Genomic DNA, 70452 nt, shown 5'->3' with positions numbered 1-70452 from the left:
ATACTACACTTGCAGGCCTTCCAAAAAAAATAAAGGGTCAGCGGGTTCACCCGCAATGGTTAATGCGGACCTCTGTTATGCGTGATAGTGCAATCGTTCAGCTTTAAATTCCAAAACCCCAAACTACGACACATAGACTTACATGTGGAGTTCTATGACTGATTCTTGAAGAGAATGCAGCTGCAATCCAAAGTTTCAACGGGACGTTAAGCGCGAAACATAGCTTTATTTTTCAAGTTTAGTTCGCAACAACGAGTCAAAGAAGAGTATCGATAGATGCCGACCGCTGAATTTTGGGGGTATTTGCTGGAGTTATCATAAAGTTCACCAGTTTGGGAAGCGAGGAATATCTGAAATTTCACATAAACCCATGATTTCTTCGGCTACTGACAGGTTGCTGTTCTGTGGACACAATCGACGCGGAACCGAGAGAAGCATGCTCAGGATATTTGAAATTGATATATTAATTATATGATATCAAACTCCGGGTAAAAGTATTTATTCTTTTCATCCAAAATTTTTCTCCTCAAATATTACATTGGGATACAAAACAAAACCATCCGGCACAACGTACGGCACAAGTTATCAGCGGTCTTCCCTTTTGTGCTGACCTTCGTGAGAACAGTATAATTTCGAACTGGATCTAAATTTAAGCGATTATTTCTTCACTTCAGAAGCCTAAAACCTTCATTTCTCCCTCAGCTTCCAGACATGGAGAGTTTATATTCTGATTTTGGAAAAAATTCAGCTCTGCAGCGATGTTAAATGGGTGATTCACCGCGAAATGTGGCCAATTCCGACATTTGTTTTGATACCACGGATCACGATGGATGCCGCCTTCTTTTCGAAGGCAATACCTAGCTATTTGTTGAAGTTATCATGGATTTCACCAATTTGGTTATTAGAAAAATTCTAAAGTGAGCCATGAAGCCGGGCTGCAAAGCGGGTAAGCTGTATTCATGACGAAATCTGCTCCAATGGTTCGATTTTGGTGTAGGCGAAAAAATCGCGAATGCTCGTACATGTGCTGATTCAAACGGTCATAACTTTTGAAAAATCGAGAACGTACAGGGGTTTTTGCATATTTTTGCCTATAAAGGTCTAAAATTAACGGCTGTGTAGGATAGAATCGTCAATCAGGTCCCAAATCCCAAAACTTAACGTCTAAATCAAGGTTATTTACGGCCATCGGCCGATGGCGATTCTAGTGGTCAGAATATGCTAAAATTCGCCTTTTCAAATATATTGAGAGGGCAAATTCTAACCTTCTTGGCAAACTAGAAAGGTTTTTAAGCAATCTGATATAAATTCTGTGTCTTAACTATGCGAATCAAATATTTTACAATGTTACAAAATATGCCTATTTTTCAATTTTCGAGACGTTGCGACGGTCCCTACGGACTGGGAAATAATTATGGCCCCTAATGCAGTCAGAAAATTATTTCGAATCAAACCAAATCTAATTCAGTTCTTTCCTAGGTAAAGTCTTTCTGTTGACATAGTTCAGGCAAAATTATTTTTGACGCAAAATTGACCGGGTGGAAATAAGAGAGACAGCCAGAGTAACATCAAACCATGTCTGATTGTCCACCTAGTTGCCATGTGAACTTTAAGACAAGAGTAAATGAGTTAAAATCAACTTATTGTGCCATACAGTCTTATGCCCTCTCATCGTGGCTTGGAAAACATCCACCATTAGCCACCTCCATTTGGGTGATGATGGTTAATTAGTTTTACTTATTTATCAGTAAACTGTATTTAGGACGTACCACTAGCATTGAAAATGACACTCGCGGTTTTTATTGTGTCTTGTATGGACTTAAGAACACTTACCTCCATTGGACAAACAGTCTTCCTTCGACGCAAGACCATGGACTTTATTCCATTCATCAGTGCAGCGAACTCTTTTGTGATTATCCAAGACTTTGGGCTTTTCTGGTAGTGGTGGAGGACATGTAAATGATCTGAGATTCAGGGTCTACGTTAGGCCAGCAGTGTTCAAGTTTTCTGACGATGTGATACTTGTTTCATAATTGTCCTCATCAGCTTCTTCTGATGGCACTTGGTCCCACTTGATACAAATTAACAGAGCACAAGTTGATTAGGTTTCTCCATAATGGTCAAGAGACACTTGCCTAGCGTGCTCGATTAGCTTTCCCACCTAGAAGAAAAAGTAAAATTGAAGAATTTCTTGCGAAAAAAGGAAAAAAACACCCATGTAGGTCCTCTCTGCGTGAGTGTCTTAGGCAAAAAAATCTTCAATGGAGCATTGTCAAAAGAATAATGGAAACTTATCAAAAATTATCATCATGATGGATCGGTTATTAATTGACATTCTCTATTCGTCACTGTGTGGTCTTTTAAATGTAGTTATGATCTCTCTCTCTCTCCCTCTCTCGTTAATCTTTAAATCGTCCTTCAAAAATATTAATATCAATAAATATTAATCGTACAAGGTGCTACATTCAGCATGCGCGGCCAACTCTACCACGGGCACGTCAATGTTATAGCCTTACTCTTGTCCAGCGGAAGTTTGAGCACAACACGTGCGTAACACTTGTACGAAATAGGAGTAACCCATCAAGCCGAAAAAAATAGGACTTGAGACCGTACGACCAACCGTACAAGGTGCTACTTTTAGCATGCGCGGCCAACTGCATTGCTGGCACTATCTTAGCCATTACGTATTGGAAGGGCTGGGGAGGAAGGCAATGCGCAGGCGCGATTGCGTTCGTAATTTGGATACCCCATCAGTGTGCGCCAAGAGACACCGGAAGACGACCATGAAGTACGCATACTCGAGTGTCGAACCTTAGTGCAGCGTACCGCTGGTACACGGTTACGCATTATACGAGGGCTACATGTGGGCTAGTAGATGTGAAGGCGCGTAAGCAAATGATTAGCAACCAACGTTTTGAGCGGGAAATCAAACTGGTGAGGTTGTAGTTGAACAGTAATTCCCAGTATTTTGGAATTTCTAATCAACTCGCAGAGCAACAGTATCGGCAGAGCTAAAGCTTTGTCAACCGGTGGAAATTGCTATAATTCAAGTTCGTGGAGCGAGGGTTTTGAGTGAAGATAGGCTCGATAGAAAGAGACAGTACGACCAAAGAAGGCAAGATGTAAAAGGTGTAAAGCGAATCGTGAAAAACGCACAAGAAAGCTTGAGAGGACGCCAAAAGGACGTCAAAATAAAGGAACGCGAAAGAGAACTAGAAAACGCATAAGTGAAAAGGCAAATATCAAGCGAAGAGCAACGAGAGAAGGAAATGCAAAGACGCTCCAGAAAAAAGACTGAAAAGAGGTCATCAACAAAGAGAAGCGAACCGCAAAGGATCCGCGAAAGAAGGGGAGGTAAGTCGTGTCTCATCTGGGTTTTCTCTTACGCTAAGGCCCGTTAAAATTCAAACCTTGGCTTTACCAATCGTCGTTTGATACTAGCTTCAGTTCAAATAATATATGGTTGTAGCTAAGCCTAAAAGCGGAGCTCTCGTTAGTTTATTTTCCATCCCTTTGTTATATAGAATAAAAACTGTAATAAGACTCTTCAGTACTGGCTGTAGAAGAGTTTCTTCAAGGAGACTTAGGAGAGTCTGGAGGGTGGGGAGGGGGGAGGGGAAGAATTGACGGGGTCTGGAACCAGGGGGGATGTTCTCACAACTTCCAAGACGATCAAAACGCATGCTAATCAGTGGTATCTTCAGACAGCTTGTGACTTTCGTCGTTGTTCCTGATGATTTGAGCAAATTTTCGAAGATGGGGAATGTTATCTTCTTCAAATCAAGTGTATGATGTCAGCATCAGTTGAATTTATATTCTACTGAGCGCGACTTATAATTTCGGTATGGGCTAATGAGCCAAAATTGAAAGAAACGACGATAAACTACTTTGCGTTAAGCCATCACCGGTCGATTGAAGAGTATACACGTGAGCATAGTGAATCAGTAAAACGATACGCCAGAATCGCATGGGCTTCTCTTATATCTTCTCTTAAAGTTGCCAGGTATGACTGCTTGCCCCACCGTTTTTCCCTGACGTTTCAACTTCCTCTGTTTGGGTAGAAAATTAAAAAGAAAGGTAATTTTCAACTCGTGTTTGAACCTGTACTTTTTTAAAACTTTTTCGTTTTGGCGCTTTCTATTTCATAATTGTCCTCTGGCTGGAAATACACGATGTCTGAGATTTTTTCTGTTATTTAATTCGGTAACCTCTGTTGTAATTGCATATAATGTGGACGTCTTCAAGAAAACTTAAGACATTACCTGGATTTCATTTTTACATTACAAAAATCAATTCCAAACACCAATTAAGTTTTCTCTTTAATTTAAAAGCTGAGTTAATGTTGTTATTGGCTATTTTAAATAGGTTGAAAAGTTTTAGATGGTATTTTCTCGTGTTTGCAGATAGCTGAATTTACTGGGAGGTGGATTTGTTGCTACATGTTAACATGAATCGCAACAATCAATGTTATTGATATGTACAAAGTTTTCATTTGACTATCTACTGGCAAGTCTTTGTATTATATTTCAACCCAACCATTTTCCACAACTTATAAACACTATTACAAAATAATTAGTCAAGGAAACGGAAAACTTTTGGCATATCCATACACCATGTTTAAACTGCCCTGTCCATAATACGTTGACAGGATTGAGTTGGCTGTATGTGGGAATAGGCTCTCTTGTTTATATCATTAATTTGCTAATCGCTCCTGTTGCCAATGTTTTGATGAGGTTGGGCTCTCAGGGCAAGGAACTGAGGATTTTTGAAGGCAGTGACTTTTTTCAAACCTGAAAACTATATGGATGTGGATATCGGCTTAGTGTACGAACTCAGAGGGCGAGAAGCCAACACTAGCCAAAGGCACGAGGAGGTGTCTTTGCCTTTCTTCTCTCCAAATTCTTCGAGCGGCAGAGAACTCTGGATAGATCTCAGGTTGGCTTGCTTACCTTCACAACCAAATTACATGACGCATTCGGCTTCACAAGCATGAAACTCTTTTGACGGTCCACGTGGTGTAGGGTTCCAACAAGAGAACATAGACTGTTTATATTCTGCTGGTTCTAATCAGTAAAAGAAATGACACTACAAATGAATAAAGTAAACAAAAAACAAGTCAGCAACGATAACGAACTTCCTTTTTGAGGACTTGCGATTTCTGGAATATATTGCTCCTCTTCGACAAACGTTATAAAAAGACAAGCATTGATTGCAATCAACAAAACGCCATTTCCCGTAACTTTCTCTATGTACCTAGACCTATCGTTGATTAACTCTTCTCGAAATTTACTTATTGCGTGATTAGTCATGTTTCGAATGCCATGTTTCGAATGCCATTGCTCAGACAATGACGTCAGTGGCAAGGATCCGTAACAATGCACCATTGTAATCAGACCCCTTGTGTGAATTGGACTATCATAAATCAAACGAAACTGTAAAGATCTAGGTTTTTCCTTTTTCGCAATTCTCAAAGCTTTTTTAGCCTTGAAACTGATGAAATTTTGATAATTAGCGCTCAAGTTATCGATTTGCAACATGAGTGCATTACAAGACATCGACAAGATCGACGACATCTCGGAGATGGTAACCACAATGGCTTCACTCAAAATTTCGACCAAGGGGCTGAAATCGTTGGACGAAATGAAAGCAAAGGTAAAAGAGACACTCCAGTCGTCAGAGAGGAAGTCAAGTTGGACGGCAAAGGAGGTGAGAAATCTACAATATCTTTTTAAAATATGGACTACCAGCAAACTCAATTCATAAACGACATTTTCAGAAGTATCTGGGTGTGACTTTTAATAAATGGTAAAGGCTGATCATATCGTGAGATTCAGTCGCGAGTTGTTTAACAAATCTCCCGATTCTAGTTTAGCTATCGTTTGCGATTTTACACCACGGCGATCTATTCAATGATGGCATCTCAGAAATGAATAGTACTAGAAGAAACCTTATTTCCATGAACAGAAATAGTAGCATACATTCACCCGCCAAATGTTTCTCTAAGTTCAAACTAAACAGTACGTAGAGCAATCTAAAAGGCGGCTAATTACTTATTGATACTTCCATAAACGATTCTTACAACTGGGTGTCAGCAAAATGATTCAAAATAAGAAATTGCAAAGTTTTGCTTCCACAGTGAGAGGTTATCATGCATACTAATATTCTTAATTTAGCAAGCGTGGTTGAGCAATGATCGGGTCTCGAGGGTTCAAATTGAGAAATACGGCTCTTAGATCATCGAGGATTGATAAATTTTGGTGAAATCTGCTTCACTCCTGGCTTTTCCTTGTGCTCTATGGTTGTAGTTCGGAAACATTTTTACTACTTGGGAAGATACTGGCGATTGTATCAGGTTCACATTTCTTTGTTTTCTTAGAAATACTTGCATAATTTCTGTAAAATAAACGACCACGGACTTAGCCCGGAGTGACCTGATGCTCTTCTACGGTAAAGGGAAGCCACAGATTTTTTTTTCTGCTCTTCGTAATTGTCAGCGAAGAGTTGGCAACCTTTCCTGCCATGGCTAAACATCAAAATTTGCTCTTGTTCGCATGATACATGCACATTTGTGACCGTGAAAGGCAAAACGGACACAAACGGTTATCCGTTCGAACAGGTAAACTGTTCGTTATCCGTTCGTCATCCGTTCGAACGCCTAAAAAAAATCCGTTCAAAGCGTTCGACAAACCGTTCGAACGGTTTGCATATCCGTTCGAAATACATTAGCATCCGTTCGAAGTATTGCGACATCCGTTCGCCAACTAAAAGTGTCCGTTCGGAGAACTGCGGCATCCGTTCGAACGGATTGACGCCCGTTCTGTTCATCCGTTCGAAAGGAGAAAATTGCACTCGTTGTTTCTTTACAGTTATTCAGTGTAGCAGGCGAAACGTCGCGATCCACGTCCATGTGACTAAATCGTGAGACAAACGATTAACACAGCTGTCATTTTAAACTACGATGACAAACACCTTTCATGAGATATTCAGTAGTTTCAGACAATAACTAAAAACGTTATTTGGATGAGAAATTGGAATAGTCTCAATTTTCGATCGTGAGAATGAAATTGACAACAACGTCAAATCAAATGAAAACAATATATGGCAACCTTGCCCGTTCCAAAAGCTTGTCATTTGTGCATTTTGCCTATGTCAACACATTGGTTCGCTCCGCTTCATTCGTCGTAAACAATACGATTAGGTAATTCAATCACCAGTGTGATCACGTGGCAGACCACAACGCTTGCCAACTGTTTAGAACGCAGAATCAATTTAAAATCTTGACAATGTTCCAATAAAAACACCGAAAAAACGGAAGGCAAATGAAAAACAACTTATGAGCATTACATTTTGAGGTAACTTGTTTTCTAACATAGGAATTATGACTCGCACAATGAATTGAAAACGATCTGTCTCTCCCAGGCTTTTGTTTGCCACTTTGCTCAGAAAGAAACCATTTTCACCATCTGTTAAGTCTTACGATTATAAACGAAACTCAAGTTGGTTTTGTCGCTAACTTCACTGTTCGGCTCCGACTCAATGTTTTCAAAGATACTTTATTCTACCTCTGTTTAGTCCAAAACCATTTGTAACACATGTGTAACAGGTTTGGAAAGTCTCAATCTGATGTGATTATTGTGCACTGAGATATTCTTAAAAGATTTGAGCAAATCCGTGATTTTCCATATGCACGTGGCAAGCGTGCTACTGATCAATCTACTCCTTAAATTAAGTTGCGCGCAGAACAGCGATGTGAACGGTAGAAGTGATGTTATTACTAACAAGGTTTTTTCTTTTTTTAAATGACTGTAAAAAGGTTAAATTAACCAGTTAGGCCGAAAAGTAATCTTTGATTTACAAAGACCAATGTTGATGCTTAGCATTTATTTCATTTTGTGCCATTTATCAGGCCTTTTCAGTGTTGACGGAGGCAAAGAAAGAAGACGAGAGAAAACGAGAAATCTTGTTCAATTTCCACGAACTCACGGATGCTTGCTTGCAAAGTATGGATGAAAAAGTTTATGCCCTTTTGGAACAGAACATCAAGAACCTCAAGGAAAAAATCGCTTCCCACAAACAAAATCTGCTGAAAAAAGAGTACATTGTTCTTGTTGCAGGTTTGTTATAAATAAACAGTTTGACCGCCATTGCTTTGAAATTTTAGTTTCGCCAACTTCCTCACCCAATAGACTTAATCCTTTAACTCCCAAGATCTCTTTAGTAATTCCCCTTACTGTGAGCCATACAGTTCTTGTGATGTTAGTTTGGAGAATTTGGTATTGGATCAACTTATAATCCTCTATATGATATTTTTATTTATTCTCATCCTTCGTCTGCTTGATATTGTACTGATATTGTAAGGAGAAATTCTGTCTTGGTCAACCATGAAAGTTAAAGGGTTAAATTCAAGCCTGGAAAAAGAAAGAAGGCCTTCATTCAGTTATCATACCAATCCTACCCTAGCTAATTAATAGGCTAATGATCGAGCCATGAAGTACGATAAAACCATATTTCTGAGGGCAAATCACCCTCGGTATGTTTTATCCTCCATTAATAATGCTTTCGTTGAATATACTCCCTTCAGCTATATTAAAAGTGAGAACTTTATCACTAATATCTTCTAGTCAAACTCGACTGTCATACGATTACTTTTTGAATTCTACAGAAATCGTGAATCTCACATCATTTAAATTTTATAACTTTGATTGATCGACTAAAGATCACTCATTCATTCATTCGCCATTTTTCAATAATCCAGTTTGCTACTTGGTTCTTGTATGTCACAAGGGGCTCAACTGACCAGTCCTTTTATCTCACAACTCTTCCCAAACATCCCATTCTTAGTTACAAAGAAGAAGGGAAATTCTGTTTTGTGAGGGATTTCTGGTGGAAAGGACCGGGGAAGCAGATTCTCTTGTTCGATGTAACTTAAGAAGAATCGACCCGTTCTTGCCAATGTTTCTTTTCCATCTTCCCTCCTTATTTTCACCTGTTTATACTTAACAGGCGAAACAAGTTCAGGAAAGAGCACTTTGTTAAATCTTATCCTTGGAGAGCAGCTTCTTCCTTACACAGTTCTGAGTACCACATCCACCATCTGTGAATTAAGATATGGAGATACACCAAAGCTGGTGGCGCACTTTAAAGACAAAGGATCAGGGGATACCTCAAAGACCGTCCTCTTAAACAAGCCATCCGAAGCCTCCGAGCAGAGTTACCTTCAACAGATTTCCGAATTCGTCCACCTAAAGACGAACAGAGAAAAGGGTTCAGATTACGAAAAGATTGAGTTGTTTTGGCCTCACAATCTGTTGAAGGTTAGACATGAGCAAGCTCAGTAATTATTCGACGTAGTTCGCTTATTTTTTCTTTGGGTTCTCATTGTATTGTGTGATGTTTTCTTTTGTTCTGGTTGACTGTTGTGATTACTTTGGGCTTGGTCTGATGACAAACAATCGAAAAGCACTCTAGGGAGCGATCCTCAAGGTCAATGTTTTGCTTCAGCGTCTGTGAATGTATGAAAATCATGTATGCGATCTGCGGATTAAGAAATGAAATTGAAATGAAAATAAAAGCAAAGATCGCTTTTATATTCAATATCTTGCTTGTTACATCTCATATTTTGCGTGTCTTTTAGGAAAATATCGTGATAGTCGACAGTCCAGGAATTGGCGAATCTACCATCATGGATGACATAGTAAATAAGTACCTTCCAGAGGCTTTCGCATTTATTTACGTCATCAACAGCGAGCACGCCGGAGGAATACAGCCAGATAGGGTAAGGCACTTTAAAGCGCGAAATGCATTCTCATTGCAGAAATAATTAAAGGAAAAATGTGCTACAAAAATCGTATTATTTTTTGAAATCTCTATTTTAAAGATGAGTTAGAGTAACGTAACTGTTCAAAACTTTTCGTCAAATGTGTTAGAAGAAGGCGAATAAGAAAGCGATAAGAGCGATAACGTAAGACGTAACGTTACAAAAAAAGCGACTACTGAACTAACCAAAAAAAAAGTCGGCAAATAGCTAATTCTGTCTCTTTGTCTTCAGTTAGGAAAACTTATCGAACACACAAGAAGGGTATCTCTTGACAAACAAAGGGAGTCTTCCTCAAACTGTGCTCTATTCGTCTGCAACAAGTGGGACTATATTCCGTCCGAGGAAACTGAGGACGTGAAAAACCATATCGTGACAAAACTCAAAGAGTGCTGGCCTTTTTTAGATCCAGAATCTCAGATCATTTATATGTCAGCAAAAGAAGCCAGTGAAGCTCAGAAGCTTGGAATGGTCACGGAGGAGTTTGCTGAACTAATGAATGGTATCAAGTCCATGGTTTTGAAAAGTATTGAAGCAAGACTTCATATTCAGTGGAGGTAAATTGTCTTGAATCTTTAGCGACGAATGATTATTCAAGAAGTTGCATCTGTTGAAAATGTATTTTTGGTTCTGATAATAGGAATGAAAAATATCTCCATTCTGATTGGCTGCGTGAAATGCATTTATCAGGAAACAAAAAGCATAAGCCGAAGGTAATCCAGTGCACAAAATGTTAACTCAGTGCGAAAAAACCCAAGAAACTCTTCAGCTTGGCTTTGCATGAGTAGATATAGTGACAAAGTATAAAAGTGAAAATGTCCTTTATTCTTAGGTGGCTTGACTATCTTCTTGCACGTATGGCCCTTCACACGACAGCGTTCGTTCGTAATTCGTCCGAAGATCGTAAAAAAGTGATAGATAGAATGAAGTTTGTCACTGACCGCCTTCAAAGTATTGAGAGAGAGCAAGATACGGTAGGAAAACAGCTGCAGTTGCACCTCAAAAAGATAACAGACGAAGCTGTTAGTGCACTGTCCACATACCTTGAGTCCTCAGAAGTTATGCAGCAGTTTTCTTCGTGGACATTGGATGAAGTTCCAAAGACCAAAGAAAGCTGGGAAATAACTCAGAATTACATCCAAAATGCGCTGAGGAGGCGACTTCGAGAAAAGATAAAGGAATGGGAAGAAAAGAACCATGTCTTTTCCGATGCTCGCGCCTCTTTGATTCAAAAGTTTCAGGAGAGGTTCCGCTACGTCGAGGGTCAACTTCGAACGCTGGAGGGTTCTGTCCTAGCTGGAGGTGTTACCCGCCCAACAAGTGGCCCATCGGTATCAGATGACTTTAGCGTTGCCGAAAAAGTCATGATCGGGGTCACAAGTCCACTTTGGTTTCCAATTGGTCTGGTTGTCCTAGTGGTCGGTGTCCCGGTACTTGGCGCCATAGCAGTTAAAGGGAAGTTAGAAAACTGGAATAAAACAAGACAATACAACAACGACAAGTGTGCCTTTATGTCGAAAGCTTCCCAAGAATATCTGAATGAAGTAGTTCAAGAACAGCATCTGAGGCCGTTTGTGATGGAACAGCTCAAAGAAGCTCGGGTTTGTCTAAAGCAGGTTTTAGATCGGATCCCTCAGCTCATAGAAGAGGACAAACTGTTGTGTCAACAATTGAGTAATGAGAACCGTTCTAAGAAAGAAGTAGAAGATTTCTACACACCGTTCCTCGAGAAGAGTGTACAAATAAGGGATGAGATGGCCCTATTTGGCATCAAAGAAGTTCGCACCATGGACATCAGTTGCGACGATCTGGAGTGGCAAGACGATGCACCTCTTGGAAGTGGAGCGTTCGCTTGTGTTTATCGAGGAAAACTGAGGATACGAGGAGAGAATAAACCCGTAGATGTTGCTGTGAAAGTGTGGAACGACAAGCTCGATGAAGTTACCGCTAGTGGCTTCATTTCGGAAACAGAGATACTCAGGTTGGTTTATTATGTTAGGAATCGTGAAATGTTGTATTGTTTTATGACAAAAAAAAGCCCATTAGTTAAAACCTTGGGAAAGCACTAAATATATTCTGGACGGTAGCTGATGAGATATTTTCTTAGTCGTAAAATTCTTTTCTGTTCAAGGAGCTCATCGTAATGAGAAGATTTATTTTTCAATCACAGGATATTTTTCCGACGCTTTCAGAACACACAGATCTAGGTATATTTTAAGGCACATCGGGATATTAATTAGGAAAAACCTATACAGGGAGACATATCACCATTCATTTTCTCAACAATTCATCACTCTAAGAGCTCTTAAGTTGGACTAGCGTTTAATTGCTCCTTGCATTATCGCGCTGAATCAAGCATAAAGGTCATGAGATAAAGGGAAATGGTTGCCAACAGAAGAAGCTCTTGACTGATCAAAATTTTTCTGTTAGTATCAGAAAATGTTTGGATGGAAGTATAGATAATAAACATACTGTTTTATAAGTGTAGGTTGTTTACGTTACGTTTTCTTTTTGTAGGAAGCTTAATTATCCCTTTATTGTAAAGTTCTATGGTGCAGCACTGCATAAGGAAGGGGAGCAGCTGAAAGCAATACTGGTGATGGAGCTCTGTAAGGAAAACTTGATGAGGCACATTTTCCGGCATGAAAGAAATATACCTGGTAGGTCATCAACTGCTACAGCTGCGAGAGATGTGATCGGATGGGCAAAAGACATCGCCAATGCTTTGAAATACATTCACAGACAAGGTATCGTTCACAGAGATCTCAAGCTGGAAAATATATTGGTGAGTTCAAAATTGGGAGTACTGGTTATCGTGACTATTTTTAATTATAATCATCTTCGTCCTTCGAGACTCTCTCGCACTTCATCGAATTCCAATTTGCTCGCTTTCACCCGGTTTGCCTGCTTTCTACGTGGGATACCTGTGGCAGACCACGCTATAAATTCGCTTGAGTGTCGTTGTAGTCAGATATGGAAATTAGCCGCGTGTTTGTGCTTCTCAATGAAACTAGTTGAGGTTGGATGGGCGACCGCACATGATATCCTGTGTTGCCTTTAGTTTTCGATTTAATTCCTGCACTTTGAAGGTTCAACATTAACTTCATTATTTTCCATGTAAAAACCAGTGTGACTGTAGATAACGACTAACGCATCCCAAGTTAACACCTCCAGGCGTCTCGTTTTTACTATGTCTTATCTTATGAAAGGTCTCGTCTGTTTTGGGTTCCACTTGGAGAAACCCATATTATAATTCCTCGGTTTCTACAGGACATTTTTTTGAATGAAATCACAAGCGGTCACAACACTTAACGTTTTATCGGAAACTAACATGAACAAAACTGACTCAACTTAGAGAAGTTAAAACTATGAGTTAAAACTGCTTATAATGCGTTTCAAAGATAGTTTAAAATGGTGGTAGATTTAAAAAATTTTCTAGTAACAGAGCCTGATTCATCTCTATTCGGCCTTTCCTGACGATTACCCTTTTCTAATATGACTTAATTTTTTAACAGTCGAAATTTTTTGACTTTGGTATTAAAAATGTATTTTTTTCCATCGAATTTATCTAATTTTCCCACAGCTGTCGCAAGAAAATATTGCCAAACTAGCCGATGTCGGTGTTTCTAAAGAAGCCAAAGCGATCATGGGTACCATGATGGGAACTCCTTTGTATCTCGCTCCTGAAGTGATCAAGTCCCATTTGTACGATTACAAAGCAGACATCTACAGCTTCGGCATAATGCTCTGGGAGATGTGGTATGGTAGCAGACCTCTTCTTGATGTGGAAGGAAATGTGCATGAGTATTTTGAAAAAGTGGTTGAGGGTGTAAGACCTACGCATGTCGAAGGCTCAAAGGAGCCTCCAGCTGGTTTGCGTGATCTGATGCAGCGTTGCTGGGACGAAAAACCTGATAATCGACCAGATGCGAGCGAGTGTTATAAGAAGTTGTTTCAGCTCTATCGGGAATCTGCCGCACCATCGTCGTAAACACTGGTTATTAGGCAACCACCTTGAACGAGTTTACTTTTCAAGTGTAAACTGTTTTGGAGCAACAGTGATTTAGAGTGTTTTAAGATATCCCTTATGACTGTTGCAGCAAATAGATTGACCTAACCCGCGCCAATTTTTCTCGTTTCAAACTTAGTTCGTACATTATAGAAACCTCTTTTAGTCTTAGTCAGTGCTGATACTAAGGACTTCTATCGAGACCAGTGTCATTTTGGATGATTCCGAGAGGCCTAATTAAGCGCACAGGTGTAGTTGGCTCCTCTGTTGCTTTGTCTGTCAGAGGATCTTTTGTTACGGTACAGGGTTGTTAGCCCGTTGCTTCGTCAGGCATGAAAGTTAAAGCAAGAAGTGTATGATATATATCGATTCTTACGCAGTTGACAGAATGTAGGACTGGTGCATAGTCGGTCTTTAAATCTTTGCAGGATCTCTATCCTTATGTTCTGGTATTCTTTAGACCCTGCAAGCATAAAAGAGACTCGAGAAAGTCTTAATCAAGAAAGAAAGAGAGAGGGTGAGCGACCGTACTCTCATATTAAAAAGGCATAGTCCAGTCATATTCTCATAGTATCGTAAAGTATACAAACATATAATAGTTTCAATGATTTAATAGATTTCCTTTAATATGAGCTGGTTATCATGTGTTTTAATCTCCTTCTAATTTACTTTTTTGGGGGCTTTTGTCAAATAGTTGACGTGTTACTATTTTGAACGAAGAACAACAAGAATATTCTAAAGGCAAATATTGTTCTTTCAGCTTGTAAGAAAGCTTTTTGCCGAATTTTAAAGTTAGTTTCACCATCTGGTATAAGACACTTGTGATCGTTTACTCTTAGAATATTTCGTGAAGAGCATTCTGTTTTTTAAGAATTTAGATTAAATATAATGTAAGAAGGTCAGATATCAGAGATGGAGTTGTAAGTATAAAAAGGGTCAAATAACGTGAACAGAAGTTCCCTTAGAAGGAATTTTAGTACTAGCAGCGTACGTTTTCATTAAGGAATTGTGTGATTAAACTTGGGAAGAAGAAACAAATTCCCATCATCACCCCTTAAACGAAGCTTTTACAAAGATGGTTAGACTTAATCGTTTCTTAAGATCGCAAACTGTGAAAGTCAAATAAAGACTTGATCCAGGTTTTTCTTCTATCGATCTTCCAGCACTTTCTACTTGTGCTGACACAGCGGCGAACTGAGTGCGTATGCTTGTAACTCGCTTTAAGTTTATGCGTGCAAAGAAATGGGAACGAAAATATCTCCATAGTAACACTACACTAAGCAGAATTGCGGCATTTTTAAAATTCGCATTGCTTGTGTTCATTTTGCGGCGAATAGCCCAAACCAAAACAGATAAGGTTGCCTTTTTCAGGAAAGTTTCTGTCAAACCTTCTTCGTCACGTAGGTGTGAATTCAGTGACTAAGTTGAGCAGCCGTAAGATGGCTACGAAGCTCATAGCACTTTTATCGCTGTGGTGCTTCTCGCTGTCGCCTTCTCCTTAGGCAACCCCCAGCCCTCGGAGAAAACATTTGTTTTCTCGCGGAAAAAAATCACGTCAGCTTATCAGTTGCAGAACAAGAATCGTGGTCCTCAACGTTTAAATGACTCGAGTGGCAAAACATGCGCTCTCATTTTGTCACTGCGCCCCTCCCTCTCATCAATAATCAATTTTCTATAGTCCTACTTTAAACTCTTTTAGCCCCTGAAAACCATGTGTTCCCCCCTCACAAAATTAAAAATCCCCTCGACCCCTTCCCCACAGCTGATAAATACTGACTTTTCCCTATTGAAACATTTCCTAAAATAACAAAGATTTCCATTTTTTTATCCGCAAATAACCACAGACAAACAGCAACGAAACTCGTCGTAACTTAGCTAAACGTTACGTTAGTATATATAGTCTATATACCATACAGTCAATGTCTTGAATATGCAATGGTTCAGGTACTTCATCGTGATGTTCATGTATCTGATGTTCTCCCATTTTGAACCATTACTGCGATGTCGTAGATCTCGTCCACAGCTGTTGCTGACAGATTCATCTTGAAAAGAAATAACACAGTTTTGAGAGCTGAGGAAAAGTAATATTCGCGATAGGAATCACTAATTGGAAATCAGTCAATCTATCCATATCAATACTGCGGCCTGATTTGTTAGAAAGGATTTGTTTCTCATCAGAGAACAGTCTAGAAGGTTCAACGATAACAACCGCTTTTACTCAACCGAAACAATGTAAGTCCAAGGTAAAGCTGCAGTGGCGTAAATATAAACCCCGTACGTGATTAACAGCTCAACATAACGTTACATAAGAGGTGTATAGTTACTTTCTTCTCTCTCTTCTTGAAACTGTTCATTGTTCGAGACATCTTAGCGAGCGTACACAGCATGAGTGCGTCGATAGACATTGATGAAATCGACGATATTGAGCTCATGTCCGAGTTAATGAAGTCTCGAGGTTTATCGTCAAGAGGGCTGCAGACGTTAGACCAGATGAAACAGAGGGCCAAAAAGGCACTCGGAATATCAGAGAAGGTAAGAATGAAACATCTATGGCTGCGTATTGATTCAAACTCAGGTTGCACTGACATTGCCATACTGTCACTGAATTATCAAGAATTGATAGCCTTAAATACCGGGCCTATGGCAATGAGAAATGATGAAGTTATCGTCCGAAATTATCGACAAGCTGTCTTGTGGCCGGCATTCTATATGTCTAGGTTAAAAATTGGTTTATTCACAGACACTTTACGTAACAGCGAACCAAAGGGAAACCAATGACCACCAATAACTTTATTGGTTGTGAACTGATTGTCAAACCAAACATTTACTCCAGATTTAAAGCTTCTTAATTACACTGCTAGAGCTCCCTGTTCAACATTTATCATTTCGTTTTTTCATGCGTATATCATAAAAAGAAATCACCTAGGAGGGTGAAACCTGATAATCAGGCTAGCACGGTTCAATGGACATAACCTAAATTGTATTCAGAGCTCGTGTCGAAAGAAGGGAAAATGTTTAGTATGTTAAGCTTGCATTTTGTTTGTCATCCTTCGTCAAATTTGTAAAGAAGAACTTCTTCAACGAGTTTCAGTCGGACCTGGGCTCATACTCCAATTTAAAGCTATGATGATAGGCTGTTGACAAATTTATCACGACTCTCACCCGCGCTAGTTATCGCTGTATATTGGAAATTACAGCCCTATTCTTTCAAGTAAATTCCTCTGATAGTTTCCGCTTCTTTGATAGGAAGAATTTCAATGTTTCGCTGGGTGGAGGTTGATATTCTATTAAAAACCAATGGCTCATCGATATCTTCTAACATTCAAGTACTGATGGGTGATCTTGCTTGATAAAGATGACAGTTTCCTTTGTGTTGTCCTTTTCTGTTGTAAAGCAGAATCTACCTTTGTTTTAAAATTTCAGTTGTGAGTGCATTTTTATGCGTATGTTTACGTCGTAAGTTGTAGTTCAACTTGAATAATTAATTCCACGTCGAAGTCGAACTCAAATCTAAACTCGAGTATGTCAATAAAGTCAAAACTTTATTAAGCTCATTAAGCCGTACCGTATTAAGTGGTCACCCTGTATTAAGCGGTTGTAAATTCACCCTAAACGCTGTAACGTTAGAATTATCTCTCTTCTTTAGACTTTTAATAAAAATATTTCGCACGAACATCTCGCAAGTCATTTTCTGGTCAGCCTGTATTCAACGGTTACCCCGCCATTCTCCATGGGCGACTGCTAAATACAGGTCCGACTATAGAATGAAATGTGCGCACAAGGAAGAGTACCCGAGCCTACGCTAGCTTGATCAGTCAACACGCCGAAATGGGCTGATTCCAAAGAAACCACCTCATTGAAGTAAATCCTGTCTAGTATTGAGTGACCGACAAAGATAAATAGTATAGCAAGTCTAGTAATTAAGTTATATTGTCGTGTTGATATTTTTTTGCAAAGCGATGTAATCTATCCATGCTCTACTTATCAGGCCTTTTCAACGTTGACAGAGGCCAGGGAAGAAGTCGAGAGAAGACAAACGCTCTTGCTAGAATCGTGCGTGAGCACAGAGGCATGTCTAAATAGGATGAGTGACGAGGACTACGCTCTTCTGGAGCTAGGAGTCAAAAATCTCAAGAACCAATTGGCCTACCACAAACAGAGATTAGAGAGAGTGGAATACGTAGTGCTAGTTTCAGGTTGGTTGGTGAAAAAAATTCAGAAAGCTCATAATTACGTAGAGGTTGAAGCACGTGCGTGTGTCGTAACTTGAGTTTCCTGCCAGCTGCTCCATTCGCTCTCAGGCAGATTGTCCGCCACAGGACTACGCCATTAACTTGCAAAGGAGTAGCAAGAGACAGGACGCAAGCTACTTGACGGCCACAACAGGTGTTGCACAGTTTCATGTTAATGTCTGCCAGACTTCACTTTTAATTGCAATATATTCTCCGTTTTAACTATCCCTTCGTATCCGTCATGGCCAATATTTTGAAGTTAATCGCGTTTAATCTGTGGAATGAATTTCCTCGGCTCACTACGAAGTGTGACTCATCTTGCAGTAAGTCGTGTGAAACTTAATTTTTATATACACATAAGAAACAGGGGCCGTGCATTAGCGCATGTGAACAGCTACCCAGCTTTTTTCATACTCGTCTCCTCATTCGTTGTAAGAGGTTTGCTCAACCCACCTGGCCAAGAGAGCAACTTTCAGACAGATTTCACTGGGAAGTCAAATCCTTCGCATGCGGTCATATCTTGTCATGAGTTTTTGAGAAATTTGCTTATCTCGAGTGATAAACGATTTATGTCGTAGGGCTACGACGCCGACGCTATAAACACGAAAGACAGAAACGCTGCATATTATTGTTGTTGTTTTCTTGTTTCAATTGAATTAATTCATCTTGATCCCAAAACATCTTCTCTTTCAGAAATGTATATACTGTGATTTCTAAAACTAATAAAAACTCATGACGAACATTTTTCATCATGTGTATCATCCCTTTTATGTGCGGGAGATAAGTCAAAGTGGCTGCCATGTTTCCAGACTTTTCGCCTCAGTAAAGTAATTTTTTACTATTTTGTCATAATAACGCTTCTATTGTCTTTAGACGAACAGGGCTCAAGGCAGTTTCCCTTTAACGTCTAGATTCTTGTCATTCATGGTCATGAGAAATTGACAAGTTAAAACCCAGTGATTTTTCTCAACAGGTGAAAGAGATTCGAAAAAAAGCACGTTGCTGAGTCTGATTCTTGGGGAACAACTCCTCCCTGACTCCTTTCTTACCACTTCTTCTATTATCTGCGAACTAAGATATGGAAAAACCCCAAGGCTAGTAGCTCACTATAAAGACGCAGATCCTAAAACAGGCCTTTTCTCAAAGACTATCCAACTTAGCGAGATGGCTGTGAACTCTCAGCAAATCTGTCTTCAAAAAATTTCCTCATTTTTCCAAAATGAAGATCTCCAAGGTTCAGTTTTTGATAAGATTGAGATCTTTTGGCCAAACAACTTACTTAAGGTTGGTGATTAGCAAGCTAAGGGCATGAATTGTAAATTGTGAGCTGAGGGTTGCTAAAAGCTTCCATCTAGCAATGTTCTTGGCAAATTAGGTCTTGCAACATAATGTTCATGAACGGATTAGCTTTGACACCTAACATATATCGTTTTCGTTCGCAATCTAACCCTTTAGGAGCAATGATGTAGCTTAATTTCTTGATCAGAAAAACGTCTATAAATGTTTCAACAACAACAATTACAAAAAATACTCATTAAAAAAGAGTAATTTAGCCTGTTTTAAGATTCACTTACTTCTCATCGTTATGTCTACTAGGAAAGAATCGTTGTAGTTGACAGTCCAGAAAATCACGCATCGTGGAGGAGAAAGTAAAGGCGTACCTTTCTGAGGCTTTCGCAGTTCTCTGCGTTATTGACAGTTCAGCACAGCAACTACGGGTAAGCTGTATGGACAAGTGGATTTCACGCACCCGAACTGTTCCATAGCAGGGAATATAAATATGTTTTATTATCATTATTATGATTATTATTATAAGAATTATTATAGTTACCGCGAAGGAATTTTCAACTCCATGTGCACGTTTGTCCTTAGATGCAAGAAACAATCAAACAATGCAGAAGATTATGTCTTGACCATCTGGAAACCTCCTCAATTTTTCCTCTTTTCCTATGTAACAATTGGCACCAATTATCTCAACTCAGAGAATATTGGCCTGAATTAGACCCAGATTCCCAAACCATTTTCATTTCATCGCCTTACGCCACAAACGATGACACAGCCGTCGCGGAGTTTGCGTCGCTGATGGATGCTGTTAATCCACCGCCTTGCAAAGCAATAAAGAAACGTTGCAAATGCAGTGGAGGTACGTTCTGTTATGACTATGGAGAATCTTAAAAAGCTACGTGGGGTTATTGTGGCCCCAATTTAAACCTTAAGTGATGCACTATTTTAAATGCATTCCTATCTTATTAAAAAGACCAAGTTATGTTGCCCACTTGTTTTGATTTAATGGGGTTCACTCATGTGCACGGTGAAAATTATAATTTACACATACGCAAAGGCATAGAAAATTGTGGGGTTTACTTCTCTATGTGGCTACTACAAAGTGTTTTATGGGGAAACTTTGGGTAAAAGCCGAATTCCTTAACGCCTAGATACGCTCAAAATCGCCATGAATTTAGCAATGAATTTCTTCCTAGTTTGTTATCAGATTTGTTTATATCTTGAAGTTTCGCCCACATGGAATGATAAAGAATAAGTTCAATAAACATTTTGGTGAAAAATGAACTTGTAGTCTGTATACTTTCATCTCTCATGATCAGGTGGCTTGACTTAGCCATTTCACGTATGGCCTACCACATGAAAATGGTCATGGATCATTGCCCTTCCACCGATCGTAAAATCGTCTCTTCACATTTTGAACGCCTTCGTGACGTTGAGATGCGCCTGTGCTCAATTGAATACGAGTTGCAAGAGTATTTCAGAAAACTGGCAGACCACGCCGTTAGGGAACTGTCCAACCACCTCCAGTCTTGCGAAGTTATGGAACAATTTACCTCGTGGACGCTTGATGATATTCCACACGCTGGAGAAAGTTGGGAGGTGACCGAACATCTTATCCAAGATGCATTTATGAAGCGACTTCAGACCATGATTACCGCGTGGGAAGAAAAAAACCAAATTTTATCCTGCTCTTGCAGATCTCTGGTCCAATTGTCCCACCAGCGATTTGATAAAACTAAGAGTCTACTACCTCTCCGATACCTAAAAAACTCCGTCATCACGGATGCTGGTGCTAGTGGATCACATACTTGCCAGTCTTCAAATGACTTCAGCGCGGCCCAAAAAGTTATGATCGGGCTGACAAGTCCAATTTGGGTTCCAGTCGGCCTGGCAGTTTTAGTTGGCAGCGTCCCATTCATGGGTATTAGGAGACTTAAAGAGAAAGTAACAAATTGGAAATGTTCGAGAAAATACGAAAAAGACAAACAAAGCTTTATCGTGCAAGCCTCCCGTGAATACCTTCACAGTGTGGCTCAAGAGCAACAGCTTTGGTTGTTCGTGGAGAAGGAGCTCAAAGATGTTAAGGTTTACCTTACGAAAGTATCATCTTGTTTGCGCGAGCTCATAGTCGCTGACAAAATACTATGTCAGCAGCTCAGAGATGAGATTCGCTCTGAGAAGGAAATAAAAGAATTATATGGCCCTTTAGAAGAGATGAGTGTCAGAGAAAAGGAAAAGATGGCCCTCTTTTTCATTAAAGAATTACGGAGCATGGAAATTAGTAGTAATTTCTTGGAGTGGGATCGAGACGATCCAACTTCACTTCTCGGAAATGGAGAATTCGCTTCAGTTTATCGAGGAACATTTAGGTTACCTGGACAGAGCGAACCAACACAGGTGGCTGTGAAATTATGGAGTAAAGAACTAAACGAATCCACCGCGATTGGCTTCCTTTCTAAGACAGAAACACTGAGGTTAGCTACTCTGAGTATCGAATGAAAATTCTGATATAGCTGCAGTTAATACATAAAAGAGGGCTGTCTAAAAAATAATTTAATGGGATTTTACAACTATAGAAAATTAGATACTTTAGTTAGATCGGTATGATAACATAGCAGTTGAAAAACGCCGAAATATTCGGGTGCTTTGAGATCCTATCGATTTTGAATAAAGGTCAATGCAATTATATCTTTTGTAGGAAGCTTGGCTCTCCCTTTATTGTCAAGTTCTATGGAACAGCATTGCTGAAGGAAGACGATCGATTGCGGGTGATCCATGTTTTTGAATCTTGCGAGGAAAACTTGATGAATCATATTTTTCAGAATCCTGAAAATATTCCTGGATTTTCTGAAAAAACCTCCGCTAAGAAAAATGTACTGTGCTGGGCAAAGGACATAGCTGCTGCCATAGAGTTCATACACAAACAGGGCATTGTTCACCGCAGACTTAAGCTGGAGAAAATTTTGGTGAGTTTCAAATAAGTCTGAATTTAATTCCTACAGTTGCTTCGATTTGAGTCTTCTTGTGAGGGTCAGTTCATCGTGAATTATCTAATACGTTAGTCAAATAATTAAGACTTACAAATTAAATGTAATTGTTGTTAAATTCCGCTTAAGTACTCTTTAATCAACAGTTCGCGGTGTCGAGTGACGAACTGCGAGTGCTTCCAGTCAATTTTGCAGAAGAGACCTTGTAGCTCCTAAAAGGCCCGAAAATATTTTTATGTTTATAACAACTTTGCTCATTATTCACCTCTTTTCATAGCTTTCAGAAAGAAACGTCGTTAAGGTCTCTGGTTTTCGCCTTTCTGAAGAGACTAAGACAATGGAAACCGATGCCTATCTTGCCTCCGAAGTGATCTTTTGCGAAGAGTACGATAACAAGCTTAAGGCTGACATATACAGCTTTGGTATAATGCTTTGGGAGATGTGGTATGGTAAGAGAGCCCTCCTTGAAAAAGCGGAACATGTGTCGGACCAAGAGGGTGCAAGACCTTCATATGTACAAGACGCGATCAAGCCTCCAACTGGCTGGCAAGATCTAATGCAGCGATGCTGGGATGGAAAACCCCACAATCGACCAGATGCGGCAGAGTGTCGCAAGCTGTTGACTGTGCTCTCCCAGGAAGTTTACGCACCACCTCTATGAACACTGGTTAATATTAGGGCAGCCATTTTGATCGTATTTCATATTTAAAGGTAGAATTACTGATAACAAATTCGTTCTGATTACTGTAGTTAATAGCAAAGAGTGAAATACAAGGAAACATACATCATGATAGAATACAGTACGTGGTAGATTGTTGCCAGGCAAGAAACCATACGTATAGGCAACAGAAAATTATTTTCCATAAAAGCTGAAGAAAGTGTTTTCTGGATGAAGGTAAATCTGTGTCTGAAGACCTTCCTTATGATATATCATTTTCGCATCGAAAAAGGCAAGAGCAGGGTTTTTTTTTTGTCATCGCACGGTTTGTACCATAGTCTCACAATCAGAAAAAAGGAAAAAAACATAAAAAAAGAAACAATTTCTTTTCACCTCGGCACTCTAACTTTTCTCACCAATATAAACGTCTACAGTATCGTTCTCAACATGCACAGCTATCGGTGATGTTTATCTCTGGATCACAGTATTGATTACATTATTACTACAGGTTTGTTTACGTAAGGAACTCGAGAGAAAGAGTTATTTCAGCACTTTGAAATCTAGAGACAGTGTAAGTATTCAAAGGTTCAAATTGTGTGAGTAGAAAACCGCTTAGAGACCTTAGGAGCCTAGTTTCAAAACTGAGACGTGCACATTTGCATACGAAAATGTTAGGTCTGTATATTGGTAAACTGAAACATTTATGATGAACTCTTTAAAATAAAGGCCTAATCAATATCTCCAACACCTCCTAACGATATGCTTTTAAAAATTGTTCGTTTTTGAACGATTAAAGGCGATTTTCAGCTTGCAGTCTGTTGCAATGAAATCAAGACTGGACAAAACTTAATGCTGAGAAAAATTTCGGCCAAGAAGGAATCTGTAAAAAAACCTTAAAGCATCTCGAATATTACTTTCAATATTAATTTTGGAGTGGATCATTGACAATGAAAATCGTCGAAACAATATTAGAGCAGCTCATTGGTCGAAAAATGACATCTAAGACATTTCTTGCCAGGTTTTCAAAACAAAGGTACTTCCGAAAAGCGGATATGAAGCAAATAAGTGACCAAATCGCAAAACATATCTGGAGGCAGTATGTAAGGACAACATTTTTTTCTTGAATGCACGAGAGAGGTCGATGGTCGTCCTCCAATCGTCAATGCTTCATGAAGATAAACGGTTACAAGAGAAGTGGATTGCTGTTTGTGATGTGAGTCACTTGAGAATTTGGTGACGTTTTCCATAGCCAAGGTAAGGGATGTTTAAAAGGTCTCAAATTTCATATTGTCGGATGTTATGTTCATGCGCTTATTTGCATGTAGAGGACGTTCGGCAAGTTTAATTCAAAATCATTCAGAAGTTAAAGTTACCCCTGCCATAATTATGCCTTTTCGGTTCAAATACGGTGTTGTCTCATCTCTAAGGACATGGGTATCGCTTTTATTTTGGGATTTCATAACCAAATTTTGGGAGGAGACAGAAAATTTCACTAAGTGTTGCGACAGTAATCTTTTAAAATTCTTACAAAATGCATAGCAACTGACCATCCATCCGAGGCGTTACGGACCAGACTAACATTCTGTGTTTTTCACGAATAAACGTTTTTAAAATCGCTTCGTACTGAAAGCTCTTAGTGTTAAAATGCCTATGACTCGAGATTTTCTTTTGCATTTTCTGGTTAATAGCTGTATTTAAAATTAGAAATGATCGACCTTAGCGCCTAGCGAGTTCTCCGCCATTTTTTTGTGTATTGAAAGTACGATTTGGCAGCCAAAAAGCGTCCCCATTTAGCGCGCGGCCAAAACGATCATGTTACATAGCTGTAACGTAAAAAACTGTGAAGACACACCGCTGACTATGGTGGAGAAAGGAGAAATCCAGAAGAAAGAACGAAAGTATTACGACGCCGGAGCGCCAAATGATGTTAGCTACAAGGGTAATGCACATATAACAGGTATTGCTATACACTACTTTCCAAAGGATCTAGCTGTATGGACAAAATGGACGCGTTTTGATCGTCGACATCGTGGAGATTTACTCTTCAATGTCGTCGGCCTTATGCTCCGTAGCGGCTTCGAAGATGCCTGTTACGAGAAACTGAACTGACCGATATCTTGTTGCTTGAACAGTGCGAAACCTCCGGCGGATACAGGCATATTGAATTAGATGGCAGCGAATCCAAGTGCTGAGTGAAAGTCGATGCATGTTATGGCAACAGGAATGAACACAGCTACCCATTCTTAACATAGATTTTTCCATAGAAAACAAAACACAAACACAGCAAACTAAACATTCAGGAACGGGAATTTTTTTTCTAATCTTGACCTAAACACCGCAGGCGAGAAACCGTCATGGTCAGTCTTGGTCGAAATCTTCGTTTGATGCATGCGGTTCTCCCTCGTAGGGCTGAACCTTACTAACAACTTCCATTTCTTCGCTAGTTTTTGAGTACGATGTATCACAACTCTCGGTAGAGCTTGCTGAAGGTAGGTATACATCGCTGTCGGATATTGTTTCAAGAGCATTTCAACGCTGACTGATACAAAAGTCTATTGAGAGTTTTCAGAGTTTTCTACATCATCGCCCGCTAATTCGTTATTGGTCTACGAGACACTTTTGAGATAAAATAAGAGTACTTTAGGGCCTGAAAAAACCGAGTTTTAAGATTTCTGAAACTTTTCTTTCTTTTCTAGTTTGTACATGTACATATGATAAGCTAAATATCTACGCAAAAAAAATTCGTGTCATAGGCACTTTAAGCGAAAGTTTGCACGACCAAAAAGCATTTCATTTCATCATATCTCAACAGAAACCTTTCAATTGCATGACAACAATAATGATTAAAAAAAAACCTTGTTATCAATGCGAAAACGTCATCTTCAATTTGACCCATATTAGCTTATATAGGTTAGGCCGCCTGAGTCTGACTCGTCCCAAGCCATGCCGGCGCCAGTCATCTCATCTTTATATAAGGAGGAGCGCGGGAGAGATAAGCAGGAACCCTTCCCGTCGTCCTTATCGTTGCGTTTGAACATGACAAGCTTTCCCCTCATTTGCGCTTAAAAAAGGATCAGCAGTAAAAGATGAACGGTTCAGCGCCCGTGTATACTGACTTGAAGAAGTATGGGTTCAAGTCATACCTTCAATGTGGACTTCAACTGTTTCAGTTACATTACCAAACATAACCACAGGCTACCCAAACAAACTCCGTATCCATGTCCGGCCGAGTGTACTTTTAAAAATAACACATATAGTTGAGTTCCTTTAATTTACGCTGAAGTAATCGTCTGCTGCTAAAACATTTAATTCATTAAATTTAATAACACACGACATTTACCAAAAAGTACTATTTATTTGTCATCAATATAACGATGTTTGTTGTTTTCTCTGAGCGTTACCAACCGCATGTGCTTTTTTACGGACATGTGATTGTGGGATGTGACGTTCTTATCATATTTTCATGCAATTGATAAGCTTTTAGTTCACAAAACTATTGCTGTGTAGTAAATTCTAATACTCAGTGCAACAGAATGTTTGCGATTTAACTTCGTTAATGTATAGCACAATCAGGTCAAGAGATATATGAAATAAAACACGTGTTAACAAGCGGACAAGAAGAAACGAATTGTTCTAACTTCACAGGAAGAAAGGTCATCGTAGGGAAAGAATTTTGTAGAAAGTCACGTTTCAATTGTTATTGAACCATACCGGTGCCTTACAGAATCTAGTTTAGCTTAGAAGCCATTTGATGGAAGCAAAGAAAATAGAAAAAAAAATTGCCTCGCTCCAATGAAAAGTACGGCATCGTAGTTCATTTGAAAGTAGCGATTCAATCCCGCTGGATACATTTTTTCGGCTTTTTCTTTTTCTGCGATAACTAAATTTGGTTGCGATTAATTTGAGAAGATCAACTATTTACTCATTGTATCGCTGCAACCTCCTGCCCTAATCCCTTCACCCTTTGCGCGCTCACTGGTTTTTCAGCACAGAGTAAGAGTAAGGAAGATGATAATTTTATGAGAGTGCGGTGATATTTTTTTTTAACGATCACGTCTATGTCACCTGAGAGGAATTGAACCCTAAAAGACGTTCGATTTCGCACGGTTCCGATGCTCTATCGCCAACCTACAGAGGACTCGTTACCATTACTAAGTTAAAATGTAAGTATACCGTTTAGCGTTCATTAAATTAGTTTCATAAAGAGATATCCTCCGGACACAGATACCAACGCCACAATGCACGCTCAGAGAGCAAAAATCGCATCAGTAGAGCACGAGAAGAGGATTCGAAATATTAAAAGTTTGTAAACGCTTTCAGGAAATAAGAATGAAGAAAAAAGAACGACGGAATTTCCCGTTGTCATGCTTCGTGATACACATCACAGATTATGCTCTCAAGTAGATTATTTATAATGAGACGTTAACGGTTTTTGTCAAGGTCAAATGAACTGGCTAATCCCAGATCTGTCTTCTTTGGTTTAGGAACTCTTTTCTTACAGGGATGTTCGTCAGTTTCACACTAGAGCTCGAAATCTCCTGAGGAGATGAATAATGTTCTCTATAGTTTAGGGTACAATTTCCCTTTTGAAGGCATTACATTGGTATGGAATTACATTTTTTTCAGGTATCTTGAACGGCACGTTTATAACAATACTTACCGCGAGTAATTGAATTATTATCATACTTAACACTCTAGCATTGTATGACTCTATTCTTCCGGCACTTTCGTAACATCTCAGAGAGATTCAGCCGGAATATGCATCTAAGTTCACGTTCGTGACCAATAAAAGTCACGTTCTTTTCAAACACACGTCACAATCATTATCCTTTAATATTAAATTTCTGTCATATCCGCTGTCAAAGTTTACAATTCGCAACAACGGGAAACCTCCTTTTTCACACTCAATCGTCATCACTAATTTGTATCAAATTTCTGTGACATTGTAATTATGTATAGACGACTATCATACAACACAAGAACAGTCAAAAGAGCTTCATGAAGAAGGCACTACAGCTGGTATTTATTAACAAGAAAACACAATAACGGTAGGTCTGAGAAAAAAGAAATACCTAGCTTTTAAAAACCCAAAAGCATACTTTGTCGCTAAGGAACATGAAATCTCTATGCTGTGTTGCTTTTAAAAGCTGAAGTCCCTTGTAAATATCGTTTGACAACATTTAACATTTGACTAAGGATAAAGAATTACGCTTCCTTCCGTCCAGTCAAGAACGTTGAGAAACCTATTGATCATCACACGTTTTAAATTCGAGCGAGCAACCCGAGGTTTTTGGGAACGTAAATAAGACTGGATGTTTCCTTGTAATCACCGCTTCCCAGGGGTTCGATTCCGTGAGATACTCAACTGTAATCTAAAAATGATTTAGCTTTTCTGCGCAGATTTACCAATTTAAACAAGGTTTCGTGTTCTCTGTAGAAATAGCTTACAGTATACTTTTGTAATTGCTGGTGTGTAAGGTGTGACTTGAAATATTGAGACCAAATTTTCCGCGCCTCGACACATAAATCGACACATCGCTGTTATAATTGGCTACCATACGCGAGAATTGTTCGAACTCTTTCATGCAATATGTGCGATCAAGGACCCCTTTTACGTTAGGAGACTCTTCTCGAGCGAGGAGTAGCGAAAAGGAACTTTGCCTCTCCGTTTATTCCGCGTCCAGTTTTCCGAAAAGCCACTTTCATCATTACAAAACGAACAAACAACAAATAAATAAACGAGTAAACATTCCGAGAAAAGAAAGAAAAAAAAAAGACACAACAACAAGTATGCGGAGGAAATAAAAGGAACACCACTTCTGTGACAAATTCCGACCGTTACCTCATTATGGAAAGTAAATTGTTCACGTAATTACACTTTATTCCCTAAAACATCGCGAGCAATGCTTACAGTCCCAATGACACGGATTTTCTAGCTTTTTTTACATCTTTGCCCCATTTTTTTTTTGTTTTTTTTTTTGTCGAGGCATGCATAGTAGGGTTTATCATATTTTTTTCTATCTTTTGAAAGCATTTGCGGCTTTTTTGAGAATTTCGGGTTGACAGAGAAGCTGCGAATTCGCGTTATTTATTTATTTTATCTTATTTTTGATCACTGCAGCTGTGGTGGAATTTGATAACATGCATACCACTGCAAGTTTCGTTTGACCTGCATGCCCTCTCAGAATTCAATTATAATATCAAAATTAAATTGAAAATTCGGTGTTCCTTTAAAATGTTGGGGATCCGGAATAATCATATTTGAGCATAACTGACCATTTGAGGCCTTTCACACGTAGGATCTTGGACTTTTTAAACATATTTCGTAAGATTTTTTAAGTGGCATGCGCCATGTTTGACTCACCGTTTTATAACTACAGAGAGTCTTTTGATCGCGGGAAAATCGTGATTGTCACGGCTTTTTTTTTTGCGTGAGGTGTCAGTTTAAACACGTATTCGAGTTCGAAGAAGAATCAAATACCCTTGTTGTCGGGATAACGTGAACTTTATGATTTGAAAAGCTAAAATATCCAAGACACAAAAGGGGTGTAACTGTTTAAACCAAACAATAAAAACAACGTGAGCAAAGTATGTGATGTTAGCTGTGAAAGCATAACCTTCCTTTATCGAGTTTGGAAAACGATATTAGATTAGACTTGGCTGAAGAAGAGCGAAAAGAAACCTTTTCCTCTCCATTGATTCCGCATCCAATTTTCCGAAACGCAACTTTTCGCGCTAGAAAACAAACAAAAGACAAAAAACAAACATATAAACAAAAAAAAACATTCAGAAGAAAAGAGAGGAAAAGCTTTTTAAGCAGAGCAAAAACCTTATACTTCCAAGACGTGGGTTTAATTTTATCCCCACTTCACTGCAATATGGACTTGAGTTTATCTGCGCTGCAACTACACTTTATTCCGTGCATGAAATATTGCGTGCAGTTCTTTACGTCCCGATGACAGAAAATTTTTTTTCTCCTTCTTTGCGCCCTCCTTTTTTTTTTGGTGAGGCATGCGTAATAAGGTTCATCATTCTATTCCTATCTTTTAAGACCATTTCCGGCTTTTCGGAGATTTTCACCTTCACAGAGAACATACTAAAGTACAAACAATGTTTGTTTTTTTGTCATTGTGGCAGAATCATGTATCATAGACACTAGTGCACTTTTCTTTTTACATGCATTGCCTCTTGGCATTCGGTCAAAATGTTAAATTGAAGTGAATACTTTTCTGTACTATTTTTGTCCATGTTGGGGGATGGGAATAATGATTTTTTTACCATAATTGTTCATTTGTGACCTTCCACGTATCAGAGACATATAGGACTCAAGATTTTGAAACATTAAGCTATGAGAAATGTTTTGTGTAGAGTAATTTTGTGGCAAGCGTTGTTTTTTTATCAAAAGTTTCATGCCAAAAACTTTTTTCTGTGGCGTAGAAAATTGTTTAAGAAACTGAGAGGAAAGGCTCGATGAGATCCATTAAGGATCACTTTTGGTAGCACTTAAACAAGATAAATTTATCCGTTCTCTGCTGTTTAGGGCGGGGTCAGAGAAGAGAATATTCTTTCAGGGTTACTTAAAATACCTGGGGTGGAAGAAGTCGAAGATTGATATATAACCAAAAGAACAATTCAGTTGACAGTGTAAAAAGCAGACGAAGCAAGAGTCATCACGCACAGTTTCAACTGAAAGCTTGTGTGCATACATGTCACCATGTGATGACAATCGGTATCACAATCACTTAATTCGTTTTCTCTGTAAAGAAGTAAACTGTTCTTTTTTATGTAGTGAAAGAGGAGAACTTTGTGTCTATGGAGGTATTATTTAAGGTGTGTTCCAAGGTTTCGTTTGTGTAGGTCTCTTCAATTTAGAGGAAAGGAAAAGAAAAGGGTACATCAAATTGGAAACCGGCACTAATGGAAAAAACAATCAAGATTTGTTTAAATCTTTCGTATCACCACACACTTTTCTATTCTATCAGGAAAGATGCTGATAACAGTTCAATGATATTTCTCTGGAAATAATTCGCTATTGTACATCTCAGAGGTTTCAGCCTGAGTTTTCGTAAACCCTCTGATTTTGAAGGCGTTCGGCCATGTTCTGTAAGAGTAAATTCTGAATAACGTTGTCCCGATTTACCTCTCTTAACTAAGCGTGGGTTTTCAGCTAGAAAGCAATCATTGTGTATATGTATTAAGTGGGGTGTTAATAAAGAGTCGTGAATACAATACTTTAGCTTTTAACCCGCGGAAGCTGAGGATCATCTGATATCAAATATATCACAGATGATACGACAATTTCCGTTCAAGTTTGAGCTAGCGTGAGAAATTCGCGCCTCGTTCCATGTGCAAATGAGCCCACTATCACGTAATTCAATGCCACGAGACCTATAAGGTCAGGGTACTTATAGCACGCCAAACAAAATTCGAAATACTTCTCCATCATTACTTTTCCTGAGGTCTGTAAACCTCCTGTTTCTCTCAACAACGAGAATTGGAAAGCTGGACATCTGATAGCTGGTATGATATGAACTCTCTAATTTTTTCAAAATACATTTCAAAACTCACCAAGAATATGACACAAATGTGTCTAAAATACTCTTCTCAATATTTACCAATGTCTGCAATTATTTCCGTCCGGCGCTGTTTGAAGGCGTACAGTGTATGCAACAAAACTGTGCTTTGTTTTTCTTAGTTATTAATTTTTGTTCGTCTATTTGGACATTCTGTAAAGAAAACCTTCTTTGTAGCTTTTTATGTAAGCGTCCCTATTGTAAGACCTATAGCAGTTTCCTCTTGGAATTTGCCGAAAAAAAAAACAAAACCAAACGAAAAACTGTGACATGGATTGAGCTCAAAGTAGACAAGTAGTAAAGGAAGATGTTTCTTATTTCGGTACTTTTCTCAAAAGATGAAAAAAGTCCGGTGAGAACCTAAAAAAGTCACGTTTTAAAGAAATATCTCCCGCGGGGTTGATATGCCTGATTTTGGAAACAAAGATAAACTGCTTCAACATTTATACTGTAGCTTTGAATTGTTATAATCGAGCCTTTTCTTCCTTGTTGACCTTTTAAATGTTCCTTAGTAAATCTCAGTTGTTCAATTATCAAATAACGTTTTGTTTTACTAACAGCCGGAACATAGCCAACGCTAAATATGTTTGCTTTGCAGATGCAAAGCCCTAAATTAATATTATTTCACCTTTTTTCCCCAAAGGCTAAGAGATAACGCCCCAAATTTTCTCTCAAACTCCGTTTAATTTGTTCTACTTTATTTCTGGATAAGCTTGGTCTTAAACCGATCCGATTAACTCGAAACTTGACATAAGCCGTTTCAAATTACAACAGCCACATAAAACAAATATCATTACCGGAACAGAAAGCTCAATATAAGAGATAAGATCCTTAAAATTACTTTGTTCCATTCTTTTAGAAAGAGAACATCGTACTTAGTGAGCTAAAGTTTGGTGAAGCAACTTTCTATGCCAAGCAGATTTAACTTGAAAATCCCAGCGAAGGTAATGAATACAAAAAGTCACTCTTTATGCGTACAAAATCTGCATCCAACTCTCATTGTTATCAATTCTTGTCGTATTCACGTCTTGTTACTGACAGCACGACATTTACTTTATTAGCTGTGGAACTCAAAACAAAGGCTGGACATCTTTTCTATTGACTGTTTTCTTTGTCATCCTTCATTATTTCATGTTGTGAATATCTTATCTTTGTCCCGTGGAAAGAATAGACTTTGTTCAGAAAAAAAGTACAAAGGAGCGAATTTAAAACTGAACTCCCGGAAAATTTCGAATAAATATTGTTGAAACGTCTCCTAAAAAATTCTAAATTGAAATTTCTTACTTTTCTACTTGTTTGACAAAAGGTGCAACCGTTGGGAAAGAACACATTATTTTTTTTATAGTATCAGAGCTTATCGCACTGCGATCGTGTAAAATCTTCGCGAAGTAATTCCTACTGAAAATAAATTTCAGTTGCGAAACAGAAAGGGAAAAAATGTTTTATGTAAAACGGTTACTCAGTCGTTTATCGATTTTCAGTTATTTCTTTTATGGTCGTAATAGCCAGAATGCTTTATCAAAGTGGAAAAAAAAACATCGCCAAAATAATGAATGCTCTCCGAGGAAGTTAAGGAAAACAACTACCTTAAATAGCTGCGCGACGTCGATTATTAGCCTTGCTGTATAAAAGTTTCCGCCAATGATGACACAAAAACTTTACACGTCAACATTAAACTTCACACGACTCGCCTAAGATCAGTCAACATGTCTAACCTTTTGTCTCGCACCATTACTCCTCCTCATATATGCAGAAGTGAGGATGATATTAATGCTTGATATTTTTTTTTTTTATCATTATTTGACACAAGATGGATTCCCTTTTAGTATGGAGTACCGTCACTCTGATTATACTGCTTCGAACTTGTAAGTATTAACTTTGTTTCACCATTTCTCTCAACGTATATTAGCGTGTTTGACACTAATTAGACTGTGTCTTCTTTAATACAAAACTCATCGGCAATTAGTTTAAAATATATCGTAAATTTACTAATTAGCCTATTTGACACGAGGTCAGTCATGCAATGTCTCCTAGACAGGCATCGTTCTTGGCGTTTTCAGATGAGCGCAGGAAACTTGCCCTCACGTTTTATCCCACTGGTACCGCGATTGCCTCCGCACGCAAAAGAACGGGAAAAGTGACGCTTTATTCTCAGGCTTTTTAATAAATAACACGCGAAGTTCTCCATTAAGAGAAGAAAGGGTTGTCTGTATAACAGAAACGATACTTAAGCATTTGATGATGCAATTCTGGCACTCATCATTTTAAATCTACCAATGAGTTCGTAGCCTAGAAACATGATATTCGACCATAAACGTTTGAATCATTTCTCCTCAACAAGAAGCAGCGTATCACCGTCATTTTGTGAGAATACGTTTTTACATTAAAAAAATTGTTTTCAGACATACCTTTCCGGCGAAAAGGATTGACTACAATGCCAACCCGATGGACCGAACGCGCGCACAACTTAAATGTGCACGAGGAACCTAGCTCGAGGAAAAGCAAGCGCGCGCGAGTGGTTATCCCAACTCAATTCACAGGAAAATTTCACTCATTAGCTGCTAATGTGAAAGCACCATTTTACAGACGCAGCAAGGAAGAAGTTAATGTAACCTTATTGATAACGGCTAATCCTGTTAATCGGTTTAAAACCCATTCAGCTAAATACTATTTGTACTTTTTCTTTCCTATGCACAGACGTAAGCGGTGGGCCAACTGAGGTAATAAATACAGCAAGTTTTATTCAGTTATTCTCAACAAGTTATTTACATTGCCGAGCATTGACATAGTCAACCTACTGGCCCAGTTGCCGATGCATCTTACCTAAGCTCATACCAGTTTCTGGGGAATAAAGCCACTGGGAGTATTGTTGATCCCCCTGGACTAGCTGAAGTCCGTTACAAGTTCTTTCCCCCTTTCCTCTCTCCCCGACTTCACTTACCTCTGATTTAGTTCGGTTTTCTTGATAATCTGCTGATTCCAAGTCGTCGGTATGGTATATTCTAGGACACTGATACCAAAGATTAATTTTACGACGATCACTGATATTCCAAGCTGCTACTTCAACCTTTTGATATGTATAAACTTAATCTGTGGTTTTTACGCCCGATGCAAAAGGGCGTTGTGCGAAGGGTGATAACTAACGTAGGCGGCGTGGTTAGTGATAAGACTGATGAAATTTTAATTTCATTAGGAACATTCAGAATTAAAATTCTTGATACTCTTTTGCACGCCAATGATCCCGCAGAGCAGGAAAAAATGGGGAAGGAAAAAACAAACAAAAACAAGAGAACCAGTTATGGTCTAAGGATAATTCCATGTTATTGTCTTCATACTTATTTCTTTTGATTTTTCAACAGAAACTTCATCATCACATGACAAAGAGAGAGATTCAATATTACTTCAACGTGGACGATCATGACAAAGGTAGGAAACAGCTGTTTGTCCTTCATACCCACTCTACGTCTCATCCTGTCTGTCTGTATGTCTTTCAACCTAAATATTAGGCTATTGAACTGATTTGATGACTCAATCAGTCAGTCGATTAGTCCTTCCTTCTAAAATAGTTCATTAATAAGGTTTTATTGGTATGGTTTAAGTTTAAGTATAATATTCTTGCCCTGTACTTATATTTGTCTTTCGAAAATTTTTATCGAAGTTCTTCCGTTTATCTTACCACATGCGTTTGCGCTCCACATAGGTAGCAAAATTACCATCAACCATTTCTTATTATTTGTCTGTGTCTGTTTGTCTGTGTGTCTGCCTTGCTCTGCCAGTCTGTATATCTGTCTGTCGGTCAGTTCATAGGTCTCTGTCTGTCTGTCCGTTTGTCTGTCTGTCTGCCTGTCTATACGTGCTTTGGTGCGTGTGTCTTTTCGTCCGGCTGTTACTTTTAAACAATTTTGATCTTTCATCCCCCCACAGTTCCTGAATATGAAGTCTCAAATCCGTACCAATCCAACGATGAAGGAGAGTTTGTGTCATATTCCCTGCATCCCACCAGAGCAAAACGTAGCCTTGGATTGGATGATTTTTCATCTTTTAAACTGAATGCATTCGGATCAAACCTTCATTTAAAACTGAAGAGGAATGATTACTTAATATCTCCGGGTCTCAAGGTTCTCCGTGAGAACAGCGACGGTTCCATGACGTCATATCCAGTACCAGAAAACACATACTATCTCGGACATGTCGCCTCCGATCCAAGCTCCACGGTCGCCGTCAGCAACAATGGTGGACTGGTGGGGTTCTTTTTTTACTTTGCCATCTCTGGCTTTGATTGAAAAGCGAAAACGAGAAATAATCAAAGTAATGATGACGCAAAAACTAACGAAAAATCGACCGAATTAAAGAAAGAATTCCAGAATTACGCTAATTTCTTAATATGTGCAATTGGAAAGAATAACTGCCGACAGAAACTGAACGGCGGATAAACTAAGAGGAACACAATTTTAGATTCAGTAAAATCAGTCAAATAAAAGTGCAAAAGGAAAAAATTGAAATGGAATGAATTAAAGTTACTCTTTTTCCATCAGACGGGGATCGTGAAAACATCACGTGACACGCTTTTCGTCCATCCCCTTCCCGCGCATTTGGCTAAGCACGTGACTAGCAGTGAAGATGCAACGCCTCATCTCGTTCACAGAAGATCTGTAAAAGAAGAAGTCATTTCTCTCAAAAATGATGTCATGCACATGGTAAAAGAAGGTAACGAGGCTTTTTTTTTTTTTAACTCTGATGAATATTGTTTTCCCTTTTGACCCTTTACATCTTAACATCAGTATTTACATTCTCCTTACTGATCTCCTTATATTGTATTGACATGAAGAGTTTTGGGACCGCAGAGAGCTTCTTAAATTGGTCATCATTTCCTTTGTTCTCTTGAACTTTACATTTGATTCAAAGGTAATACTGTGAGTAGAAACTAGATGTCATACGCTCTAAGGATATAAAGGGTTAAGAGAGATGGGCTCCAGAATCAAGCGTATCTCAAGGTGCTTGACAAGTTTTTAGACTCCATTAAATATACCCAACTTTTCATCATATGCGTTCAAATATGCTAACTATTTTACTATAAACAACGCCGTTGCGCGTTTCACATACAGCTGTTGCTCTGAATATCGCAAGTCAATGTGCAAAATATACAGCAGCGAGTGCGCGGCTAAAACACCCAACTACAGACTCTTGGCATTATGGGGTGCATAGCTACTGCCTGTATGGGAGAGAGAATAGTCATAAGGGGGGAGAGAGGGGGGTCCACAGGATTTTGGTTGTGTCACTATATAGTTTACGTGATTCCTCATTTCGTAACGGTAGTCTACTGACCCCTCCCCCCTTCTTCCCTTCCCTCATCGGTAAACTTTGCCTTAGTCCCCTTTATACTCTGGGACTAATTCCCCTCTGTTTTCGTATGAGACATGTGATCCCCTCTCAAAACATTTCCCCGATAATCTCCTTTCTGTGATAACTAAGGCAAGTCCCGAAGATCGATGGCGTATTTTAAATCGCAACTACTTTGAATTTTCAGATCCCTCAGACGATGAAAATAGCCGGGTGAAGAGATCTATGATGTCCCACAATCCTGTTCCAAAATTTAAAACACTTAAAGTGGCGCTGATGTGCCCAGCATCTCTCCAGAAGAAATATTCCCAGGGAAACTTACAGGCAATTACTGGAGGCCTGGTAAACTACTTTATGATTCTTGCCAATATGGTAAGTCCAACCTTTTCACGTGTGTGCGTTGTGTTTTATCGACATTTTTCCATATTTTTCTAGAGGGGGGGAGGGGCATAAGGAGAGAAATTTTGAGGTTTGCTTCAAAGTATGTCATGGCTTCGCAGCACAGGATAGATGAAATAATATTTGGTTTATTTATACTTGCAACGAAGTAGGAAGGAGAATCAAGGTGGCCAGAATTAGACACTTAATTTCGACGTCAGCGTAGAATTCTTACTTTGCGTGCTGCTTAAATATACAGCTTGTTTCCTTTCGTCTCGTTCTCAGTGGAGTGTCGCGCATCTTTCGATTCACGGAAAAATTCCTTGTTTCTATGTGAATCATGTAGGTTGCTGGCATGTTTCAAGATCCCTCAATTGGTAAAATGAAGATTACTTATGTCGTCACTAGAATCCTTATCATCGATCCTGTCCGGGTACGTATGCTTGTCGGAGCTAGGAAATGATACTCTGATGTTTTATGGGTATAATTGTAAATTGTGGTTTATCGTAAATAATAAAATCTCCAAAAAGCAGTGGTCTACTGACCCAAATAACTTCAGGAAATACCGATGATTTCCCCACAGTTTACGCCTGTTTGGTTCTTAGTGTGAGCATACTGGAAGAGAGTGTGTTTCTACCCTCTTAAGGAATAATCATCATTTGCGGCCTAGTGTAGTTTACGTAGTTTTTAGGGGGAAACGGAGAGGGGGGGAATGTAAATTTTTCCAGAGCCTAAGAGGGGGATCAGGTAAGTTATATTATGACACAACTAAAATCCTCCAGGCCCCCCCTCCCCCCCCCCCTCCCAGGTGATGAATAGTGATCGGTCTCTCAGTATCCAAAATTTTTTCTATTTCCTTTTTTTGTCTGTGTTTTCTCTTTTCCTTCATTTTCACTCCAATTGGCATCTTGGCATCTAGTATGGTTTCAAGCAAAGTGACAGCAACAGCATCAAACTATCCAGGATAGCTCGAAAGACGAGGGAAAACAACGCGATACAGAAAGTTCCATTTGATGTCTTCAGTTATATTTCAGAGTAAGCAATAGATATTTACTGCTCTTATGGTCGCTACTCTTTTAGGTCTCAGCAGCATGTTCTACACCCCCTTCCCCCGTTCCTTTTTCCGTGCGTTCCTCATTTGATGTTCTTCCAACAATGTAGCTCTATCAATTATCCAAACCCCAATTAGAGCAAAGTAACTGATCAAGAAAATTTCGAAAATTTCACTTGACGTGGGACCAGTGTGATACAGGTTTCACCACGTCCTTTTAAGAAAATGTAATCATTTAATTATAGGTGTCTACTTAACTAATTTTTTGATCGAGCAACAGACCGCATTATCCATTCCAAAAGTTTGAAAATCACTAGCCGTTACAACGCCGGTAAGCCAAAAACAAAGTGTGGTCGACTGCTTTTAAGAAATAAACTTAAAACAAGCAAGGAAATTTTCAATTTTTTATGGGTTTACCAATGCAATAAACGGAATCAGAGCGCTCGTAGTATGTCAATAATGTCAAATAGATTTACTCGACTGTGTTTTAATATTTTTCAGCAAAATCTCCGGTGGAGGTGAGCGTTATTCATTTATCTTGATACCATTATGTAACATTTAGTAACTGCGGCTATTTCCGTGCTTCGAGCTTAAAACAAGGTATATCAAAATTTGTTGCTAGGGTAGATTCCTGAAAATGTCTCCAGACGATGGAATGAGTAACTTTGATGTGAGGTTGACTCGTTGAATGAAAATTAAACACGACCTCTGCTATCACATGACTTCTGATCCATCTGATCCTGATGACAATAGTTGCGGGCGAGTAACTTGTAGTGGTTTGATATCCTTTCCATGGAGCTGCAAGGGGGGAGAGGAGGGTAGAGAATCTAGCAATACCCTGGCTGATTTCGGCTTTCCTGCGTGCATGGCCACTGAGATCTGCCGCGTGCCAAGTTTGCGTTAAGTGCGTACATTCCTGCGAATTTAGGTTTTTCAAAGGCTATCTGCAAAAACTGGGGAACACCGATATTTTAGATAAAAGACTATCACGACAATATAAATTTGGCTAACGTTCTGTCGATACGGTGAGAAAGAGAAACGATCTTATAACCTGCAACAGAATGCGAACATCAAAAATGCCATTTTAGACTGGCAGTGCTTAACTTTTTCGATCAAAAACTGATGGAAACTGAAGAGTTCAATCAATATCAAAATAGCTTAGTGACGACGCAGTACTCAAAATGGTTTCTTTGGCTCAACTGAAATGCGATATTTATCTTTTCAGCCCTCGCCATTGCCAATCAGATTTGTGCAGTACCTACAGGGAATGTGAATCAGGAAATCGGTTTGCCAACATCATTGCATCTCGCCCACGAGACCGGACATAAGTATGTTACTTAATTACCAGATAAAAAATTCAGGCCTTGTTTAAAAACTCCTTGCCCTAGAAAGTTCTTCTACTCACAAAACAAAGAGAGAGAAAAACCCAACCAAAGAACACAATAAGAAACCAACTGAATGGAACAAACACATGTTGAAAAAATTTAACAGAAAAGACTATGTTAAAATTGCTGTCCAAAACTGGTTATTGAATCAAGACATTCCTGCGGGAAAGCGATTTTCATTTGAACTTTGAGAGACGCAATCCAGTGCTGCGCTTTACGATCGTTCTTGAGAACTCTCTACCAGTCAGTTTTCAGTTGAGAACTCTCTACCAGTTGCAGTTGTCGGCTATTTGGGTTTGACGCTTTCACTCCCAAGATCTTATTATTAATTCTCTCTACTGTCTGTAAAACAACTCTTATGATGTTGGGTCGGAGAACTTGGTTTTAGATCAGTAAATAATCTCCTAATCGATAAATTTTTTTTCCTCGTCAGTTGTCTGCTCGACATTGTATTGATATTGTAAGGAGAAATTCCATCTTGGTCAGCCATAGGGGTTGATGGGTTATGGCAGTTTACACTTAGACGCCTGAGACGTTTTACTTTAAGTTCTCACAGATTCCTCTTGATAACGACGTTTGTACTGAATGGCCAACCTGCCAACTTTGGTTTTAATTTTATCCCACTCAATACTGAACGAAAACTGTATAAATGAACAAAGCTTGGTTACCCAAACAGAATTTGAAAATCCTTAGTAGGAAAAGACATCCAACAACCATTTATGCAATCTGTGCTTGTACATTGCGCTTAAAGGCCTAAGGTCTTGTCAAAGATGATCTATGTAGAACGTAGTAACTTTAAAGTCATTCATGTATGCTTTTGTTGCTGTATATAATTTCAGCATGTACCTCGATCATACCAGTGGCGACTGTGCTCTAAAAGCTTATATCATGAATGCTGCACTACCAGGAGGACCTCATGCCACAGAGTGGTCAGAATGCTCCAGGAACGTCATTCAGCGTTTCTTGGCAGACGAGTGCGTACATAAAGAATAAGTCTATCTGGAATAAAGAATAGTCTACAGGGGCTTACCGGTGGGGGAGGGGGGGAAGGACATTCTAGGCATCTTCGAACCGTACTCCGCGGGAAAAGTTTTTTGAATCATACAAATCTTGTAATTCAGGTTTGCGATAGTTCGTGAATACGAAGAATGTACTTGGCATAAACCGCCTGAATATGAGTTCGCTGACACATAAAGTTAGAGCAGCGGTATAAGCTACATCTTGTATGGTACACAGTACATGGTGAGATAACAAGAAGTCGTCGCCGCTGCATTTCTCTCGCTCCCTTCCATAACTCTTCCCCGCTGATCCTCTTCGCTTGCATCTCCTTTTCTTCTTTTCGTCGCCATGATCGGTAAAGTGTGAACTTTTTTGTGTTTTGATTCTTACAACAACTTACAACTTTCTTTGTGCAGAAAAAAATCTAAATGTTTAGATGATGGTCCCGTGGGTGATCACCCCACAATTCTTGCCAGTTTCCGGGGCAAACTTCCCGGGAAAATCATCAGTGGCGATGAACAGTGCATAATGCATTATGGGGAAGGCTGGAAACAATACAATCCGGTAATTAGTCGGAATTTTGCTTCATTTTACATTCAGTGTTTTAATCAGACCTTCAAGAGAATGTTCTAGGTCAGCACATCCTTTGAGGCTGACTTTTAGAGAATACAGTAATCACGAAATGATTCACTTGTTTATGCGCTTCACATACTTAATTCTGATGTTCCTAGTTAGTACATGCGCTGATTGGTCAAGTTAGCGAGCCGCATTTCACTATACGTCTCACTGATTTCAACCATTTGTTTGAATTGAAGGATATGATTAACATCTTACTGACCTCGTTTTCTTAGTCCGCACAGTAATGTGCGGAGCCTCGTTTCATTCTTTAAGTCCCGTGCGCTTCGCACTTGGGCCATAAATCAAAACGGAAAAAACTTGGTCCGTAAATTGCAACACAGACCTCAACCTCGGTTAATAAGATGTATAAATTTGCCTAATTTTTTCTGTAGCAGAGGAAGGCCAAGTAAGTCATAAGCGTGTATTATCAGTGTCAAACTTTGACATAAGAATTTGAACTCAATTCAACTTTATGAATTCTTGGATTCAGCCAATTTTTCCCTCAAAAACTACGCCAATCAAGCTAAAACTGCATGTTTCTCAACAAAAGTTATAGCGAAAACAGAGACAATGTACATGTGACATGTGCTGAAATGTTATTGTTATTGTCTTTTTTGATAATGATGTTCTTTTTTCTCATCTCGTTTTTATTTCTCCTTTTTTTAGTCCAATTGTGTTTACTTATCTTGTATCAAGGAAGGCACGTTGTTGGGTAGAAATACGATTGTTGCAGATGGAACGGAATGCGGATTCCAAAAGGTAAGCATGCGACATCATCGGCTACCTGTGAAAAGGGATGCCTATATTTGCATAATCTGAAATTCATCTGTTAATTTCTTTTTCCTACTTCAGTTGTTGATTTCAATTATTACCAATCTGTGACCCGCTGACGATGAAACAGCACGTTACAGATTAAATAACTCTCTGAATTGATGACTTATTATTCAGTCGGTTACTTGTTGATTCGCTTACTAAGTGACTATCTAAATGACTCGCCAACTCACTGGTTCAATAATATAACTCGTTCACTTGATTACTAGTTAACTCCTTAATTTGCCGACTCGCTAACTCACTTATTCGATTACTTACTGGCTCATTTACTATTTGAATCTTTGACCCGCTGACTCGCTGACTCGCTGACCCACTGACCCGCTGACCCGCTGACCCGCTGACGCGCTGACCAGGTGACTCTTTCACGTTGGCTACTGAAGGCGTTGACTTAACAACTCACCGAACCGTTTACTTATTAATTCCTTAACTCGCTAATTGAATGACTTGCTAACTCACTGACTCGTTGACTAGTTAGCTGATCAATTGTTTGTTATTTAACCAGGTGACCTGTTGACTCGTCTAATTCGTTTAAAAAAAATTGACCCACTAATTCGCTGACTCGATGGCTCACTACTTCACTGATTCGAAGACTTGCGGTGAATACGCTTGTTCATTTACTTATTTTACTTATTTACTTATTTTTAAGTGGTGCATTAAGGGAAGATGTGAACAGTCAGGCATGGTAGAAAATATCACCTGGTCTGAATGGGGCCCTTACTCTCAGTGTACCCGAGATTGTGACGGAGGTGTCCAGTACAGAGAGAGGCATTGCGTAAATGCTAAGTAAGTCCTTACTTTTCTTGTTATCCTCTTCTCTGAACAGGGAAAGGTTTTTTTTTCCCCGGTAGGATCTTTTACACGTGTCTTGTAGAAATTTTTGATATTTCAACCTTAGTCAGCTGCAATCTTAGGCTCAAATCGTAAATGCCGATCTTAGGTCAGAGAATTTGGTATTGGATCAACTAATGATTCCCTAATTGATATTTTTTTTTTATTCAGCATTTGTTCTCATCACTTTTCCACTTGATATTGTATCGATATTGTTAGGGGAAGTTCTGTCTTGGTCACTCATGGGAGTTAGAACGAGAAAGAGTTGAGGAAACAGTTCAAACCCCTCTTAAAACCTTTGCTTGCCTAAGTATTTTGTCGTATGTGTTTGCCATGTTTGCATTTTTCCTATTATTTTTTCTTCTAAAATACCTAGCGGTTAATATAACTCACGAGCTTAGAGGCCTACGTAACGGGGAGGGAGCTGGTCCCAGTCTCCGAAGCATGAAGCGACCAGAAGCTTGAATGTTGTTGCTCCCCCCGAATGGGATGCGGTGTATTTAAGGTTACCCCCCCCCCGCCCATTTCCCAGCATTCTCTGGTACCTATTTATACTCCTGCGAGTATAAAGGCACTGTCGAATGTGTCCCGCCCAAGAATACGGCACAATAACCCAGAAGCCAGACATTTTGATCCGCAGTTCAGAGCGCTAATTAACCATTTGGTTACAGCGCCTCCTTACAATTACAACAATACTTCTTCTTTCATGGAGCTTACCATTTTTAATATCCTTAGGCCTCGTTATGGAAAAAATTGTAAAGGCGTCAGGAAAGAATACAGGCTTTGTAATCCGCAGGTTAGTACTACACATGCATCGACAAGGCTTTTAATTGTAATTTTTTTTCAGTTTTTTAAAAATATCCGTCGCACAGTGAGGCGAAATAAAACTATTACAATCATGGATTACTTTCAACAATAAATTGAGACATTACTCCAAGCTTGGCTTTTATTCAAAAGAGTCAGATGGATATTGTTGAATGACATTTATTATACAAACGAAAAATACAGTGATTTTACGACGGTTTTGCTGTATATTTAACCATTTGCGGCGAGGTAAATACCTACCGCTAGCTACCGACACAGAGGTGAATAGTTGTTTCAGCATAAACTTAAATATTTAGATAATAAAGCGCAGGCGCTAATCCCGCGCAGGTTGCTCGGAAGTGAATAACAAAGGATATTCGGATTTTGAATAGCCAATCAGAGCGCGCCCTCAACGCTATCCCCTATTTTAGTATATGCTAGACACGTCTATATCCATTTTCCCTTCATCAACCCATTGTCTTGCTATGATCTTGTTATCTTCAAATAGGCTTATCTGAGGTTCCCCTCACATCTATGATACCTTGTCGATTGAATCGTAGTTTTCTTGTGATGCTTTTGGTTTCCAGGATTGCCCAAGTGAGGAACAAAACTTCAGGAATGTATATGGTCAGCAAGTGTGCAAAGGAAGGAACCCCAATTACTTCCTTTACAACCTCGCAAGAGACGGTAATAGACCATATCATTTGATCGACGACAAAGTGAAGAAATTACTAAAATTTCGAGAACCGAGATCCGAGATCCGAGATCCGAGATCCCGGTCTAGTTCCCGGTCAGGATAGTGCTGGTATTTCTACCGAGTTTCTGGTAGCTCCCGTTCGGAATTGTTCGAGGTCATGCTAGTAGTTCCATTGTCCGTTGCCCATTGCTTATCAGTTAAAAATTTTTTTGCATTGTCTTTGCAGCAAAGTTGTTATTGTTGTCTTGATCCCGCCCCAATTTCTACTGTACAGCAAGATAATCGCGTCCAAGTGTTTTGGGTGAAATATTGTATTCACATCGTTGAAGAAACACGTTAAGGTAGACTAAACGAGCTCACAAACTTCAAACCTATTTATTTTAGCATGTCGCATATACTGTAGAGAAGGAAATCTGGTAAGGAGAATAGGAACCTTCAAAGACGGTATCAGATGTACCAACAATAGAAAGGACCGCAGCGTCTGTGTTCAAGGAAAATGTAGAGTAAGTTTTGCTACCGTAGCTTACGTGTTTATCTTGTGCATATACCTATCTGTGAAATATAAAAATATATATCCGATTTAATTTCGCCTTGAAGGAGTATGAATTATTTCCATTAGGCTTGGTAGTAAGTTTTTTCCATCGGAGAGCCAATAAAAGTAAATTAAAAGCCGCAGAGATTTTGTGACCAATCCTATATATTTCGACTTGGCAAAGTCTACGGCAAACCGTTTCGTTTCTATTGCTTCCATGACATATCATGGCAACTGATTTATCAATTTTATACATCACTGCACAAACTCAAACCAATTCAATCTGTCCCAGGAAAAAATAATTCTCGAGAATTGTTCACCTCATATGAAAGATTATGTTGTTGCGACTCATACCTGCGACTTGTCGCAACGACTCTTCACTTGATGTTTTCGTTCTTCACGCTTTCATAATTTAAAGCAAGTTCTATCACCTCTTAAATTCGACGTATTCAAAACTGAGTTAATTTTATCTATTTCATTACTTTATGTATAAGTCGGTTGGTTGTGATAACGAGTTAGATGGAAAAACAGCAATCGACCGTTGCGGTGTTTGCGGAGGAGACGGAGATACCTGCAGTAAGATCAAAGCAACCTTCAAAGACTCTCCAGCTGAAGCAGGTATTAAGGGCTAAGGGACCAGTCGCTATTTATTTGCCTGGGCGGTCGGTTTCCCCCCTATATTTACTATAGTTCTGAATGGTTCTTTTGCTCTAAAGTTATCAGTACTTGCTATGTTAATTGTTCTCTTTGTCTTTCTGACAATTTTACTTCCTCTTCCTCCTTTTTAAAATGAGGCTTTTGCTTCAGAAAAAGTTAATATCATTTGCCATTTGTGGTAGAACGGTAGTTTTATACGTTTAATTTCTTCCTTTTTCAACTTAGGCTGTTGCTTCAGAAAAAGTTAATATCATTTGCCATTTGTGGTAGAACGGTAGTTTTATACGTTTAATTTCAATTAAATTTCTTTTTAATTTCTAATTTAAACAGGCCCCGAGAATGCAATAGAGGTAGCAGAACTTCCAGTTGGAACTAGAAATGCTGGTTTCGTGATGGTTGCCAACACTTTAAATTATTTAGGTCAGTACAGATATTTCTCCGAAACAAGGGGACTCTAATGAAAAATCAGATATAAAACATGGAGAAATTTCAATTGAGTGCTAAGAGGATAGCTTCGGCTCTTTTATATGATAAAGTAGCAGAAATAGTCCATTTTACAGTTGTGAGTGGTTGCCAAGCCTTGGAACAGGAGTGAGGCTAAGGTTAACCTTGTTATGATATAAACCTTGCTGTATTTCAAATGTAAATTGCTTTGTTGTTACGCTAACTAGATACTGGTCTCTATCACAACAAGGTCATCCTCAGACTCGTTCCAAATCAAAGGCTTGGAAACTAAGTAGACAACTGTGAAATGGTCTATTCAGTTATTAGTGGTGACGTCATCTATGCGTCTGCCCTCCGAGAGATTCAGTGAGGACCCATCAAAATGCGTGTCGAATTTAGCTTATCATATAATTAGAGTTACTTTTGATTGATTGTCGTAAACCAAACCAAATTAATCACTAGTTGCAATTTAAAAACAAAGAAATTGTGACAAGAAACCATTGAGATCACAAAGAAAGGTTAGGTTAACTTTATTTTCACCACAACTGGCAGTAATGTTGCAATCTGATTGGCCAACTGCCAATTTACCGTTGTCCATAACAGTACACACAATGCTTCTGGCGTCAACGTGTCACGCAATGCTTTTTTTCAGCTCTCAAACATCGTTCAAACAATCGGTGTATTTGACATCGATATTATGATAAAAACAAATCGACATTGATTCAGCGCGGTCTGTACTCTTATCGATATTCGTCATCACAGTGGTCAAAATTTGTTGCGGACTCACTCGGCTGCGCCTCGTGAAGACGAATCTCGTTGTCGATAAAAGATCACCGGCGCTAAACTACTTTTAATGAGCCAGCGTAGCCCATTCAGCAACATGGCTATTCTCTGTAGGAGCCCTGGTGATAGAAATTACAATCGTGAAAAACAAATTGAAATTGATTAAAAATTGCAAAATAAATCACGCTATTCTGAATTTAAAAATGGAGTATTTTCTTAAAAAGAAGAAAGAAATTCTGCTCTTTGATCTTTGGTAAGTAGTGTGTCAAAAAGGAACGAGCAATCTGCCTGAAACGCGGGAAAACAAAAGTGAATACGTCGTGATTAGTTTTGGTTGTATATTGGATTGATTGGGTAGGGTATTGTAGTGAAGCAAGACCAGAGTAACTTTGACACTTGATGGAGAATTGCGTCAGTTGCATTGCAAAATGTGCAATTTTGGTTACTTTATTTATTTCCTTTTCTTTGTAGGTGTAATTGACGCTCAAGGCAAATTCATAGTTGGGGGACATCTGGGCGGAAATCAAGAAAAACCTGCCGCTGGCACAGTGATAAAGTATACCCATAGAAATAGGCCGGCAGCAAGAGACGTAGTTACTATAGTTGGCCCCACGAACGCTTCGCTGAGAGTAATGGTGAGTAAGGAAAAGACCGCCGCATGATTTCTTTTGAAGAGGAACAAATAAAATTCAGAAAATCAATTATAGTTAGCAATCGCCCATTTTGACATACTGAATCAATTATGTCATCGTCCAACGTAACTGTGTTTCATCTATCTTTCTTTCAGTGATTGATCGTGATCTGATTAAACCAAGAATTATTTGTTAACGAAAGTTATTTTTTCCCTTTTTAAAGTACATAAAGAGATCACCAAAAACTGGAGGCAACCCTGGCGTGATGTATCAATACCTCATTGAAGGCTCGTCCTCAATCTCTTCACTCGGCTACAAATGGGTGGTTGGGGAATGGTCTACTTGTTCAAGGACTTGCGCTGTCGGTAAGGCGTAAAACGTATTTTAATAGCCGCCAATCTAAATGTAAATTAATATCTAGAGGTGAAATTCTATTCCAGACATTCTAAGGTCCAAAACTAAATTTTTTTTCAATAAATCACACAGAACCTACAATTTTTCTATTCGCTCAAAACGTTAGCTTTAAAAACTCTTTTTTTTTTTACATTATTTAAAAACCAAATCATCCTGTTATACCCCCAACTGAAGCAGCACCAAGATTTCTTTTGAAACGTCCCCACTTCTCATTACAAAAAAAAAATCTTCGAATGAGAGGGATGAGCTCCAGGTTTTATAGATTCTTCTTTCTTACAGGTACAAGAACACGCGATGTTCGTTGTATTAGGATAGATGACGAAAGTCCTGCCAGTAACTCTGCTTGCCCTGGAGAAATGCCAGCAGTCGAAGACTGCAACACGCAGCCTTGTGCAGCAAAGTGAGTTGTACCGATTTAAGTCTCATTTCCTTAGGGAAGCGTTTTACGCAGGCGACAAGTTTTAGTATCATCGTCGGTTTTCGTGACCGACCTCTTGAGTCTAAGATTGCTGGAGTTAGACAACTCATTGCATCGTAGCAGTGGTCGGGTTTGGCCGACCTCACTCGTAAGTTTTAACAAGCAGATCTTTCTCGAACTTTTTCACGTGCAGTTGTACTCAATTAGGGAATACTTTTTATAAATGTATTGCCAAAGCCAACCTGTTCTTACCAGCAGCAAACGCCCTACAGAACTTAGAAGTTTATCTATTTATAACGGATTACATTGTGGTGTCGTTAAACCAAACTAAAGTAATCGCAACAGGAGAAAGAAGCGTGGGAAAAAAATGCAAATATGAAAGCGCTTCATAAGTGTCGTGGAGACCGTGTTAAGACATTAACGGTAACTTTATTTCAATGTTTCAGATGGACTCAAGAATGGACCTCTTGTTCGAAAACATGTGGAAACGGACATCAACAACGTCAACTAAAATGCCTGCACGAAGTAGCCTTGGACGACTTCAGAGAAACTGATTTATGCTCAGAACCGAAACCCGTTAACGTTGGACCAGCTCTGCTGGCCTGCAATAGATACCCTTGTCCGGCTGCATGGAATGTTGGACCCTGGTCTGCGGTTAGTTGAATTGTATATTAAGTTAAACCCTAATCAGACAACATAAACCTCTATGGAAATAAAGATTGTAACTTTCGCACTCGGTCGACGAATAAAAAAAAGATGCCCTTCACATGTTACGAGCATAGGGGGAGAAAGGAAAGAGTTAACCACTCGGATTTCAACCTCGGTAACATCATTAAGGAAATTTGAATATATTTATTTAGAACATAGCTAGTAAATTTGTCTAATCAAATTCAATTGCGCGAGCGTGCTTCATATTCCTATTATGCACGCTCATGACGTCAGCAAACAAATCCCTCGAGAAAAAAATTTTCCATCGGGTTGAAAATGTTATAAAACAATTGGTTCATACGTCAGCTGTGCGTTCATCGAGATATGAAGCACGCGGGAAGTTTGGAGAGCACGAAAGATGCGTAAGAGTTGCTCGAGGCTACGCCTCGAGCAACTCTAGCTTCTTGAGTATGACGCTGACGTATGAACCAATTGTTAAATGAGGAGCTTTTTGATATTGAGAAGGTCCTAGAAAAGCTTGAAGACCCTGGATTTGAAACATTTAAATTCCATGTGGAAAATGAAGGTCCTCGTGCTGTTTTTTTTTTTAATACTGTTAAAAGTGAGCAGGCAGTTCTTTGCAAACATCTCGTGGCTGGTTCGATGTATTTGAGACGAATGAGTTTTAATGAGTGTCCCAGGAATATCAAGCTAGTATCTACGAATCTAAAATCTCAGAATCCAACTGAGGACCATTATTTGGCATTTCCCTTTCGCCTTTGAGAAGCCTCACGCTAGCATCACCCTAAATATTTAATCTTTTAGCGTAAGAGAACTATTTAAATTCTTTCCTGTTTCTCAAGCAAAAAGGGCAAAATTGGTGATTCCCATGGTACAGCTTACAAGGCCTTATTATTAGTACAAAATTATAACGTATTTTCCAGGCAAAATGGTGATTGTATTAGTGGAGGTACAGTTTATCAAGCTAGCCCAAAGAATAAAAGTTTGATTTTTCATGTTTCCTGAACTGCAGTGTCCCACAAAGTGTGCAGTTGGAATGATCCGTCGTGAGGTGTCATGCTCAAGAATCGACGAATCCGGAAACTTAACCATCATTGATCCAGAGTTTTGCCGATATATGAACAAACCTCTTTCTGAAATGAAATGTAACGAGAATAAACCTTGTGGATGTAAGTCACTTTATTTTGTACTCGTATCTAGAAGAAGAAAAGAAAATTATTTCAGAGGTATCAAAATAATGTCCGCTTATATTTCTTGGCTCAGCGAGACCACCCACCTGCCCTCCCATTGGACATAACTACTCGAATGGAGGAAGCTGTCAACCGGATCCATCAGGTTACAAGTGCGTTTGTGACAAGGGATTTACTGGCGTCGAGTGCGAAAGTAAGTGTGCATGAGCCAAGTGGCCTGCGCTGTTGGAGTTTATCCAGGCTTTTAAAGTATGAAATAACTAGAACGATGAATAGATGGTAAGTTTTGGGCTCGGTAAAGAAATATAAAAAAGATGTTTTTCGTCTTGTCATGAGCGTGAGCCAAAGAAGAAAATTCTGAGTCAACATAAGGAATCGAACCTCAAACCTTCGTATTCCGCGCTCCGATGCTCTACTACTGAGCCACAGAGACACTATGGTGAGCAAGGCCTATTACGAAGCTCATATGACACGCATCTTGCATACAGACAAGACGAAAAACATCTCTCTATCACTGGAAATGTTGTGGGAAATCAAACCATCAAAGGACTCGTACTCATTATTCTGACAGAGCTCCTTCACAGTACCGATGGCGCCCATAAATACACTTAAAGTAGGTATAAAGAGGCACGTGATGTCGTCGAGCTGCATCAGTCAGCACACTTACCTGAGCCCCATTGTTTTGATTCTACTGCTTCCGATTTACGAACTTCCATCTCAAATTACTAAACCATTAAATTTCTCCTTTATTATGTCTTTTTTTTATTTATCAATAGTAAAATTAAACCCATGCGACAAGAAACCGTGTTTAAATGGTGGTGAGTGCTCAGCGGGGATCATTCATCATTACAATCACACCTGCAAGTGTCCCCCTCTCTTTACAGGAAGGAACTGCGAAAGTAAGTTCATTGTATTTTCGCTTTCATGTGAAAATAAATAAAGTAGCCTGCATTTGGCGGTTTAAAAATGTGCTCCTACATTTTTCCATTACATTAATTGACATTAATTGTTGCCAGAAGTTCATAAAAATCACACAAAGCAATTTTAACCCTTACAGGTAGTGATTGTTGGATCTTTCTACACGCGCTTTACTGTGTAAATATAGTTTTGCGAGGTGGTATTACGAAGATACATCGATCGCGAGTAAAAATTGTAGTACTTTACTACTGTATAAATGAGAGCTGTTCCGTCCAGCTAAGATTGAGCAGATGAAATATTCTGGTCTATATCTCTTTCATTAACATTTTACTTTCATTCATTCATATTCCTTGATTACAAATTATTCAATTTAATATTCTCTCCCCTTTCTACCGATGTTTATTCCATGACAAATTAAAATTACGCGAAAATTACTCAAACAAATATCAAAATTTAGGCATACTGTTTTAACATTGTTCACATTACTTGAAAAATCAGATACATAGTTGTTCTAGTAGCCTTATCTGAAGATTTCTCGAAGTTCAGTCGAATTATTTGCTCTTTCAAAAGCGTCTGTTTCTCTTTCAAGTATTACTGTTTATATTGATATATCCACCTTTCACTTCAGCTAAAATAACAGCTTGCATGAGCAATCCTTGTTTAAACGGAGCCACTTGTGACGATAAAGGTCTCTCAGACGAATATACTTGTACGTGCCCTCAAGGCCTTACGGGTCAGCGTTGTCAAGGTAACATAGCATGGACTTTTGAAGCATTTGAAGTGCTCTTTAATTTTCAAAGCTCTTTTTATGAAAGTGTAATTTGACCAAAACCATTTGTGGTATAATTAATTCCACAAATGCTACTTTAAGGGAAATGTTAATGTGGAGATTTCGAATAATTAATGAAACACTCACAGTTTGTTAGTTCCAGGTTCGAGCCTAATGAATTCTCACCATTATTTTTGAACACAATTTTTTTTTTATCACAATGCATTTCACCATTGCTTTAATTTGTTACAGTTTCAGCGTTTTATCGCATCGGATGTTTTAATCACAAAGGAAATGTGATACCCACACTGGTAGACCTGAGAAAAGAAGTGAATCTCAAAGATACTCAACCCACGATTATGAAATGTGCAGAGCTAGCCCAAGAGAAAGGTTATAAGTACTTTTCTGTCGGACTGAACGGAATTTGCTTCTCTGGTCCAAAAGCTGGTGAAAGCTATTTTACAAAAGGTGCTGCTCCTAACAAGAAATGCGCTAAAGGCATTGGCTCAAAAGCCTCTTCTGTCGTTTTTACGTTTGGTAAGTAAATTCACTTGTGGCTGCGTCTCGTGTGCCACCTTTTAATTTGTTCTTGCAATATTTTGAAGTCAACTTGCCGTTATATGGGGTGTGTAAGTCGTGTTGTGTAAACAATTTTTTATTGCCATTCCTCTTTTTTTAGCTTTTTCAGTGTTCATTAGAAAACACAGGAGTGACGAGACGTTGGGTCTATGAATTGTGACTTCTTCGGTTACATTCTTTTAATTTGTAAACCAAGTAGCATCAAACCATGTCTGATTGTCCACCTGGTTACCATGTGAACTTTAATATACGATAATAGTTATATAATTTTCACGCACTTTCCTCGTCAATACACTTTTTCTTTGGCATCTAGAGTCAGTTCCATCTTACAAGTCTCTCGGTTGCTACGTTGCCTCGGCTAAGAAGAGACCAAAACCTTTGCGAATAAGATACATCAACTTCCGCAATCAAAAGAACAAACAGAACGGAGTGACTGTTGATCAGTGCGCCCGCGTAGCAAAGGCCAAGGGTTACGCATATTTCGCTGTGCAGAACACGGCAGAATGTTGGTCTGATGTGAATGCTAGGGACACCTACGATGACCTTGGTCCTTCTCAAAAATGCAAGGGAGGAATAGGGTTGAAAGGAGCGAACATGGTGTATCAGTTGAATGGTGAGAACTGCATTTCAGTCGAACCTGTGTAAGGCGGCATCGTATTAAGCGGTCACCTGTATTAAGTGACCGGTTGTCAAAGTCCCAAATTTTTTTTCCCTTTAATCACTGTAATTCTCATCTCAATTAAGGGGTCGCGGTCACCTTTGAGTGAGTCCCAATGGCTTGTTTGTATTGTCATCCACCTGCATTTAGCAGTGACTTAAAGCGGAACTACTCGAATTAAACTAAAAATAGTTTTTCTAGTAAAATTTAATCTATGTTTCTCTCCCGAAATCGATGTTAGTAGTATTGAGCCAGGTTTTATACGATGAGTGGTCAATTATGACATAAAGTGGCGTTTTATATATTACCAAAAATTTCGGAACGCCTTCCACCGTGGCTGACCGCTTTATACAGTTTTGATATTATAACCATTGATTGTCAAAGAAATGCTTCAGACTAAGTTAGTTTGAAATTTACGTTATCCAGCGTTCTATACATAACCGGGTCTATGTATTGTGGGAGTGAGTCCAAACTCGCTCATTGCGGTCCGCATTACTGTTGGTGTGAATAACTGATATAGAATGTGTCTTTTCTTTTGTAGAATAGCTGGCGCTAATTTGATAAGTGGACGGACTTGATGTCTCTGGTAGCTTCAACGAACCGTTCGACGGAGAAATTGCTCTTATAACCTTTTATTTAACAATAATTCTGCAAAATAGTGTTCCTACTTAAATTTTGGTATCTGTTTGAGTAATTTTCACGTAATTTTGATTTGTCATTGAATAAACATCGACAGAAAGGGGAGAGAATATTAAATTGAATGATTTGTAATCAAACAAACTGCTAATGAAAACACGCAATAAAATAACTTTTCAACCTACACAGTAGTGTTTTTTAACAAATGAAATTTTTATTAAATCCTCCTGCGCGTCTTCCTTCTCAAGTCTTCCTCAACACGGGCCTCGTCAAAATAAATAGGGCACAACGTCTATCCCAAGTTAAATGCTACTAAGGGTGCTCCTAGTAGTTTATGGAGTTTTCAAAAGACAGTCGGGCAGTTGAAATTTTAATCATGTCAAGAATCTAGTTTGTTTGATTTAGAATGTCAGAGTGGACACATTTGTCAACGTGGTATTTTCATTTACTGATCTTTATTGGTAACTTAATTAGTAACGCAAATCCCAAAATACCCGCGCGTTTCATAAGTTAAACCACCTGACAAGAGTTAAATATGAGGACTGCAGAAAAAAGCACAAATTAATCATTTCGCCTTTCCTTCGAATGATTGATGGCGCGCAGTTAATTACAAATGGAAAGCAGCTTAAATCGTACCTCAAAGCCGAGTTGAATATACGTTATCTTAATTGAAGGTAAATTTTGACCTCGCTAGACAAAAGCTGGATTCGCAGTATAACAATCGTATTATTCGCTTATGATTAAAGAAACAATGGGAAATGTTAGTGAAAAGACGCGACCGATATACTATTGTGAACATTCAAGTATGACAGCATAACTGTCAGAAGGCTTGTGCCATTCAACAAAGTTCATGAAGGAGTGTTGACGAAACTCGCCAGCTGCACTGCTCAAGTAATTTTATACTGCATACGAAGTGATCCATAGAAACTTCTACAAAAAAATCCAAGAGCACTCAAAGATTTAACTAAGAATGCGTCGAGAGGGAAGGTCAGGAATAATTAGATTTTAAAAACTAAGAATTAGCATCTCGTATGGCCACATTGGTTGAACTGAGGTTTTGTGTTGTTTTTGTTTTTCTACTTCTTTGAGATTGTGCCACTATTTCTTGGTTCTGAAAATACACTGAAAAATTATATCTCAAATCATATCCTTCTAAAAATTACCGCTGATCTAGCTCTTTCAAAACTGTGCATTTAGGCGTTAAATTTTTTCGTCAGTTATGTTGTTCAAAAATGGGCGCGAAATTAAAATTCCAACGGAAGCTGAGCAAGGAATTAACACGTATTTGTGGTACAATTATCTTTTCATTTTCTTTTCTTTTAATAAATTGTTTAGACAAGATCATTCATTTTTCATTTCTGCAGTATCACGCAAGACATTTGTTCGTCTTAGCAAGACGTCTTCCGCAAAAAAAAATGTATATATGTTTCTTGATATAAGGCCTTTACGTTTCGAAGCGAAAGAGCAAGCAGGAATAAAAATGGGTGCTGGTCCTTTTGAAAGTGGACCATACCCTCAAAGACCTCAAGCATTCATAAGATTTCTGTGATATTTCACCGGTGACCATTTAACTTTACGCTGAGTCAAATGAGGCATTATTGGCGTGACATTTCTCTTTTCAGAGAACAACACCCGGCATGACTTGAAGAGATTCGATTCAAGATCTTTCGATCCATAGTCCATCGCGCTAATTGTTAAGCGAAAAAACGAACTTTAGTTTCTGCTACTAAAGCCTGAAAATTAAATAATATGGAACTTCTTTGTTTACAAAAAGTCTCCTTCACTAACCCAAATTAACATCTTTCCTCGACAACATATCAGATTTTGTGACTGCCGTCTTAGTTTTTCAAGAAATTTCATGTTTTATTATCACAACTCTTATTCTAATTTTGAAGTCGTCTGCAGACAGAAAAGTATATATCAAGGGTCATAAAGAAATTGCTATGTTGTATCGGTTTGTTCAACATCGATAGGTACTCACTATCAATTAATGGTCGCTGTCTTTCACATCATAATTTATAATCTTTTACTTATAGAATAAGGAAGATGGTAAGTTTTGAGCTCGTTAAAGGAATACAGAAAGATGTTTTTCGTCATGTCACCAGCGTAGGACAAAGAATAAATTTTTAGTCCCCATAGGGGAATATAAAAGAACTAACACGCAAGTGAAAGAATACAAACAGTGAGGGTATCGCTTAAAGTAGTTATACCATTGCACAATTCAGGTACTTGAAAATTAACGGTGCGTTGAAGTGAGGTGGCACCCGAAGAAAATTATGGAAATGCAATTTATCTGCGATACACAAGAAACATGTCTACTAGACCATCACTTTTGTGTCATTGGAACTAAGAGTGTCTCATTGTGTCAAACCACTTCGACGTGCGCACCTACACGTAGAGCGTCAGCGGGCTGTAGCGGATTTCTCCCGATCACGTCAAAAGGAAATACTTCTGATCACAGACAATTTCCACCCACAAAATCGACATCAACATTAACATCTTGAAGTAACCGCGTACCATGACAAGATGTCATGTTTTCCTGTCTCGACAAATGCTTCAAGGCATGCAAAAATCAAGACACACTAGGAGTATTGTAGCGTTTATTTGCTTCCTTTCAGGTGTAACCGTAGACTTAAATTTTGTTTCGTAGAGTTCAAATTTTGCACTACTGGAGTGTACATTGATTATGCTTTTTAATTGCTTCTGCAAACAATCGTAGCTACATGAATGATCTAATAATTTGTTTACAAGTACTTTTTTTTCAGTCGCGAGTCTTTTTAAATAAAAAAAACAGAGAATAGATGGAACGTGCAGGAGAGAAGCTAAATTCAATGAACGCGCTGCTTAAAATGTTGGACTAAATTGCGTAATTTTCGAAGAAACGTACTTGAAGATTAATGAAGCGGGGTCAGTGACGAGATTTAATCTTTTAAAAACAATAGGAAAAAATAAAATAATTTGTGATCCAGTCAGATAAGTACTTACTTCACGACAGCGGAAGTGACAAGACGGTTTAAAGTGTGTGGCCGCACCTCGTGTGCCAAATTTTAGTTCTTATCACACTTTGACGTCATCCGGGAGACGCATGGCATCTTAGGATATATTTGTTAGACAAAATTGCTTCGATGAAGAGCTGACGCTCGAAACGACGGCTTTGAAACTCTTTACGGTGGCCAATTTACGCTATCAACTCAGTTGATAATGCTTATTTAATTGCCCTGTTAAACTTTGTAGAGATCTTTCTGTCTTGTTCAGCGAGTAAAATCTTTTAAACTTATTGAATTTTGTTAATTTTTGAAACATTGTCATTACTATTATTTATTATCATTATTATTACCATCATTTTTGTTCTATTTCAATACTATCGTATCGGTTCTGTTTGATTGCTGCAGACTTCGTTTGGGAGAGCGGAGGTAAACCAACCACTTATGGTAAAACTTAGCCTCCGCAAGGGCGTGAAAAAAAAAGGAATTAAAGCAAAAACTGTCATGTAACTACTTAATTTGTAGTTAAGTACAATCAAAAAGCACTATCACCATTTTGGTGAGACATACCGCTCTACTCGTAGTGTCTGCATGTCCTTTTTATCAGCTAGCATCGACAAGAGAGGAGCAAAGAGGAAAGGGACCGTTTCATCAACAAAATTCTCGCCAAAGGGGAAGCCTTTCCGCGACATTTATTTTGTAAATGCTTAGTCACTGTTTTAGAATGAAGGCAGGAAATCTGCTTCACAACTGAGAACTAAAAAATGACCGAATATTTTTGTTCCTTGTTTGAATAAAGTTTACGTATGTACAGTTTCTTCTTAAAGAAAGTAGAATTAAATAGTAGAACATAGATGCAAAGAGGAAGACTCATATCTTACGGAACATGGACTCTAATGACTTTTATCCACTGTATCTTCTGTCAATTAAATCGATGATATCATTGCTTTAATGGATAAAAAAGGAAGTTAAAAGCATTTAATTTTGAAACTTGGGATTAGTTAAAACATTTTTAAGATGGCCAATCTAAAATCTTCATTAGTTGAAGAGTTACCATGGTGAGAAAATTGTGTGAGTAATTTTTTCATTTATCTAAAACTTTCTAACTTTAATGATGCATATGCGGGTAATGCAGGAAAACTTTATTACTCAGATTTTAAGTCAAAAAACAAGGAAGACACAGATAACAGAATGTTATTTGAGGAGATAAACTACAGTTATAAAAGTGTATCACTGTCAAAGAGCAATTTGATAAGCATATATCAGTATACAAAAAAACAAAATAAAGGTTCTAAATTATTCCCGCATATGCTATATAAGTCAGGACGCTGGTCGCGAACAGAAAGAGAAACTCGATAAAGGCATTTCTGAGAAGCGACCGTTCGGACTTGCATGTGTCTGCATTACACGTAAGTATCAGTACATTTCTAGCTATTTTTTTAATTTCATTTCAAATCAAATCATTTTGACTGGCTCAGTAAATCAGTCTTCACTCCCACATCCCGTTCCTTAGATAATCTCTGAATTTGATATGACACGTAGCATTTTTACAATTGTTCCGCTATTTGATAGATTATATATGGGTTCTTATCAGTCTACTCTTGTTTTCCCAGGCAACTCTAATATTTTCATTTTCATTTTTCATCTATTAAACTGATAAATCTTCTTCACCTAAACTGACTCTAAACGGTAAAGCTCTCTTTTCTCCAGAGAAACAGATTAAGTGAAGCGAGAAAACGTCATCATGTTACACGGAATCGCTGGAATAATGAACGCCACTCACTGATCGATGCCAATTCAGCGGAAATGAAGAAAAAAAAACAAAAAAAAAAGAACTTCCTTCAATGAATTGGCTTTTTTGCTGTTCGCCAAAGAAATTTTTACCAATTTTTAACGATTTCTTAAAACATGCTTATAGATAAATTGAAATGACGTTGCATGCTAATATGATTTTGATATCAGAGAATTTGTATCTTCCAACAAGCCTCATCTAGATCAACGAGGCAGTCGTGTAAAATCTTTGAACAAGGATCAGTTTTAAAAAACCTTTGTAATTTGTCAATATTTATTTTCCGTTCTTTTATTTCGTTTTCACCAACAGTCAAACCCGCTTATCAAAAAAGAGGCACTTATAGAGAAACAAGCTATGTTAATGTCCTTAAGATCTTTTAATTATACACGGAATCTTCGGCACTCAACGCGCTGATATTTTGTTTAGGAAAAAATTTGGCTTTTGTTCTCTGAAACAGAAATCCTTAGAAGTTAATTTCATCTAAAATTCATCCGGCTTCAGCTATAATTTCGATTTGTCGTTTAACTTAAGCTTTCAACATCGGCTTTCTTTCGGTGTGTAAATGTTGAGATAAATATTTTGCATTGCAATTAAAACCCATTCCCCTCGAAAGAAAAAAAATCTTTGCCAAATCACGTAAAGGAAAGCTATTCTCGCTGGAGCGTTTCAAGTTTTTGTTGTGGTCAAAATTCTGCTATGACCAAGATAACCTTTTAGTGACGCAGTTGTATCGCTGGTTTCCGGTTCCTTTGACTGAGAAGATTTTGCCGCAGGGGACTCTTCAGTCATTGATATTGGATGATGTGATGTAACAACAGTTCCCGTATGAAAACATCAGCTATAAGAAAAATTATTGACATTTTCCTACACTTTCGAGAAACTTCAGAGACCTGTAATAGCCCCTGAAAAGAATCAAAGATATAATGGTCAATTCTAGGTAGGTACCTATTATCATCCAGAAAACAGATCCAATATCACAAGGCGGTATCAATTTTCCAATTATACTGAGGAATCAGGTTATCTCCTGGTCTTAGAGACCACTCTTTTATATTTAGCTTTTTACGATAAAAGTATTTAGGACTTTTTTTTTTACAAAGAACTCCGCGGATCGCTGGTATAATGACGCAATAGTCAAGAGCTTACTGGTTATTCTAGGAGAGCGCGAAGGCCCAATAGAGCTGAATAAATTAACATGAGGCAAGGAAAGACCTTGGCTCAAATATAGTCAATTTACACTTTTAAAATCGTGATTAGCGTTCGTCCAAAAATATCTCTGTGGTGTGCAGGAGGACATACATGAGGAAAAAGCATCCGCGATCCCTGAACACAATTTCTTACTTGATTCCTGTCAACTAAATTAGTTTGTTTTGTATTCTAGCTAATTTTCAACGACTTGACAATTTTGTGGGAAACTCCCATCTCTCTCTAAGCAGGTTTGTGCGAACTTACACGCGCTAACTCAGCAGCCCTCACGCTTGATTACGTCATATACTGAAAATGAATCTTGAAGTCTCGTTTTCATCACATTTTTATCGCTGCCACCGCTTACACGGTTTTTTTATGTGGAATTTCGCTTGAGTACTCGAAGACTTCTTGTACGTAGAACTTCAAGGCCTATCTTTCAAACTACTTTGTTTGATGTGTTTTAATTACTCAATTTATTCATCTCTATCAGGTCTTCCCGCTATCTTAGAACAATCATTATTCTTTTGATGTCACCAAAAAGTTGTAAGAGTTTGTCTATGATATTTAAAGAGAAAAAAAGGGCCCATTTTCTATAATCTTATTATTTTTTTCAAAAGTATAGTACCCCGCAAACTGGTTCGTCGTGAGAATTATCCTTGGCCTAGTAAAGTGCAGAACGCCCATAAAGCAGCACTTAAAATCTTAAAAGTTATCTTCAAGCGAAGAAAATTCCCTATTTATTTGAATAGATTATTGGCAAGCTTCACATCTATGAAAAGAACCGCCATTTTAAACCCACATAATTTACCGCATCCCAGCTTAAGCCGCATACGTGTCGCATCTATTAGTTTTTCGAACATGACTGAGGAGTCTCAAAAATACTTCGTCTCACTTGTCTACTCAATTCTTGCTTTTATTAAGATCAAGATAAAAACATTATAGCGTTTTAAATAAGTTCTTTACAGCATCTGTTATTGAGTTAATCATTGAAACCAAAATGCATATTAAGAATGCAAGTGTTGTGTTGTAAAGATGGTGCTTATCTAAGTAATGAATGTTTTAAAAAAATCATTTCGACGGAGATGATATGGAGTTTGGTTCTTAACTTAAACTTTTTCCTTTGTTTTCTTCAGTTATCTTCGTTTCAAAAACAATCAGACTTGATACAATTTATGGTAGATGTTCCAATTAAAAATTCATTCGTTTAACAACGAGTGAAAGAGCGGCAGATATCTCTAAAAAAAACTGAAAAAAAAGCGAATTCAAAACTACCATAGAGTAAGAAAAGAACTGGAAACAGAAACCAAAAAACACTTTGGAAGTTAAAGGGTAAATGTTGCGTGTATTTACTATTTTTTTTTTCTATTTTTTCTTTTTGTTTGTTTCTTTGTTTTTTTCGGTTTGTTTTATTTCGTATTTCATTGTCTGATACCTGTTTTCTCAAGAGTTCTCCTCGTTCTAAAACTGATTGTATCTACGATAATGAGCATTTTGATATAAAAAAATCGAGCCTATTACATGTAGGAGTGGATCGAGTCTTCGTTGTTCATAAAACTTATCGTCTTTGTCTATTTTCATTTTTTTTTTAGCGGCAAGATGAAGCAATCTCCCACTTGGATATGTATCTTATTCTATTTGACATCACTGTTTCATAACAGTAAGTTAAACACAATGACATTTTCAACCCCAGCAAATTTTTACCAAATCCCCTTCAGAAGGGCTCAGCGGACCAAGCGGCGTAATTCAGTGTCTCGATCATAATTCTACTGACAGGGAACCTTGCCTGGCGAAATAATCTTTGAATTCACATTCTCTAGGGCCTTCTTAACATTATACGTGAAATTAATAATACCCAGTCAAAAGTGTTGGCCGGTGATGAAAACCGCTATTTCAGTCCCTCTCTAGCTAGCGAACAACGAATAACGATATTATGGGTTTTCCTTATAGGTAGCGTTGGAAAGTTGAAGTTTTTGCTTTAAGTGTTATATATATATATTTTTTTTTTCTTTTTATTATGTAGGTGAAAACCGCACAATCGATGGAAAGGTAAGATTATTGTTTAGTTTTTCAGTTTGCTTCTCAGAAGTCAGTGTGCGTTTCACAAAATGGGTATTGCTGAAGCCGAGTAACATAAAACCACTCGGCAAGGCGTCAGTGAGAAAAGAAATTTATGCAGAAAAAAAATTTGAGAGTTTGTAGGAAAATTTTCCGATGTGAACTCGATAAAAATACTCTATCAGCAATTACTGTTATTTAACTAGCTATATAGATGTCAATGTCTTGAAATCATATTTCAAAAAAATGTATATTGCTTTGCGCTGACACGAAACTACATCAATATTACATAGTGACCATCTTGCTTCTTGAGTACCCAGCTTTAAAAGTTCTATTCCATTTTGGTGGGGGAGGGTTATAAATAGTGATTGAAATGTTTTATTTTTAAGGATTCTTCTAATTAGTGTTGTCGCTTATTTCGGGCAATACGACTTACATTTACTTTTTGCTTTTCTTCTGTTATCACCTCTTTCTAGCCCCTCCATCATTTGATGACAGAAGGGGAATTGAAACGTTATTTTGGCTCAGAGAACCTGTCAAATGGTAAGAGACAATTTTTCTTAGTTTGAATATATGTATATTTAGAAGTACAGTGCTAAATTCCATCATGTCCAATCAGATGTAACGAGGCTCCTAAGACATACATATACAATTTTAACACAAAGCTGACTTTCATACTAATAAATATTGAATAGGTATCACTTTTTACACATACGACTCGAAGTGATGCATCATTTTTGCTTTCCTTTGAAGTCCCTGAATACGATGTCACAGTGCCGCTTGAGTCAAAGGATGGCAACTTCGCCAATTCGTACTCAATGAATGGCCGATTTAGGAGAAGCCTCGAAGAAGACGATGGTGCGACTTACCACTATCATATTAACGCCCTAGGAGAAAAGCTACATCTCCACGTTAAAAGAAACACAAAATTTATGGCTCCTGATTTAATGTTGGAAACCCGTGATGGGAATGGACAAAGGGTTTCCAGACCAGTGTCCAGGGATGCGTTTGTGACCGGCTCAGTGGCTTCGGATCCAGATTCAGTGGTTGCATTGAGTGTTAGAGAAGGGCTGGTAAGATTATCTATGGAAGGGCACCTAGAGGGAACTACGTTACAAAATGAGTCATTTTTTGCGCCGAGCAAAATTGTAGTTAGTTCAATGGCTACATGTACCGACAAATTTCTTCGTTATGGGTATTGGTTTTTGCTCCAAATTATACACCATCTTGAATGGAATTTGAATTATATTGAAACGATCTGACGAATTGCAACTTACAATTTATCAGGGAAAATACAATTTTTGAACACTAAAACAGACGAACGAGGACCTCCTAACCTTAAAATCGTTGATTAAGAAGACCTTCAAAACCAATATAGCAAAATAAAGTTATCTTCACCATAACGGAAAATAAAACATATTATGGAAATATAAAAGACAGTATGAAACAAAGAGGGCGAAACGATTAAGACGAATTGATAATGATGAGTTTTCGAGTTGCGCAAGCTATGAATTTTTAAAAACTCCACCAAACGCGATGAAATTAGCGCACGTCAGGGCCTCACTGGATCGTACTAAAGTCTCTATTTTCCCTTCCCACGAACACTTTGTTCGGCTTTAGCTTCAATGCTTTTGCTGATACAGTGTTAAATTTCCCAGCACATGAATTTACTTGCAAACAAGTCCCTTGTGGCTTAGTCTGGGTGTTAAACTTGCTGTAAGCAAAAACCGGGTGGATTCGGATTTTCGTTGTCCACGGTTCTGTATAATTTGCATTACATTTTTCTCTATCGGTAGACTGGTATAGTGAGAAGATCACGTGACACTTTCTTAATTCATCCTTTACCCAAACGGCTGGCTCGACACTTCGGAGATAAAGAAGGAGCAAAACCACATTTGATTTACCGAAGATCCTCACAAGAGAACAACAGGTGTCAAACAAATACAGGTAAGAGCTAAAGGAGTGAGTGATGACACTGAATATCTCATGGAGCCCTTCATCCAAAAGAAATCCCTCTGACGCTCTGTTTGGTCGTAAGATATCTCGTCTTTGAGGAAAAACGTTTCAAGAATCTTTCTTGAGATTTTGCAGTTTTGATGACGAAGGAATAGAGCAATTTTCATTTGAGATAAGAAAGTTATCTGAGACTACAATGGTTTAGCTTTTTTCTGTTCCGTGATTCGCCAAGAAAAATCACGCTACTCTTTCAACCAATCAGGTGCTAACCCCAAACTAATCACAACTTGGTCACGCACGTTTATCTCGCTTTAGACAATTGGGAATTCAGTCTCATAACGATCAATTCCTGACTAAGAAGTCCATACAAAACTCACCATTGAAGACAAAAACGAGCTAAATCCAACCTGGAAAATCGAGACTGCTTTTCGTAGGAGCATCGTAAGTTAGATACTTTTGGTCAGCTTGCTGAAGGTTTTTCTTCTGCCTAAAATAGACGGCTTTCTTATCCGTACCAAGGAAAGGGAAATTAATTCAGTTACATTCAAAGCTTCATCCATTGCATTTACTTGAATGTTCTGAATTTCGAATCTCATTAGAAACGATTCCCCGAGAGAGGAGAGCTCGTCGCTCTTCAGAGAGAGCAGGCGGTGTTCAGGAAGACAACCACAACAGCGCAGTAAATGATAAATACTTGGAGGTAGCGATACTTGCTGATGAAAGTATTGTCGAGGTTCATGGAAATCACTCCGAGGAATACCTATTAGTTTTAGCCAGCATAGTAAGTTAAAAGGTTCCAAGAATATTACTCATTATGGCCTTCCATCTCTCATTTCCAACCAACAAATCACAGTAAAAATTTCGTCATCACACTGCTAAGCAACTTTCGGATGAAATCTGGATTTTAAGTTTGTGCATTATAACATGATCTGTTAGTTATGCATTCAAATCAAAGAAAGAGTCTCAACGAAATCTGATTGCTGTACTTTTTCTTTGGTTTCTCTTCCGTTTCCTTTCCTTTGATTGTGTTTGTTCCGACGCTCACTCCTTTCCTTGACGTTCTACAGGTAGACGCTGGAATTTTCCAAGATCCAACTATCGGAGAGCAAAAGATCAATTTTGTAGCAACTCGCCTTGTCTTTGTCAAAAACACTGAGGTAATTCTTTAATGTAGAAAATGGAAAGACCAAATCGTCTTCAGTTAGCCACTTCACCGGTTAAACCCTTGTTCTGGAAGCGATATGTCGATGATTTTATTTCAGAAGTATCTGGAAATGAAGCGGAATGCCTCCTATCGCATTTGAATTCAGCGGAGCCGTCTATCCAATTCACCCTTGAGCGTAAAAAGGATAAAGGATTGATTTAAATGGGTGCAGAGCGGAACAGGGGAATTTAGAGATAGGTGTTTATCATTAACCTACCCGCACCGACGGATACCTCGCTTTTGACTCCCATCCCCCTATTTGCCGTAAAAATTCTGTAGCTAAAACTGTACGCAGGAGGGCGGACTGTCCGCCATCTTCATTTGATTCGAAGGCTGAGGAGAGAAAATATGTTTCGGACGTCCTAAATGTAAATAGCTATACCAAAACATTTCTGCGTAACTGCAAGAACCAGTTACAACAAGTAACACTCCGGATGAGAGGGAACCAGCGACTGGTTTTGCAGTTACTCCTTACACTTTCAGGGTGTTGCAGAAACCATCAAGATAATTTTTAATAGTCACAACGTTAAAGTTGCTCAAAAACCTTTTCAGAACTTGGGGCATATTTTTGCCAAACCTAAAGATCCCATCACGAAAGAACAACGAAACGACGCTATTTACTCTATTCTGTGCAATAAATGCGATCACGAGTATATCGGACAGACCAAACGTCAGTTTGGTACACCTTTTAAATAGCATCAAAAAGCGGTCTTCTTCAGCAAAAAAGAAAATTCAGCTGTGTCAGAGCACACATGCCTAACTAGCCATACAATTAGGTGGAATAATTCCGGCTAAAATTAATCACCACTAATCGACACTACCACCAGCGCCTACATTTGAAAGCCTAGCATATCAACTCCTACTACTTCTTTCTCTACTAATCCATGTAAACCATCCTCGGCTTCCAAGGATTCACGATGAAGTTTAAAAAAGATAAACACAGCGTTTTTGTTTCACTTATGAACACTTTTATCTCCTCGCTTTCATTTGCGGACCGTTCAAATACCCCTTGACTCATAATTAAGTCCTCTTTGACTACATAATACTGAAAATAATATTTTTATTTTATCTTTGACCAGTTCGGAGTCAATTCTGCTTCTTCCGGTGTACGTCACTTGGACATTATTGGTAAAGTGGGAAAATGGGCTTCAGAAAACAACAGACCAGATGAATCGGATCCTTTGCAATTCGACGTTGCTGTTCTTGTTCGTGGGTAAGTCGTGTTATTTTAGTTAAGTGTTGATGCGTAGGCACCTCGAATCTTACCAGAAATTAATTACACACCAGCAAGATTTTCTTTGCGAGTTTCCTTGTCATGATCGCCCTTCGTCAATTTTAGCGAGTGGAGCTCGCTAGAATACCCACAAGTCTTCTGTAAACCCTTAACATTACCCCCATGATGTCTTTTTAAGTCATTTAGCACTCTGTTGTCCGCAGTAACTTTTCTTTGCTACCTCATATAGAAATTTTTCACTTTTTTCATTAACACTCCCATGATGACCTAGTTTTAACGGGCCGCTTACTTCAACAAAACTATGCCGTCCGACGCTTGGTGAAGCCGCATTCTAAACCATCTTAAACCTACTTTGCGAAGCTGGATAAATTAATAACACTTCTTACTTTGTTTGGACAAATACCTTAAGAGTTAGCTTTAAATCTCACCTGGGCGCTTCAGTGTTTCGTTTTTACTTTTAATTCATCTTAACTAATGGTTAACCACGACAGTTGGGTTATGATGAAAAGTGATGTTTGTACTTATCTTGTGCTTTTTTTATTGTTTTTGTTTCATTTCACAGCGGTGGAATAGGAGGTTAGTCAATTTCAATCATACCCTTCTTAAAATTTTCATAGAATATGTTATTCATGATCAAACAGCTGACCAATGGTGAAATTTATTTGGATAGCATGCATTTTATTCCAGGAAGTGGGTACCTAAGTAGAAACATACATCGTTTAAAATAAGATGCAGTTTTTCTTTCTTAACCTAAGTTGAACATTGTTTTCAGTCGACTAAGTGTTGTTAACATATGCAATCAACGAAAAAAAAAATCTATTGTTCGAGTGCTGACGTTTAAAACATGAATATAGGTAAATTTGCTTCAGTAATATTCTGAAAACTTCTGTGTTCAAACCGACATTTTTCATTTCGTGTCTCAATTAGGTTTAGCATCGTTTGGTGGAGTTTGTAAACGTACCAACACTGTTAGTGTGGTGAGGGATAGTGGTCTTCAAACTGCATCTTTCATCGCACACGAAGTGGCACATAAGTATGTTTATGTTAACTTGGAAATCCCTTAGAACCTTTAAGCAAGATACCGTGTTGCATGAAAATTTTGTGAGTTTTAATCTCTACGGATTTTGCGCGGTTAAAATGTGATTTGCTCATTCTAATGAAGATAGATGCATACCAGTCATGTATCAACTCATTTTTATTCGGCGGATTTAATTTGAACTCATTCGAATTGTTAAGATAAGAATCACCTTGCCTCTTTGCACCTCGATAAGTTGAAAATCGGCGGAAAATATACAGTTTGTTTCTTTCCGCGATAGTGCTCTTTCACTTGAATAAAAAGTTGCAAAAAATTACAGTGTTTTCCAACAGAAATTTCAATCAATTTTCATGCCTCGCGGTAATCAAACTGAATATCTAATAGAGACCCCAGCTCTTTGCTCTAAGAGATATTCGTGAAGGATACAAAAAAATGCCAATATTTTAGAACGACACATCATGAGTTATGGTTGATCATTCAACCCATGCTACGATTTCTTTCCGTCTCCTTAACTTAGAACAATTTGGAGTGCTCCAGCTAGATGTAATGTGGTTTTCGTTAGCAAAAATACTTTACCCTGAAAAAACCTGAGGAAATTAGCTTTAGGTATGAGAGTAGACGGGTATTGAACGAGAGATCAGTCAAATTACATGAATGCCTACATATACGGAGTAACACTTTACAAACGCAATCACCACGGCTTATTGAAGTAAACTCGATGTTAAGGGAAAATTGGTTTGATCAATTAAGTTGATAAAGTAAATTAGCCACCGTAAAGAGATTTAAAGTTTTTGTTTTGTCGTTGGCCCTTCGTCAACCCTTAGCTCTTACAAGGGGCTAACGCTAGAAACGTCAGCTTTGAAACTCTTTGCGGTGGCAAATTTACATTATCAACTCGGTTGATAAAACCAAATTATCTTGAACACCCCCACAGACGCAGCACCATAGTTTCTTTAGAAACTTGCCCCTTTTATTGACTGAAAAAGGTATTGGTTTCACTCTGCAGCTTAGGGGTACCCCATGATTCCAAAGGATCAAGTAAAAACTGTTCCAACTTTGTTAACGTCATGTCAACGACAGGACAAGGAGGACCTGGTTCTTGGGAGTGGTCATCGTGCAGCAAGGCAAAAATTCAGAGTTTTCTCAAGTAAGAGAAGTCTCGAAAGTGCTGAAAGCACCTTTTATCTTCTCGTAACTTACTTTCAGGCTCCATCAAGCGTGCCTAAGAAGCCCATATAATAAGTTGAGAGTGGGAAATTTGACTCTGTTTTGGTCGCTGTAATCAAATTTAAATATCCTTATCTGCAAGCATACAATGGGCAGTATCGTTAGTAGAGATTGTAGTGTCAGACAGAGCAATTCGTACAATATGGAGAAACTCCTGATCTGGTTGATAAAAAGGTTCGCTTTCCCATTTATTGCTTTCATAACAGTGTAATTTCCTTTTTATTTATTTATTCATTTTCAAAGGAGCAGCAAATCCACATGTTTAAATGATCCTCCTCCCTCGACTCGTCCTAAGCTTCCCTCTGACCTCTACACCGAGCTACCAGGAGAACTCTTCGACGCAGATAAACAATGTTTGTTCCAGTATGGCCCTGGATACAGACAATGTCCGCAAAGAAGGGTAAGAAAAAAAGACTGATCTAATCAAAAAAAATTTTAAAGGGGAGAACCTCCTCGTTTACACTTCAGATAAAATACAGGAAGGAAACCAGATAATCTTGAACGATGGTTTGCAATTTTGAGCAAATTTATTAAGGGTAGGTAGCCTCGGTAAAGAATGGTTTGACGATCGAATTAAGTTGATTTTTTTTTTAAACAGTTTATCGAGAAATTCCTTCATTTTATTTTTAGAGCGTCTGCGGTTCCCTTTGGTGCACACCAAACGGACGCAACTGCTTTTCGAGCTTTTTAAGGGTAGCAGATGGAGCACCATGCGGGCTGCGTAAAGTAAGTTTATCATCAAAATGGTCCTCTAACTCTGCCTGTGGCAGAATTCTCGCACACGTCTAAATTCTCTCTAGAGTTCACAGTCCAGGCCGACTTGAATCAAATTCTAACCAGTTAAAGAGACGCTGTCATGCCATGTTTTTCAATGGGTCACTGCCTTTTTCACCAGTAGCCATTCCTCCAAGGCATAGTATTGTAAGTCTTCTCTAGTTATGAAAGTTTACGGTGTTTGATCAGTGATAATCGTTGAAAGACTTCGATAATTGAGACACCTCTTAACGGCATTCACTAATTAGTTGTAGGGTTTATATGGTTAAGCAACGCAAAGTATTCCCTCCGCAAAAGAATAAGGAAAGATATCCATGTAAACGGTTTACAGCACTGCTACACCATATGATGAATAGTATAGATGCCAAAGGAATGATCGATCATTCCTGGACATCTTTTAATATTTTCTCTCATAGTGAACCCTTGTGATTTCGCAACGATCTCGAATACCCTAATTCTTAATTTTTTAATTATTCAACGATTGAAACTAAAGTTAATCAAATTCATAGGAGAAGTCTAGTCGATGAGCGAAAGAAATTAAGATGGTCTTGAACCCTTGGTATAAAATTTTTTTGCATTTTCTACACAACTAGTAGATACCAACATAACCAGCCAGGCGACAAGACTGTGAATCTCTATCTCCTACATCCAAACATAAATTTAGTCTCAACTCCACTGCTGTTCACGACTGATGTTTCTCTTGCATGTAATTACAATTCAAGTGGTGCATTAAAGGCTCTTGTGTCGATAACGGCTCTCCAATTATCAATGGAGGATGGAGCGAGTGGTCTAACTACACGGAGTGCTTTCCAGCGTGTGGAAGAGGAGTTCGCCACCGAGGAAGAACATGCACCAACCCACTGTAAGAAAAACACTCTACTACAAATGTAGTCCTAATTTTTAGGAAATAATTGGTGAAAACCGAGATTTTTTCTCATGAACAAAGTGCATAGTGTTCTTTTTGCCTTTGCTGGTGGTTTTCATTTCTCAGTAAAAGTTCCTTCACCTGCTATTACCTGAATAGACCTGGCTTGACCCACATCACTTATATCTTTGCCAACATACATAGCTTATGGTACAACTCATGGACATATTGATTTTCCGCTAAAAAACAAGAGAAGAAAATTCATTATTTCCGAAACAATTTCGTAAAATAGAAACTGAGCCTGTTCATTTTATTTTCCACCGGAATGACCGTGTTCCTATCGCAACTGGAAA

At 38.5% G+C, this 70452-nt stretch overlaps 5 protein-coding genes across 9 annotated transcripts in view; all 5 read left to right on the top strand.

Moving 5' to 3' along the window:
• Window positions 1-5379: 5379 nt before the first annotated feature.
• Window positions 5380-14974, top strand: LOC149044269 (uncharacterized). The gene is made up of 8 exons (XM_089210930.1): window positions 5380-5706; window positions 7907-8114; window positions 9004-9314; window positions 9635-9775; window positions 10049-10371; window positions 10647-11795; window positions 12332-12599; window positions 13398-14974. The coding sequence occupies exons 1-8, from the start codon at window positions 5536-5538 to the stop codon at window positions 13803-13805; spliced, it is 2979 nt and encodes a 992-aa protein (XP_089067056.1). The 5' UTR covers window positions 5380-5535; the 3' UTR covers window positions 13806-14974.
• An 841-nt stretch (window positions 14975-15815) lies between these two features.
• On the top strand, window positions 15816-19477 carry LOC149044268 (uncharacterized). The gene is made up of 3 exons (XM_089210932.1): window positions 15816-16355; window positions 17812-18019; window positions 19029-19477. The coding sequence occupies exons 1-3, from the start codon at window positions 16209-16211 to the stop codon at window positions 19349-19351; spliced, it is 678 nt and encodes a 225-aa protein (XP_089067058.1). The 5' UTR covers window positions 15816-16208; the 3' UTR covers window positions 19352-19477.
• Window positions 19478-19651: 174 nt separating this feature from the next.
• LOC113681995 (uncharacterized) lies at window positions 19652-23729 on the top strand. Its single transcript, XM_089210931.1, has 4 exons — window positions 19652-20198; window positions 20659-21813; window positions 22038-22305; window positions 22604-23729. Exons 1-4 carry the CDS (start codon window positions 20188-20190, stop codon window positions 22985-22987), a joined length of 1818 nt encoding a protein of 605 aa, XP_089067057.1. The 5' UTR covers window positions 19652-20187; the 3' UTR covers window positions 22988-23729.
• A 290-nt stretch (window positions 23730-24019) lies between these two features.
• On the top strand, window positions 24020-53971 carry LOC113682012 (A disintegrin and metalloproteinase with thrombospondin motifs 6). 5 transcript variants are annotated; one of them, XM_089210919.1, is made up of 32 exons: window positions 24020-24238; window positions 32417-32501; window positions 33368-33422; window positions 34255-34277; window positions 34917-34983; window positions 35482-35798; window positions 36093-36264; window positions 37085-37269; window positions 37622-37708; window positions 38195-38310; window positions 38828-38844; window positions 39552-39654; window positions 40551-40685; window positions 41127-41274; window positions 41995-42087; window positions 42806-42942; window positions 43723-43783; window positions 44379-44478; window positions 44873-44991; window positions 45515-45638; window positions 46008-46097; window positions 47376-47539; window positions 47760-47901; window positions 48230-48350; window positions 48815-49022; window positions 50050-50206; window positions 50301-50420; window positions 51004-51126; window positions 51774-51893; window positions 52167-52451; window positions 52807-53106; window positions 53693-53971. In XM_089210919.1, exons 2-32 carry the CDS (start codon window positions 32466-32468, stop codon window positions 53695-53697), a joined length of 3930 nt encoding a protein of 1309 aa, XP_089067045.1. In that variant the 5' UTR covers window positions 24020-24238; window positions 32417-32465; the 3' UTR covers window positions 53698-53971. The 5 variants fall into 5 exon arrangements, with proteins under 5 accessions (XP_089067045.1, XP_089067048.1, XP_089067047.1 ...); XM_089210918.1 differs by lacking the exon at window positions 24020-24238 and adding an exon at window positions 27973-28032; XM_089210920.1 differs by lacking the exon at window positions 24020-24238 and adding an exon at window positions 31402-31504.
• Window positions 53972-58085: 4114 nt separating this feature from the next.
• LOC113682010 (A disintegrin and metalloproteinase with thrombospondin motifs 1) overlaps window positions 58086-70452 on the top strand; it is a 21361-nt gene continuing 8994 nt past the window's right edge. The window contains exons 1-15 of the mRNA XM_027199159.2: window positions 58086-58180; window positions 61338-61405; window positions 61769-61794; window positions 62280-62346; window positions 62557-62876; window positions 63600-63750; window positions 64359-64540; window positions 64827-64916; window positions 66043-66176; window positions 66760-66773; window positions 67125-67230; window positions 68240-68380; window positions 68704-68860; window positions 69091-69186; window positions 69957-70096. Of these exons, the coding sequence (XP_027054960.2) occupies window positions 58164-58180; window positions 61338-61405; window positions 61769-61794; window positions 62280-62346; window positions 62557-62876; window positions 63600-63750; window positions 64359-64540; window positions 64827-64916; window positions 66043-66176; window positions 66760-66773; window positions 67125-67230; window positions 68240-68380; window positions 68704-68860; window positions 69091-69186; window positions 69957-70096 (1709 nt within the window). The 5' untranslated portion in view covers window positions 58086-58163. The remainder of the gene's footprint in view (window positions 58181-61337; window positions 61406-61768; window positions 61795-62279; window positions 62347-62556; window positions 62877-63599; window positions 63751-64358; window positions 64541-64826; window positions 64917-66042; window positions 66177-66759; window positions 66774-67124; window positions 67231-68239; window positions 68381-68703; window positions 68861-69090; window positions 69187-69956; window positions 70097-70452) is intronic.

The sequence above is a fragment of the Pocillopora damicornis genome, chromosome 6 (genome assembly GCF_964200805.1).
Source record: "Pocillopora damicornis chromosome 6, jaPocDami1.2, whole genome shotgun sequence".
Classification (NCBI taxonomy): Eukaryota; Metazoa; Cnidaria; class Anthozoa; order Scleractinia; family Pocilloporidae; genus Pocillopora; species Pocillopora damicornis.
Note: the sequence above shows the minus strand (reverse complement) of the source record. Positions and strands in the feature narration are given on the sequence as shown.

What these genes read in the sequence shown, in the direction of transcription:
- LOC149044269 (XM_089210930.1), top strand. Translation starts at nt 5,536, where the DNA reads ATGAGTGCATTACAAGACATCGACAAGATCGACGACATCTCGGAGATG. An exon ending in CAAGTTGGACGGCAAAGGAG is followed by an intron (nt 5,707 to 7,906) that starts GTGAGAAATCTA and finishes GCCATTTATCAG; the next exon opens with GCCTTTTCAGTGTTGACGGA. An exon ending in GAGGAATACAGCCAGATAGG is followed by an intron (nt 9,776 to 10,048) that starts GTAAGGCACTTT and finishes CTTTGTCTTCAG; the next exon opens with TTAGGAAAACTTATCGAACA.
- LOC149044268 (XM_089210932.1), top strand. Translation starts at nt 16,209, where the DNA reads ATGAGTGCGTCGATAGACATTGATGAAATCGACGATATTGAGCTCATG. An exon ending in CACTCGGAATATCAGAGAAG is followed by an intron (nt 16,356 to 17,811) that starts GTAAGAATGAAA and finishes TCTACTTATCAG; the next exon opens with GCCTTTTCAACGTTGACAGA. An exon ending in ATACGTAGTGCTAGTTTCAG is followed by an intron (nt 18,020 to 19,028) that starts GTTGGTTGGTGA and finishes TTTTCTCAACAG; the next exon opens with GTGAAAGAGATTCGAAAAAA.
- LOC113681995 (XM_089210931.1), top strand. An exon ending in TCTAAGACAGAAACACTGAG is followed by an intron (nt 21,814 to 22,037) that starts GTTAGCTACTCT and finishes TATCTTTTGTAG; the next exon opens with GAAGCTTGGCTCTCCCTTTA. An exon ending in TTAAGCTGGAGAAAATTTTG is followed by an intron (nt 22,306 to 22,603) that starts GTGAGTTTCAAA and finishes CTCTTTTCATAG; the next exon opens with CTTTCAGAAAGAAACGTCGT.
- LOC113682012 (XM_089210919.1), top strand. Translation starts at nt 32,466, where the DNA reads ATGCCAAGCAGATTTAACTTGAAAATCCCAGCGAAG. An exon ending in TTACAACCTCGCAAGAGACG is followed by an intron (nt 44,479 to 44,872) that starts GTAATAGACCAT and finishes TATTTATTTTAG; the next exon opens with CATGTCGCATATACTGTAGA. An exon ending in ACGCTTCGCTGAGAGTAATG is followed by an intron (nt 47,540 to 47,759) that starts GTGAGTAAGGAA and finishes CCCTTTTTAAAG; the next exon opens with TACATAAAGAGATCACCAAA.